General features: G+C 55.5%; 2 protein-coding genes across 2 annotated transcripts; one reads left to right on the top strand and one right to left on the bottom strand.

The window, feature by feature from the left end:
• Window positions 1–35,030: 35,030 nt before the first annotated feature.
• Window positions 35,031–50,544, bottom strand: LOC128809950 (aryl hydrocarbon receptor-like). Its single transcript, XM_053982382.1, is given in 16 exon segments — window positions 35,031–35,062; window positions 35,152–35,248; window positions 35,333–35,413; window positions 43,952–44,032; window positions 44,338–44,514; window positions 45,147–45,719; window positions 45,722–45,896; window positions 46,274–46,313; window positions 46,316–46,414; window positions 46,699–46,808; window positions 47,127–47,311; window positions 47,313–47,327; window positions 47,467–47,578; window positions 47,708–47,811; window positions 48,062–48,151; window positions 50,394–50,544. Coding segments are annotated over 16 exon segments (2,061 nt in total). The 5' UTR covers window positions 50,484–50,544.
• An 8,629-nt stretch (window positions 50,545–59,173) lies between these two features.
• LOC128809949 (maestro heat-like repeat-containing protein family member 6) lies at window positions 59,174–64,148 on the top strand. The gene is made up of 13 exons (XM_053982381.1): window positions 59,174–59,656; window positions 59,841–59,989; window positions 60,247–60,394; window positions 60,598–60,782; window positions 60,865–61,002; window positions 61,272–61,386; window positions 61,558–61,695; window positions 61,928–62,104; window positions 62,224–62,379; window positions 62,527–62,628; window positions 62,990–63,092; window positions 63,368–63,424; window positions 63,730–64,148. Exons 1-13 carry the CDS (start codon window positions 59,174–59,176, stop codon window positions 63,864–63,866), a joined length of 2,088 nt encoding a protein of 695 aa, XP_053838356.1. The 3' UTR covers window positions 63,867–64,148.
• Window positions 64,149–69,205: the final 5,057 nt, after the last annotated feature.

Raw genomic sequence — 69,205 nt, 5'->3', positions numbered from 1 at the left:
TGAGCCTGCCCCTAGGCCAGGTTTCAGCCCAGCGCCTGAGGCGTGGAGAGGATGGTGAGCTGCTGGAGAGGTGACCTGGGGCTGAGCAAAGGCCCAGAAACTCACAGCCAGGGCAAAAAGGTCCTTGTTGTCCCCATCGGAGGTGCACATTCTGTGCAGAGGCCAGTCCTCCATCACACAGAGCAGTGTTGGCAGCGCTTTCTCCAGTGCTGGTCCCGATGAGCCTATGGCTCTCCACATCTTTGCAGCAGCTCTGTGGGATGGCAGCTCTGTGTCAGGGGCATCTCAGTCACAGCACCATGCCCTGTGCAGCTGTGGGGGCCCAGGTGACAGAGGCCTGGTGCCCTGAAGGGCAGGGGGGGAGCATTGGCAGCAGGCTCAGGAAACAGAGGGGCCCGAGGGTCCTGGGCCTCTCTGCCTGTCTGGCAGAGACCATTGGACAGGCTGTGCAGGGCCACGGGCCCTAAAGGCTGCTGAGCCCTGAGCTCTCAAGGCTCGTGGGCCCCGTACCTGTCACACGTTGGGGCACAGCGCAGGAGGGTCAGCACCACGTCAGCAGGGTGTTCTTCTGCCAGCCTCACAATGTCCGTTTGCAGCCTGGCATCCACAGAGACGTGGGACATGAGACTCTGGTGGATGTTCTTCACCTTGGCTGGCACCTGGAGGAGGCATGGGGGAGACTTGGAGCGCTGTCCAAAGGAACAACTTCCCCAGCTTCCCCCAAGAAGTGCTTCTGTTCCCACCACACTGTGCTGGCCTCAAAGGCTGAGGGGGCCCAGAGACCATGGCTTGAGGGGACACACCATCCTGGGAGGCCTCCAGGTGTGGACCCAGGCTGCTTACCTGCTGCTGCTGGTGAGAAGGAACAACACTCTCCTCGAAAAAATCCATAGTGGGAGCATGAATCATAGTTGGAGCAGGCATGGTGTCAGTATTTGTAAGGCCCTGAGTCTCTCTGGTTTTGGTGTTTGTGATGGCCACGTCCTCAGTCATTGACATGAGATGAGCCTTTGCCCAGGTTTCAGTCTCTGAGGTCTCAGCGTCTTCTGAGCGCTCAGCCGAATCTGGGCTGCCATCGGGCTCTGCCTGGAGCCCGGTCAGCCCCGAGTCAGGCTCGGCTGCGCCCGCAGCTGCTGTGCTGCCGGTCTTTCTACGCTGAATGCGCAGGAACTGCCGGAACATCTGCAGGAGAAGAAAGGCCAGGGAAGCCCGGGATGTTCCATGGAGTGCTCCAAGCGTGGTGCTGGGCTGAGCAGTGACAGCAGGCCCAGCCCAGTTGGGGATGGCTGCTGGTACCTTCAGGCTTTTGCGGAAGCGGCCACGGGCGGGTTCCTGCTCTTGTGTCCGGTCCAGGGCTGCATCTGGCAAAGAGCAAGCGCAGCCAGAGCTGAGGGGCTGCGGGAGAGGCCGGAGAACACAGCCCAGCCCTGCACTCCCCAGGCAGGGAGAGCCCCGGGATGCCCCAGGGGATGGAGCACGGCCACGGCGGGGTGTCTGCCCGGCCCCTCCTCCGTCCTGTCCATGGGCCTGTCCCCAGTGGATGGGATGGGATGGGATGGGATGGGATGGGATGGGATGGGATGGGATGGGATGGGATGGGATGGGATGGGATGGGATGGGATGGAGCCAAGCTGGCTGCAGCCATCAGCCCTGTGGCCCAGCTCTGCCACTCACCATCCTGCAGTGTCTGGAACTGCTCCGATTCTTCATGATGCTGGGCTGGGTCAGCTCCAGGGTCTTCCTCTTTTTTCTCCCTGATCGCTTTGAGCAGGCTGGAAAAACTGTTTGTCATGCTAGAGTCTGGCCTTGAGGGCACCTTGAAGGAAGATGGAAGGGTGAAGTTCTGAGTCAACAAGTTGTGTAGTTGTGCCTTGAAGGCACCTGAGGCAGGGAAACCTCAGGACGGCTGCAGGACAGCAAGTCCTGCACTCTGGTCTTGAGGGCTCCTGCCACAATGACAGGAGACTCCTCGTAAGGCTTGTGGTCACCAATTCCCTCAGTCTGGCCTCGCAGGCACCTGCAAAAGAAAAGCCTCGGGAAGGCCACGGGCTGCCAAGTCCCGCAGTCCTGCCACGAGGTCACCTGCAGGAATAACGCCTCGGAAAAGCTCCGGGTCAGACACGAACGAGCGCGCTGTGCGAGGGCTCCTCACGGCACCGCTCTGTCCTGTCCTGTCCCGTCGCCTGCTCCGAGCACTGTGGCGTGCTCTTGTCACCGCCAGCTCCTATGTCACCACGTGTCACAAAGGGTGGGTTCTTGGACACCCTGGCCTGTTCCATGACACGGTGACCGTGCTGCAGCGTGTCACAAAGGGCCCTTGCACACACTGCCACCTGCCCTGGGGCCACCCCCAGCCCCACCCAAAGTGGCCCAGGCTGGAAGGAATCCCTGGCCCCAAGTGTCTAAGAATGCCCAACAGGATCTTTAGGAACAACTCAAACCATCAGCAAACCCTGCCCTGCATTTAAGACTCCTCAGTTCCGGAAGGCTTTACATCTCATTGCGCAAATCAAGTAGTTCCAAAATTTGCAAACTTCTCAAATTAATAGCGATTGCCGGAGAATGTGAATGATTTGGAAGTTTGTTCCTACCTAAAAGCAGCAACTCATTTGCCTTAACACATTCCATTGGAAGTCCCTTTTGAAACATAGCACTATACAGAGGCAAAAAGAAGGCCATTCTTTGGTGTGCAAATGGTTTTCGATGAAGGGATGATAATATCGTAATTCTCTTAAGGAATAAAAGCTCTCAAGGAATGAAAGTCCACTCAGTGGTACAAAAGTAGCCCAGACAAATGAGTAGATGGACAAAGGGCTCGTCCTCCCCCAGTACAGATATCTAAGTGGCCAATAAAGTACAGCTCTCCCATCTTGTTCCCTGCAGGAGAATCAGGACCATGAAGAGAAATAGTCACAGATATTCCTTCTGGCCTCCATAAGCAAAGCTGTGCCAAACCACAGATGCTGCCTTCAAGCTGACTCAAATTCCAGCCTAGACCTCTCACCTTGCAGACAACTCCTTCCCCAACACGCTCCCCAACACCAACCCCCTGCAAACACCCGCAGAGAAGCCCTCAACAGCCCACCAGGAGCCCCAGCTGTCCCCACCCCTCCGCAGAGCTTTCCCACCCTCCAGCAGACCCCCTGGTTCCCTGCACGTGCTGTGGGATGGCACTCGGGAGCATCCGCTCCAACGCCTTCCCTGGCAGCAAGCTCAGGCTGCCAGGCCTATGGATCCTGGCTCATCCTTCCCACCGAGCCTTCCTGTGCACGGCTGCTCCATTGGCACATCTGCGCTCAGCTCGGACTTCTCCACTCAGCCAGGGCTGCTGGGAAAGGATGGAGAGCAGCCTGGCAAGCTCTTTCTCCAGCTCCCTCTTCCCTCTCGGGGGAGGTAGAACATTCCAGAGGAAAGCGTCTGGTGCCGCAAGGAGTGGGCGGCATCAGGCAGCTCTGGGGAGGCCCCTCAGGACTGCAGTATCCTGAGGGAACACTGTTGGCCATCCCCTGCGTGTATCTGCAAAAGCTCAAAGTCAGCTGCCTCAGCTTCCAGGGCCTCTCTTGGCCAGCATCCTGACGTGGATTCAGAACTGCTGCCAGGCACTGCTGGGACCCAGCGGGACAGGACCGGCTGTCTCGTGTCCACGTAGCACCCCTGACACAGCCAGGGCCGTCCCGAAAGCAGACAGACGCTCCCGTGTCAGCAGAGAGGAGCAAGGAGCACTGGGCTCCTCTCAGGGTATCTCAGCTGGGCTCGCTCCACAACACGCCCCCATTTTAAGGCCTGCTGATGCCCAGCTGCCAGAAATGCCTACCTTGTGCTCTCCAAGATGCACAGGGAGAGCCAATGAGCAGGACACTTGGGGAGGCAAACCTTCCAAGCCTTTCTGAGGCCAGGAGCACACCAAGATCAGCCAAGACTCTCCACGCTGCCTGGCCCACCCAGCCCAGCTCTGGGCTGGCCCTGGGCCACAGCAGCTCCCACCAAGCAGGAGGCAAATGCGTATTGCCGAGAGTCGAAACACAGCTGTCTTGGTTTGGAAAGACAGGTGTCTGCTAAGGAAGGTGGGAGCCTCCCCTGAAATGGAAATTGTAGACCTCTTCCCTCTGAATTGTTAGAAGTTTGAAATTAAGGGGGGCTCTTGGGCAAAAATATGGGAGCAGGAATAACAGTTCTTTATTAGGGAAGAAATTAAAAGACAAAATAAACAGTGCAGTGAACTAAAACAACAGGGACAGAGTCAGAATACAACCTGACACCTTGTTGGTCAGGTTGTTGGTAGCAGTGCAATTGGAATTGTGGCTGCAGTCCTCCTGGAGTGTCAGGTGTGGTTCTGTTGGAGTAGTGATCTTGTAGAAAAGGGTGCAGTCTTCCTCTGAAGAGGCAGTGGAAGAGGCAGCTGTTCCTCTGGGAAAATCCAGCGCAAAAAAGCTGTGCTCCTGGGCCAGAATTTCAAGCCTATATTTGCAGGTAGGAATGCTTGGCTCCTCCCTCTGGCCAGAGCCTCTCCCAATGGGAAGTTAGAGTTCTTATCAGTCATGCAGTGACACTCAATGGCCCCTTATCAGCAGATGTCTCCCCATAAGGAAGGATTGATTATGGAAGAGATAAGGAACAAGTGCCCACTTAACACAAGACAACACAAGACAATTTGCCTTACAGATGGCAAATAGAATACATCTTGCTTTTTCCAGTCTGGGACAACAGCAGCCAGGGAAGATGTGAAATGTGAGTGTGTAAAGGCCCTTGAATTCACAGCTCCCAGAGAGAGCTTTGCTGCTCACAGCAGGACAGAGATGGTTCTGCTCACACCTCTGTTCAAAGGGGGGTAACACATCCTGCTGCAGGTGCTTGGGTTGTTCTCTGCAGCTCCAGGTGGATGCCAAAGCTGCTCTTCACAGCCTTCTTCCTGCCCCTCTGCCAAGTGCAATGAGCCTTCAAGGACTGAAAGGAGCACAGAGAGCCAAAGGGGGACACTTGCAGCTGCCTCACTGGGAGCTCCCTGGGGAAGCACTTTCCTTGAGAAGCAAGCCCCCTTCCTCCAAAGGCGTTTCCCTAAATGCGCAGCTTTTCCGGGGAACACCAACACAGCCTTAAGAAACGCTGGCAAGGCTGAAGGAGTTCAGGTCCTTTCAGGACAGGCACTCCAGCTCTAGCTCGTATTCCCCCAAGTGCGTTTCCAGGTGGAGGTTCAGAGGTGCAGCCCCCGGCCCTCTACCAACACAAGCTGCCCGCTGCCTCTTCACCTGCCTCAACACCTGCCTGCGTTCATGGCACCAAAACCAGGCTGTTCCCGGCCACAGATCAGAGCCCTGTTCCCGCAGGACGCTCTTGCCAGCACCTTCCAGGACTCTCCGCTCTGCACGCAGCGCTTTTCATGCCTGCTCCCAACAGGCTTTGGAAGGCAGAGCACAACCTGGCTGCCTCTGCCAGCAGCACACCCCAAACACAGGCGGAGGAAGAAGCAGCAGGGGCTGTTTTGCGGCCATGCCCAAGAGAAACGGGAAGGGTGCCCTCCCTGTGGGCTCACTTGGTTGGCTTTCTGACTGGCTCTGAGCCTGGGGCTGCCATTCCTCACCTGTGGGGACCAGAACCACACCCGGGATCCCGGCACTGCCTGACAGCGCTCCGGGCACTGGCACGGTCGCGCGTCCGAGTCCCGGGCGCCGCGCTGCTGCTGCATTTGCTCTTAGGCACACCCAAATCCCACTGTTAAGCCTGGATGGTTGCTGGTTCTGTCCTCTTCCTCATCCTGTGCAGGGATGGAGCACTGCTGAGCTTTAGGAATCTATTCTTGAAAACTTCCAGCATTCCATGCTCCTTTGACCTCCGTGGATGCTTACCATGGAATCCCTCACAGCTGGGTTCATCCTCAGGTTGGCTCTTCCAAATTCCAGGGGCTCCAGGGTGCTCAGCAAGATCTGCAACTCCAGTGTTGTGGAACTGCACCTTCAGCACAGGCACCTTTCCAGCCTGATCTGCCCCCGTTGCTCTGTGTGTGTGCACAAAACACCAAAACACGGTGTGGAAGAGAACGGCAGCAGGGGCCTGTGTGTCCCTGGGCTCAGGATTTGCGTCGCTTCATCTCCACAGAGATGCAGGCAAAGTGAAGAAGCCAAACCGTTTATTATATGGAAGATGAAACAAAGAGATGAGATGGGAGGGAAAAGGGGGATGGGCAGGGTCTGAGGGCTGGAGGTAGGGAGCTGTCAACAGGGAGGGAGAGTGGAGGGGAAGAAAAGGTGATGGATAGGCTGAGGGCTGGTGAGGCAGAGCTATCAAAAGGGAGGACATGTGGAGAGAAAAAAAGGTGATGGGCAGTGTCTGGGGGCTGGAGGAAGGGAGCTATCTAGAGGGAGGGAGCTATCTACAGGCAGGGAGAGTGCTGAAGCCACGAGAACTGTGCCCAGCATCAGCTATGCCAGGATTTCCAGCAGCACTGAGAGGTGATGTCCTCTTCAATGTCTCCGGGTGTGTTCTTGGGACACTGGTTCACTGGATCCAGAAGGTGTGCCTAATTCTTTAGCTCTTTGGGGAAACTGGGCTTGATTTTCCAGGTTAGAGCATGACGGGCTGGCATCCCGCCTCTGGGCTTGAAGGGCTGGAAGAGACAGCAACAGAGACATGGTGAGATCCCGGATCTGTGGGAATGCTAGGAGTCCTTCTGAACAGGGCCAATCCCACCCAGAAGGGAGTAGGAGACATTGGAATCAGCCGGGAGGTACTTGCCACGACTCCCCGACGTGTGCCTGAAATCTCTGTGTGCTCTGCCCACAGCAGCCCTGGTGCGCACCGGGAGCAGAGCCCACTGCAGCCGGGGCAGGGCTCGCAGCTGCCCCCGCCAGCCCCCGCTGTCAGCCCGCTGCCCTCACTCACCATTGCAGATCAGCTGGAGCTCTCCCTGCTGCCCCCTCGAGCTGCGCCCGGCCATCCCTGCGAACACAGAGCCTGTCACGGCCCAGCGGCACAGCTCCCTGCCAGCGGCGCTGCCAGCCCTGTGGCCACACGGCCTCGTGGCCCGGCAGGGCTCAGCCCGGGCCCTTGCCGCACGCTGCCGCCCAAGGGCACGGCTGCCGGAGGGCGGCAGCAGCGCCCAGGCCAGGCGGGGCTCCGTGGCGCCGGGCCCGGATGGCGCCGGCGGGGCAGCAGGCGGGGCTGGGGCCGAGCTGCGGCGGGGCGGGGAGGGAGCCCGGGCTCCTGGCTCACCCATGAACCGGACGGCCGCCTCTCGCAGGGGCCCCTGTGGGCTCTGCAGGTAGGGCCGGGCCCGGCGCAGGTGCTCGGCCGCTCGGCTCCTGTCCTCTGCCAGCTGGAGAGAGCGGCAGGAGGGAAGGGTTGGCGCGGGCTCAGCCCCTGGGCCGGGCGCTCCCTGCGCCCGGCCCCGGCCTCCCCTGCCCGCACAGCCCTGAGGCCCGGCCAGCAGCCGCTGGCGCCGGGCTCTGGAGGGGGCAGAGGGCCGGCTGCTGCCCGGGGAGCCGCGGTGCCACCCCGCAGCCCCGCCGGGCCGGGGCTCCATCGGCACCCGGCTGGGACCCACGGGAGCCTGGAGAAGAGCCCGCGCGGCCTCTGGCTGCAGCAGCGGGCAGGGGCACAGCTGCCAGCCCACACACTGAGCATTGTGCCCATGGGGCTTCTCCAGGCTGAGCCTGGGCCTTCCAGGCCGTCCTTACCAGGACCTCAGCAAACTTCCACAGATTCTCCTTCTCCAGCAGCTGTTCGAGATCCCTCCTGTTCAGGAACTTGGCCGCACAATGCAGCGTTTCCCGAGAGGCCTGGAGAGCAGCAGAGACCCCGAGATGGCCCCACAGCCCAGGGCACAAGACCTTTGTCCCTGTGCCAAGGCCTGGAGGAGGCTGCAGCCCGCCAGGCGCCAGGGCAGGAGGCAGCCGAGCCCCCTCCCAGCATCATAGAAATGCTCACCTTTGCCACGTGCCAGTTCTCATCATGACAGTAGATGAAAAGTGTGTCCAGGCTCTTGTTCACAATTGTCTCCAGGGGCTTTTTTCCCTCATCCACTACCAAGTCCATCACCTTACAGAAGAGTTGAATGGAGAGCAACTGCACATGGCTGTTGTCCTAGAGGAAAGGAAAAGACCTACACCAGCTACTCCAGGCCCACCTAGGCAAAGGCCTGAAAATCCAGAGAGCACAAAGTTTCTGGGAAGCACCCGATGCCTGTGGCTCAGGATGCAGAACCTTACGTGGTCAAAGAGCAGCAGGAGAGCCTCAGCCAGCTTTGGGGCGGTGGTGCTGGATACCAGGATGTCTTTGTGCTGGAGCACATTGGTGAACACATGGAGGCTCATGCTGACCACCTCTCTATCTTCATCCCCCAGCAGCTGCAGAAGGCTTTGAGACACGCTACACATTCTTCTGGCCTGGGTGGAACACAAGGCTGTGCTGGGAAGCCATGGACGGCTGCACGGCCAGCAGCGCCCTGGCACTGCAACCCCACCCTGCTGCTGCAGGGCCCACAGGCCAAAGGCCTGTCCCAAAGCACTGGGGCAGGTGAGGCAGAAGAGCTGGGAGCAGTTGCCTCAGCTCCTGAAGCCCTGCCAGCCCAAGGGGCTGCTTTGCCCGGCGCAGCTTCAGCCGCTGCCCCCTTCTCACCATCGAGGGATCCTTGCTGGGCACCACGAGGCCTCTGAGCGCCAGGCGACGCCTCTGACTGCATTCACTCCGGAGGTACCTTGACATGATCTTCAGGACGCTGCCACCACATTTACTCATGTCCAGGCGCTCGAGGACCTGAAAGGCACAGGGCAGTGACAGAGGACCCGGCCGGCAGGAGCCCAGAAGCGCACAGGGCTGGGCCCAGGCAGCAGCACAGGGCGTGGGCACTGTCCTGGCAGCTGTGGCTACGAGAGGGCAGAGAGCTGGGAGGCAGCTCAGCGAGGCAGCGCTGGCCAACAGGCTCACCTCCACAAGGAATGCCAGGAAGGGCAGATCCCAGCACGGCTCCTCCCTGCTGAGCTGCCGGAGCAAGTGGAGTGCGATGCGAGAACACAAAGGGATCAAAACACGGAGCATCTTCCTGGCAGGGGGGAAAAAGACACCAAGGCCCTGAGGTGGGGAGACCAAAGCTCTCCCAGCACTGACTCACAGAGCTCTGGTCTTTCCCCAGCATCCCTGGAGGGGATGTGAGCGCTTGGAGAGGCAGCCCCTTCTGGGCACCCTCCTCTCCCAGCCTTTTCCAGTCTCCTTGGCCGTCCCTCGCTGACGAGGCCCTCTGGCCCATGAGCACAGGGACTGTGTGGGGCACAGGGCACAAATGCTGGGGGCAGTGGGCAGAAGGGGGTCTCACCTGGCCAGCAGACCCACGGCATAGTGCTGGGTGTGAGCACACAGCATCATGTCCCAGCCACCCTTGCGCTCCATAGCCACCACCACATGGTCACACTGCAGTCGGCAGAGCAGATCCTTCATGGCCTGCACTGCAAACCTGTGTGCAGAGCAAAGCCCAGGTCACACTGGGAGCACTGGCGCTGGCCACAAGGGCACGGGAAGGACAGGAGGACTGGGACCTGTTGGGCTTGCTGGGAAGGCGGCGTTCCTCCCCGCATGCTCTCCAGAAGTTATCAACTTCCTCTGGTGGCATCTGCTGTGTGGTGATGACAACATGGGAGAGCAGAGCCACAAACAGGCGGGAGGAATAAAGGACGATGGTCTCGTGGCACTCAGGCACTTGGACAATCAGCCAGATCACCAGAGTTGCCTGCAAAAGAAGCAGCCCAAGGCAGCGCTCAGTGCCGAGGTGTCCATGGGGCAGGGCCCAAGGGCAGAGGCAGGGGGAGCAGCGGGCCTGGTGCCCCCTGAGCCTGCCCCTAGGCCAGGTTTCAGCCCAGCGCCTGAGGCGTGGAGAGGATGGTGAGCTGCTGGAGAGGTGACCTGGGGCTGAGCAAAGGCCCAGAAACTCACAGCCAGGGCAAAAAGGTCCTTGTTGTCCCCATCGGAGGTGCACATTCTGTGCAGAGGCCAGTCCTCCATCACACAGAGCAGTGTTGGCAGCGCTTTCTCCAGTGCTGGTCCCGATGAGCCTATGGCTCTCCACATCTTTGCAGCAGCTCTGTGGGATGGCAGCTCTGTGTCAGGGGCATCTCAGTCACAGCACCATGCCCTGTGCAGCTGTGGGGGCCCAGGTGACAGAGGCCTGGTGCCCTGAAGGGCAGGGGGGGAGCATTGGCAGCAGGCTCAGGAAACAGAGGGGCCCGAGGGTCCTGGGCCTCTCTGCCTGTCTGGCAGAGACCATTGGACAGGCTGTGCAGGGCCACGGGCCCTAAAGGCTGCTGAGCCCTGAGCTCTCAAGGCTCGTGGGCCCCGTACCTGTCACACGTTGGGGCACAGCGCAGGAGGGTCAGCACCACGTCAGCAGGGTGTTCTTCTGCCAGCCTCACAATGTCCGTTTGCAGCCTGGCATCCACAGAGACGTGGGACATGAGACTCTGGTGGATGTTCTTCACCTTGGCTGGCACCTGGAGGAGGCATGGGGGAGACTTGGAGCGCTGTCCAAAGGAACAACTTCCCCAGCTTCCCCCAAGAAGTGCTTCTGTTCCCACCACACTGTGCTGGCCTCAAAGGCTGAGGGGGCCCAGAGACCATGGCTTGAGGGGACACACCATCCTGGGAGGCCTCCAGGTGTGGACCCAGGCTGCTTACCTGCTGCTGCTGGTGAGAAGGAACAACACTCTCCTCGAAAAAATCCATAGTGGGAGCATGAATCATAGTTGGAGCAGGCATGGTGTCAGTATTTGTAAGGCCCTGAGTCTCTCTGGTTTTGGTGTTTGTGATGGCCACGTCCTCAGTCATTGACATGAGATGAGCCTTTGCCCAGGTTTCAGTCTCTGAGGTCTCAGCGTCTTCTGAGCGCTCAGCCGAATCTGGGCTGCCATCGGGCTCTGCCTGGAGCCCGGTCAGCCCCGAGTCAGGCTCGGCTGCGCCCGCAGCTGCTGTGCTGCCGGTCTTTCTACGCTGAATGCGCAGGAACTGCCGGAACATCTGCAGGAGAAGAAAGGCCAGGGAAGCCCGGGATGTTCCATGGAGTGCTCCAAGCGTGGTGCTGGGCTGAGCAGTGACAGCAGGCCCAGCCCAGTTGGGGATGGCTGCTGGTACCTTCAGGCTTTTGCGGAAGCGGCCACGGGCGGGTTCCTGCTCTTGTGTCCGGTCCAGGGCTGCATCTGGCAAAGAGCAAGCGCAGCCAGAGCTGAGGGGCTGCGGGAGAGGCCGGAGAACACAGCCCAGCCCTGCACTCCCCAGGCAGGGAGAGCCCCGGGATGCCCCAGGGGATGGAGCACGGCCACGGCGGGGTGTCTGCCCGGCCCCTCCTCCGTCCTGTCCATGGGCCTGTCCCCAGTGGATGGGATGGGATGGGATGGGATGGGATGGGATGGGATGGGATGGGATGGGATGGGATGGAGCCAAGCTGGCTGCAGCCATCAGCCCTGTGGCCCAGCTCTGCCACTCACCATCCTGCAGTGTCTGGAACTGCTCCGATTCTTCATGATGCTGGGCTGGGTCAGCTCCAGGGTCTTCCTCTTTTTTCTCCCTGATCGCTTTGAGCAGGCTGGAAAAACTGTTTGTCATGCTAGAGTCTGGCCTTGAGGGCACCTTGAAGGAAGATGGAAGGGTGAAGTTCTGAGTCAACAAGTTGTGTAGTTGTGCCTTGAAGGCACCTGAGGCAGGGAAACCTCAGGACGGCTGCAGGACAGCAAGTCCTGCACTCTGGTCTTGAGGGCTCCTGCCACAATGACAGGAGACTCCTCGTAAGGCTTGTGGTCACCAATTCCCTCAGTCTGGCCTCGCAGGCACCTGCAAAAGAAAAGCCTCGGGAAGGCCACGGGCTGCCAAGTCCCGCAGTCCTGCCACGAGGTCACCTGCAGGAATAACGCCTCGGAAAAGCTCCGGGTCAGACACGAACGAGCGCGCTGTGCGAGGGCTCCTCACGGCACCGCTCTGTCCTGTCCTGTCCCGTCGCCTGCTCCGAGCACTGTGGCGTGCTCTTGTCACCGCCAGCTCCTATGTCACCACGTGTCACAAAGGGTGGGTTCTTGGACACCCTGGCCTGTTCCATGACACGGTGACCGTGCTGCAGCGTGTCACAAAGGGCCCTTGCACACACTGCCACCTGCCCTGGGGCCACCCCCAGCCCCACCCAAAGTGGCCCAGGCTGGAAGGAATCCCTGGCCCCAAGTGTCTAAGAATGCCCAACAGGATCTTTAGGAACAACTCAAACCATCAGCAAACCCTGCCCTGCATTTAAGACTCCTCAGTTCCGGAAGGCTTTACATCTCATTGCGCAAATCAAGTAGTTCCAAAATTTGCAAACTTCTCAAATTAATAGCGATTGCCGGAGAATGTGAATGATTTGGAAGTTTGTTCCTACCTAAAAGCAGCAACTCATTTGCCTTAACACATTCCATTGGAAGTCCCTTTTGAAACATAGCACTATACAGAGGCAAAAAGAAGGCCATTCTTTGGTGTGCAAATGGTTTTCGATGAAGGGATGATAATATCGTAATTCTCTTAAGGAATAAAAGCTCTCAAGGAATGAAAGTCCACTCAGTGGTACAAAAGTAGCCCAGACAAATGAGTAGATGGACAAAGGGCTCGTCCTCCCCCAGTACAGATATCTAAGTGGCCAATAAAGTACAGCTCTCCCATCTTGTTCCCTGCAGGAGAATCAGGACCATGAAGAGAAATAGTCACAGATATTCCTTCTGGCCTCCATAAGCAAAGCTGTGCCAAACCACAGATGCTGCCTTCAAGCTGACTCAAATTCCAGCCTAGACCTCTCACCTTGCAGACAACTCCTTCCCCAACACGCTCCCCAACACCAACCCCCTGCAAACACCCGCAGAGAAGCCCTCAACAGCCCACCAGGAGCCCCAGCTGTCCCCACCCCTCCGCAGAGCTTTCCCACCCTCCAGCAGACCCCCTGGTTCCCTGCACGTGCTGTGGGATGGCACTCGGGAGCATCCGCTCCAACGCCTTCCCTGGCAGCAAGCTCAGGCTGCCAGGCCTATGGATCCTGGCTCATCCTTCCCACCGAGCCTTCCTGTGCACGGCTGCTCCATTGGCACATCTGCGCTCAGCTCGGACTTCTCCACTCAGCCAGGGCTGCTGGGAAAGGATGGAGAGCAGCCTGGCAAGCTCTTTCTCCAGCTCCCTCTTCCCTCTCGGGGGAGGTAGAACATTCCAGAGGAAAGCGTCTGGTGCCGCAAGGAGTGGGCGGCATCAGGCAGCTCTGGGGAGGCCCCTCAGGACTGCAGTATCCTGAGGGAACACTGTTGGCCATCCCCTGCGTGTATCTGCAAAAGCTCAAAGTCAGCTGCCTCAGCTTCCAGGGCCTCTCTTGGCCAGCATCCTGACGTGGATTCAGAACTGCTGCCAGGCACTGCTGGGACCCAGCGGGACAGGACCGGCTGTCTCGTGTCCACGTAGCACCCCTGACACAGCCAGGGCCGTCCCGAAAGCAGACAGACGCTCCCGTGTCAGCAGAGAGGAGCAAGGAGCACTGGGCTCCTCTCAGGGTATCTCAGCTGGGCTCGCTCCACAACACGCCCCCATTTTAAGGCCTGCTGATGCCCAGCTGCCAGAAATGCCTACCTTGTGCTCTCCAAGATGCACAGGGAGAGCCAATGAGCAGGACACTTGGGGAGGCAAACCTTCCAAGCCTTTCTGAGGCCAGGAGCACACCAAGATCAGACAAGACTCTCCACGCTGCCTGGCCCACCCAGCCCAGCTCTGGGCTGGCCCTGGGCCACAGCAGCTCCCACCAAGCAGGAGGCAAATGCGTATTGCCGAGAGTCGAAACACAGCTGTCTTGGTTTGGAAAGACAGGTGTCTGCTAAGGAAGGTGGGAGCCTCCCCTGAAATGGAAATTGTAGACCTCTTCCCTCTGAATTGTTAGAAGTTTGAAATTAAGGGGGGCTCTTGGGCAAAAATATGGGAGCAGGAATAACAGTTCTTTATTAGGGAAGAAATTAAAAGACAAAATAAACAGTGCAGTGAACTAAAACAACAGGGACAGAGTCAGAATACAACCTGACACCTTGTTGGTCAGGTTGTTGGTAGCAGTGCAATTGGAATTGTGGCTGCAGTCCTCCTGGAGTGTCAGGTGTGGTTCTGTTGGAGTAGTGATCTTGTAGAAAAGGGTGCAGTCTTCCTCTGAAGAGGCAGTGGAAGAGGCAGCTGTTCCTCTGGGAAAATCCAGCGCAAAAAAGCTGTGCTCCTGGGCCAGAATTTCAAGCCTATATTTGCAGGTAGGAATGCTTGGCTCCTCCCTCTGGCCAGAGCCTCTCCCAATGGGAAGTTAGAGTTCTTATCAGTCATGCAGTGACACTCAATGGCCCCTTATCAGCAGATGTCTCCCCATAAGGAAGGATTGATTATGGAAGAGATAAGGAACAAGTGCCCACTTAACACAAGACAACACAAGACAATTTGCCTTACAGATGGCAAATAGAATACATCTTGCTTTTTCCAGTCTGGGACAACAGCAGCCAGGGAAGATGTGAAATGTGAGTGTGTAAAGGCCCTTGAATTCACAGCTCCCAGAGAGAGCTTTGCTGCTCACAGCAGGACAGAGATGGTTCTGCTCACACCTCTGTTCAAAGGGGGGTAACACATCCTGCTGCAGGTGCTTGGGTTGTTCTCTGCAGCTCCAGGTGGATGCCAAAGCTGCTCTTCACAGCCTTCTTCCTGCCCCTCTGCCAAGTGCAATGAGCCTTCAAGGACTGAAAGGAGCACAGAGAGCCAAAGGGGGACACTTGCAGCTGCCTCACTGGGAGCTCCCTGGGGAAGCACTTTCCTTGAGAAGCAAGCCCCCTTCCTCCAAAGGCGTTTCCCTAAATGCGCAGCTTTTCCGGGGAACACCAACACAGCCTTAAGAAACGCTGGCAAGGCTGAAGGAGTTCAGGTCCTTTCAGGACAGGCACTCCAGCTCTAGCTCGTATTCCCCCAAGTGCGTTTCCAGGTGGAGGTTCAGAGGTGCAGCCCCCGGCCCTCTACCAACACAAGCTGCCCGCTGCCTCTTCACCTGCCTCAACACCTGCCTGCGTTCATGGCACCAAAACCAGGCTGTTCCCGGCCACAGATCAGAGCCCTGTTCCCGCAGGACGCTCTTGCCAGCACCTTCCAGGACTCTCCGCTCTGCACGCAGCGCTTTTCATGCCTGCTCCCAACAGGCTTTGGAAGGCAGAGCACAACCTGGCTGCCTCTGCCAGCAGCACACCCCAAACACAGGCGGAGGAAGAAGCAGCAGGGGCTGTTTTGCGGCCATGCCCAAGAGAAACGGGAAGGGTGCCCTCCCTGTGGGCTCACTTGGTTGGCTTTCTGACTGGCTCTGAGCCTGGGGCTGCCATTCCTCACCTGTGGGGACCAGAACCACACCCGGGATCCCGGCACTGCCTGACAGCGCTCCGGGCACTGGCACGGTCGCGCGTCCGAGTCCCGGGCGCCGCGCTGCTGCTGCATTTGCTCTTAGGCACACCCAAATCCCACTGTTAAGCCTGGATGGTTGCTGGTTCTGTCCTCTTCCTCATCCTGTGCAGGGATGGAGCACTGCTGAGCTTTAGGAATCTATTCTTGAAAACTTCCAGCATTCCATGCTCCTTTGACCTCCGTGGATGCTTACCATGGAATCCCTCACAGCTGGGTTCATCCTCAGGTTGGCTCTTCCAAATTCCAGGGGCTCCAGGGTGCTCAGCAAGATCTGCAACTCCAGTGTTGTGGAACTGCACCTTCAGCACAGGCACCTTTCCAGCCTGATCTGCCCCCGTTGCTCTGTGTGTGTGCACAAAACACCAAAACACGGTGTGGAAGAGAACGGCAGCAGGGGCCTGTGTGTCCCTGGGCTCAGGATTTGCGTCGCTTCATCTCCACAGAGATGCAGGCAAAGTGAAGAAGCCAAACCGTTTATTATATGGAAGATGAAACAAAGAGATGAGATGGGAGGGAAAAGGGGGATGGGCAGGGTCTGAGGGCTGGAGGTAGGGAGCTGTCAACAGGGAGGGAGAGTGGAGGGGAAGAAAAGGTGATGGATAGGCTGAGGGCTGGTGAGGCAGAGCTATCAAAAGGGAGGACATGTGGAGAGAAAAAAAGGTGATGGGCAGTGTCTGGGGGCTGGAGGAAGGGAGCTATCTAGAGGGAGGGAGCTATCTACAGGCAGGGAGAGTGCTGAAGCCACGAGAACTGTGCCCAGCATCAGCTATGCCAGGATTTCCAGCAGCACTGAGAGGTGATGTCCTCTTCAATGTCTCCGGGTGTGTTCTTGGGACACTGGTTCACTGGATCCAGAAGGTGTGCCTAATTCTTTAGCTCTTTGGGGAAACTGGGCTTGATTTTCCAGGTTAGAGCATGACGGGCTGGCATCCCGCCTCTGGGCTTGAAGGGCTGGAAGAGACAGCAACAGAGACATGGTGAGATCCCGGATCTGTGGGAATGCTAGGAGTCCTTCTGAACAGGGCCAATCCCACCCAGAAGGGAGTAGGAGACATTGGAATCAGCCGGGAGGTACTTGCCACGACTCCCCGACGTGTGCCTGAAATCTCTGTGTGCTCTGCCCACAGCAGCCCTGGTGCGCACCGGGAGCAGAGCCCACTGCAGCCGGGGCAGGGCTCGCAGCTGCCCCCGCCAGCCCCCGCTGTCAGCCCGCTGCCCTCACTCACCATTGCAGATCAGCTGGAGCTCTCCCTGCTGCCCCCTCGAGCTGCGCCCGGCCATCCCTGCGAACACAGAGCCTGTCACGGCCCAGCGGCACAGCTCCCTGCCAGCGGCGCTGCCAGCCCTGTGGCCACACGGCCTCGTGGCCCGGCAGGGCTCAGCCCGGGCCCTTGCCGCACGCTGCCGCCCAAGGGCACGGCTGCCGGAGGGCGGCAGCAGCGCCCAGGCCAGGCGGGGCTCCGTGGCGCCGGGCCCGGATTGCGCTGCCGGGGCAGCAGGCGGGGCTGGGGCCGAGCTGCGGCGGGGCGGGGAGGGAGCCCGGGCTCCTGGCTCACCCATGAACCGGACGGCCGCCTCTCGCAGGGGCCCCTGTGGGCTCTGCAGGTAGGGCCGGGCCCGGCGCAGGTGCTCGGCCGCTCGGCTCCTGTCCTCTGCCAGCTGGAGAGAGCGGCAGGAGGGAAGGGTTGGCGCGGGCTCAGCCCCTGGGCCGGGCGCTCCCTGCGCCCGGCCCCGGCCTCCCCTGCCCGCACAGCCCTGAGGCCCGGCCAGCAGCCGCTGGCACCGGGCTCTGGAGGGGGCAGAGGGCCGGCTGCTGCCCGGGGAGCCGCGGTGCCACCCCGCAGCCCCGCCGGGCCGGGGCTCCATCGGCACCCGGCTGGGACCCACGGGAGCCTGGAGAAGAGCCCGCGCGGCCTCTGGCTGCAGCAGCGGGCAGGGGCACAGCTGCCAGCCCACACACTGAGCATTGTGCCCATGGGGCTTCTCCAGGCTGAGCCTGGGCCTTCCAGGCCGTCCTTACCAGGACCTCAGCAAACTTCCACAGATTCTCCTTCTCCAGCAGCTGTTCGAGATCCCTCCTGTTCAGGAACTTGGCCGCACAATGCAGCGTTTCCCGAGAGGCCTGGAGAGCAGCAGAGACCCCGAGATGGCCCCACAGCCCAGGGCACAAGACCTTTGTCCCTGTGCCAAGGCCTGGAGGAGGCTGCAGCCCGCCAGGCGCCAGGGCAGGAGGCAGCCGAGCCCCCTCCCAGCATCATAGAAATGCTCACCTTTGCCACGTGCCAGTTCTCATCATGACAGTAGATGAAAAGTGTGTCCAGGCTCTTGTTCACAATTGTCTCCAGGGGCTTTTTTCCCTCATCCACTACCAAGTCCATCACCTTACAGAAGAGTTGAATGGAGAGCAACTGCACATGGCTGTTGTCCTAGAGGAAAGGAAAAGACCTACACCAGCTACTCCAGGCCCACCTAGGCAAAGGCCTGAAAATCCAGAGAGCACAAAGTTTCTGGGAAGCACCCGATGCCTGTGGCTCAGGATGCAGAACCTTACGTGGTCAAAGAGCAGCAGGAGAGCCTCAGCCAGCTTTGGGGCGGTGGTGCTGGATACCAGGATGTCTTTGTGCTGGAGCACATTGGTGAACACATGGAGGCTCATGCTGACCACCTCTCTATCTTCATCCCCCAGCAGCTGCAGAAGGCTTTGAGACACGCTACACATTCTTCTGGCCTGGGTGGAACACAAGGCTGTGCTGGGAAGCCATGGACGGCTGCACGGCCAGCAGCGCCCTGGCACTGCAACCCCACCCTGCTGCTGCAGGGCCCACAGGCCAAAGGCCTGTCCCAAAGCACTGGGGCAGGTGAGGCAGAAGAGCTGGGAGCAGTTGCCTCAGCTCCTGAAGCCCTGCCAGCCCAAGGGGCTGCTTTGCCCGGCGCAGCTTCAGCCGCTGCCCCCTTCTCACCATCGAGGGATCCTTGCTGGGCACCACGAGGCCTCTGAGCGCCAGGCGACGCCTCTGACTGCATTCACTCCGGAGGTACCTTGACATGATCTTCAGGACGCTGCCACCACATTTACTCATGTCCAGGCGCTCGAGGACCTGAAAGGCACAGGGCAGTGACAGAGGACCCGGCCGGCAGGAGCCCAGAAGCGCACAGGGCTGGGCCCAGGCAGCAGCACAGGGCGTGGGCACTGTCCTGGCAGCTGTGGCTACGAGAGGGCAGAGAGCTGGGAGGCAGCTCAGCGAGGCAGCGCTGGCCAACAGGCTCACCTCCACAAGGAATGCCAGGAAGGGCAGATCCCAGCACGGCTCCTCCCTGCTGAGCTGCCGGAGCAAGTGGAGTGCGATGCGAGAACACAAAGGGATCAAAACACGGAGCATCTTCCTGGCAGGGGGGAAAAAGACACCAAGGCCCTGAGGTGGGGAGACCAAAGCTCTCCCAGCACTGACTCACAGAGCTCTGGTCTTTCCCCAGCATCCCTGGAGGGGATGTGAGCGCTTGGAGAGGCAGCCCCTTCTGGGCACCCTCCTCTCCCAGCCTTTTCCAGTCTCCTTGGCCGTCCCTCGCTGACGAGGCCCTCTGGCCCATGAGCACAGGGACTGTGTGGGGCACAGGGCACAAATGCTGGGGGCAGTGGGCAGAAGGGGGTCTCACCTGGCCAGCAGACCCACGGCATAGTGCTGGGTGTGAGCACACAGCATCATGTCCCAGCCACCCTTGCGCTCCATAGCCACCACCACATGGTCACACTGCAGTCGGCAGAGCAGATCCTTCATGGCCTGCACTGCAAACCTGTGTGCAGAGCAAAGCCCAGGTCACACTGGGAGCACTGGCGCTGGCCACAAGGGCACGGGAAGGACAGGAGGACTGGGACCTGTTGGGCTTGCTGGGAAGGCGGCGTTCCTCCCCGCATGCTCTCCAGAAGTTATCAACTTCCTCTGGTGGCATCTGCTGTGTGGTGATGACAACATGGGAGAGCAGAGCCACAAACAGGCGGGAGGAATAAAGGACGATGGTCTCGTGGCACTCAGGCACTTGGACAATCAGCCAGATCACCAGAGTTGCCTGCAAAAGAAGCAGCCCAAGGCAGCGCTCAGTGCCGAGGTGTCCATGGGGCAGGGCCCAAGGGCAGAGGCAGGGGGAGCAGCGGGCCTGGTGCCCCCTGAGCCTGCCCCTAGGCCAGGTTTCAGCCCAGCGCCTGAGGCGTGGAGAGGATGGTGAGCTGCTGGAGAGGTGACCTGGGGCTGAGCAAAGGCCCAGAAACTCACAGCCAGGGCAAAAAGGTCCTTGTTGTCCCCATCGGAGGTGCACATTCTGTGCAGAGGCCAGTCCTCCATCACACAGAGCAGTGTTGGCAGCGCTTTCTCCAGTGCTGGTCCCGATGAGCCTATGGCTCTCCACATCTTTGCAGCAGCTCTGTGGGATGGCAGCTCTGTGTCAGGGGCATCTCAGTCACAGCACCATGCCCTGTGCAGCTGTGGGGGCCCAGGTGACAGAGGCCTGGTGCCCTGAAGGGCAGGGGGGGAGCATTGGCAGCAGGCTCAGGAAACAGAGGGGCCCGAGGGTCCTGGGCCTCTCTGCCTGTCTGGCAGAGACCATTGGACAGGCTGTGCAGGGCCACGGGCCCTAAAGGCTGCTGAGCCCTGAGCTCTCAAGGCTCGTGGGCCCCGTACCTGTCACACGTTGGGGCACAGCGCAGGAGGGTCAGCACCACGTCAGCAGGGTGTTCTTCTGCCAGCCTCACAATGTCCGTTTGCAGCCTGGCATCCACAGAGACGTGGGACATGAGACTCTGGTGGATGTTCTTCACCTTGGCTGGCACCTGGAGGAGGCATGGGGGAGACTTGGAGCGCTGTCCAAAGGAACAACTTCCCCAGCTTCCCCCAAGAAGTGCTTCTGTTCCCACCACACTGTGCTGGCCTCAAAGGCTGAGGGGGCCCAGAGACCATGGCTTGAGGGGACACACCATCCTGGGAGGCCTCCAGGTGTGGACCCAGGCTGCTTACCTGCTGCTGCTGGTGAGAAGGAACAACACTCTCCTCGAAAAAATCCATAGTGGGAGCATGAATCATAGTTGGAGCAGGCATGGTGTCAGTATTTGTAAGGCCCTGAGTCTCTCTGGTTTTGGTGTTTGTGATGGCCACGTCCTCAGTCATTGACATGAGATGAGCCTTTGCCCAGGTTTCAGTCTCTGAGGTCTCAGCGTCTTCTGAGCGCTCAGCCGAATCTGGGCTGCCATCGGGCTCTGCCTGGAGCCCGGTCAGCCCCGAGTCAGGCTCGGCTGCGCCCGCAGCTGCTGTGCTGCCGGTCTTTCTACGCTGAATGCGCAGGAACTGCCGGAACATCTGCAGGAGAAGAAAGGCCAGGGAAGCCCGGGATGTTCCATGGAGTGCTCCAAGCGTGGTGCTGGGCTGAGCAGTGACAGCAGGCCCAGCCCAGTTGGGGATGGCTGCTGGTACCTTCAGGCTTTTGCGGAAGCGGCCACGGGCGGGTTCCTGCTCTTGTGTCCGGTCCAGGGCTGCATCTGGCAAAGAGCAAGCGCAGCCAGAGCTGAGGGGCTGCGGGAGAGGCCGGAGAACACAGCCCAGCCCTGCACTCCCCAGGCAGGGAGAGCCCCGGGATGCCCCAGGGGATGGAGCACGGCCACGGCGGGGTGTCTGCCCGGCCCCTCCTCCGTCCTGTCCATGGGCCTGTCCCCAGTGGATGGGATGGGATGGGATGGGATGGGATGGGATGGGATGGGATGGGATGGGATGGGATGGGATGGGATGGAGCCAAGCTGGCTGCAGCCATCAGCCCTGTGGCCCAGCTCTGCCACTCACCATCCTGCAGTGTCTGGAACTGCTCCGATTCTTCATGATGCTGGGCTGGGTCAGCTCCAGGGTCTTCCTCTTTTTTCTCCCTGATCGCTTTGAGCAGGCTGGAAAAACTGTTTGTCATGCTAGAGTCTGGCCTTGAGGGCACCTTGAAGGAAGATGGAAGGGTGAAGTTCTGAGTCAACAAGTTGTGTAGTTGTGCCTTGAAGGCACCTGAGGCAGGGAAACCTCAGGACGGCTGCAGGACAGCAAGTCCTGCACTCTGGTCTTGAGGGCTCCTGCCACAATGACAGGAGACTCCTCGTAAGGCTTGTGGTCACCAATTCCCTCAGTCTGGCCTCGCAGGCACCTGCAAAAGAAAAGCCTCGGGAAGGCCACGGGCTGCCAAGTCCCGCAGTCCTGCCACGAGGTCACCTGCAGGAATAACGCCTCGGAAAAGCTCCGGGTCAGACACGAACGAGCGCGCTGTGCGAGGGCTCCTCACGGCACCGCTCTGTCCTGTCCTGTCCCGTCGCCTGCTCCGAGCACTGTGGCGTGCTCTTGTCACCGCCAGCTCCTATGTCACCACGTGTCACAAAGGGTGGGTTCTTGGACACCCTGGCCTGTTCCATGACACGGTGACCGTGCTGCAGCGTGTCACAAAGGGCCCTTGCACACACTGCCACCTGCCCTGGGGCCACCCCCAGCCCCACCCAAAGTGGCCCAGGCTGGAAGGAATCCCTGGCCCCAAGTGTCTAAGAATGCCCAACAGGATCTTTAGGAACAACTCAAACCATCAGCAAACCCTGCCCTGCATTTAAGACTCCTCAGTTCCGGAAGGCTTTACATCTCATTGCGCAAATCAAGTAGTTCCAAAATTTGCAAACTTCTCAAATTAATAGCGATTGCCGGAGAATGTGAATGATTTGGAAGTTTGTTCCTACCTAAAAGCAGCAACTCATTTGCCTTAACACATTCCATTGGAAGTCCCTTTTGAAACATAGCACTATACAGAGGCAAAAAGAAGGCCATTCTTTGGTGTGCAAATGGTTTTCGATGAAGGGATGATAATATCGTAATTCTCTTAAGGAATAAAAGCTCTCAAGGAATGAAAGTCCACTCAGTGGTACAAAAGTAGCCCAGACAAATGAGTAGATGGACAAAGGGCTCGTCCTCCCCCAGTACAGATATCTAAGTGGCCAATAAAGTACAGCTCTCCCATCTTGTTCCCTGCAGGAGAATCAGGACCATGAAGAGAAATAGTCACAGATATTCCTTCTGGCCTCCATAAGCAAAGCTGTGCCAAACCACAGATGCTGCCTTCAAGCTGACTCAAATTCCAGCCTAGACCTCTCACCTTGCAGACAACTCCTTCCCCAACACGCTCCCCAACACCAACCCCCTGCAAACACCCGCAGAGAAGCCCTCAACAGCCCACCAGGAGCCCCAGCTGTCCCCACCCCTCCGCAGAGCTTTCCCACCCTCCAGCAGACCCCCTGGTTCCCTGCACGTGCTGTGGGATGGCACTCGGGAGCATCCGCTCCAACGCCTTCCCTGGCAGCAAGCTCAGGCTGCCAGGCCTATGGATCCTGGCTCATCCTTCCCACCGAGCCTTCCTGTGCACGGCTGCTCCATTGGCACATCTGCGCTCAGCTCGGACTTCTCCACTCAGCCAGGGCTGCTGGGAAAGGATGGAGAGCAGCCTGGCAAGCTCTTTCTCCAGCTCCCTCTTCCCTCTCGGGGGAGGTAGAACATTCCAGAGGAAAGCGTCTGGTGCCGCAAGGAGTGGGCGGCATCAGGCAGCTCTGGGGAGGCCCCTCAGGACTGCAGTATCCTGAGGGAACACTGTTGGCCATCCCCTGCGTGTATCTGCAAAAGCTCAAAGTCAGCTGCCTCAGCTTCCAGGGCCTCTCTTGGCCAGCATCCTGACGTGGATTCAGAACTGCTGCCAGGCACTGCTGGGACCCAGCGGGACAGGACCGGCTGTCTCGTGTCCACGTAGCACCCCTGACACAGCCAGGGCCGTCCCGAAAGCAGACAGACGCTCCCGTGTCAGCAGAGAGGAGCAAGGAGCACTGGGCTCCTCTCAGGGTATCTCAGCTGGGCTCGCTCCACAACACGCCCCCATTTTAAGGCCTGCTGATGCCCAGCTGCCAGAAATGCCTACCTTGTGCTCTCCAAGATGCACAGGGAGAGCCAATGAGCAGGACACTTGGGGAGGCAAACCTTCCAAGCCTTTCTGAGGCCAGGAGCACACCAAGATCAGACAAGACTCTCCACGCTGCCTGGCCCACCCAGCCCAGCTCTGGGCTGGCCCTGGGCCACAGCAGCTCCCACCAAGCAGGAGGCAAATGCGTATTGCCGAGAGTCGAAACACAGCTGTCTTGGTTTGGAAAGACAGGTGTCTGCTAAGGAAGGTGGGAGCCTCCCCTGAAATGGAAATTGTAGACCTCTTCCCTCTGAATTGTTAGAAGTTTGAAATTAAGGGGGGCTCTTGGGCAAAAATATGGGAGCAGGAATAACAGTTCTTTATTAGGGAAGAAATTAAAAGACAAAATAAACAGTGCAGTGAACTAAAACAACAGGGACAGAGTCAGAATACAACCTGACACCTTGTTGGTCAGGTTGTTGGTAGCAGTGCAATTGGAATTGTGGCTGCAGTCCTCCTGGAGTGTCAGGTGTGGTTCTGTTGGAGTAGTGATCTTGTAGAAAAGGGTGCAGTCTTCCTCTGAAGAGGCAGTGGAAGAGGCAGCTGTTCCTCTGGGAAAATCCAGCGCAAAAAAGCTGTGCTCCTGGGCCAGAATTTCAAGCCTATATTTGCAGGTAGGAATGCTTGGCTCCTCCCTCTGGCCAGAGCCTCTCCCAATGGGAAGTTAGAGTTCTTATCAGTCATGCAGTGACACTCAATGGCCCCTTATCAGCAGATGTCTCCCCATAAGGAAGGATTGATTATGGAAGAGATAAGGAACAAGTGCCCACTTAACACAAGACAACACAAGACAATTTGCCTTACAGATGGCAAATAGAATACATCTTGCTTTTTCCAGTCTGGGACAACAGCAGCCAGGGAAGATGTGAAATGTGAGTGTGTAAAGGCCCTTGAATTCACAGCTCCCAGAGAGAGCTTTGCTGCTCACAGCAGGACAGAGATGGTTCTGCTCACACCTCTGTTCAAAGGGGGGTAACACATCCTGCTGCAGGTGCTTGGGTTGTTCTCTGCAGCTCCAGGTGGATGCCAAAGCTGCTCTTCACAGCCTTCTTCCTGCCCCTCTGCCAAGTGCAATGAGCCTTCAAGGACTGAAAGGAGCACAGAGAGCCAAAGGGGGACACTTGCAGCTGCCTCACTGGGAGCTCCCTGGGGAAGCACTTTCCTTGAGAAGCAAGCCCCCTTCCTCCAAAGGCGTTTCCCTAAATGCGCAGCTTTTCCGGGGAACACCAACACAGCCTTAAGAAACGCTGGCAAGGCTGAAGGAGTTCAGGTCCTTTCAGGACAGGCACTCCAGCTCTAGCTCGTATTCCCCCAAGTGCGTTTCCAGGTGGAGGTTCAGAGGTGCAGCCCCCGGCCCTCTACCAACACAAGCTGCCCGCTGCCTCTTCACCTGCCTCAACACCTGCCTGCGTTCATGGCACCAAAACCAGGCTGTTCCCGGCCACAGATCAGAGCCCTGTTCCCGCAGGACGCTCTTGCCAGCACCTTCCAGGACTCTCCGCTCTGCACGCAGCGCTTTTCATGCCTGCTCCCAACAGGCTTTGGAAGGCAGAGCACAACCTGGCTGCCTCTGCCAGCAGCACACCCCAAACACAGGCGGAGGAAGAAGCAGCAGGGGCTGTTTTGCGGCCATGCCCAAGAGAAACGGGAAGGGTGCCCTCCCTGTGGGCTCACTTGGTTGGCTTTCTGACTGGCTCTGAGCCTGGGGCTGCCATTCCTCACCTGTGGGGACCAGAACCACACCCGGGATCCCGGCACTGCCTGACAGCGCTCCGGGCACTGGCACGGTCGCGCGTCCGAGTCCCGGGCGCCGCGCTGCTGCTGCATTTGCTCTTAGGCACACCCAAATCCCACTGTTAAGCCTGGATGGTTGCTGGTTCTGTCCTCTTCCTCATCCTGTGCAGGGATGGAGCACTGCTGAGCTTTAGGAATCTATTCTTGAAAACTTCCAGCATTCCATGCTCCTTTGACCTCCGTGGATGCTTACCATGGAATCCCTCACAGCTGGGTTCATCCTCAGGTTGGCTCTTCCAAATTCCAGGGGCTCCAGGGTGCTCAGCAAGATCTGCAACTCCAGTGTTGTGGAACTGCACCTTCAGCACAGGCACCTTTCCAGCCTGATCTGCCCCCGTTGCTCTGTGTGTGTGCACAAAACACCAAAACACGGTGTGGAAGAGAACGGCAGCAGGGGCCTGTGTGTCCCTGGGCTCAGGATTTGCGTCGCTTCATCTCCACAGAGATGCAGGCAAAGTGAAGAAGCCAAACCGTTTATTATATGGAAGATGAAACAAAGAGATGAGATGGGAGGGAAAAGGGGGATGGGCAGGGTCTGAGGGCTGGAGGTAGGGAGCTGTCAACAGGGAGGGAGAGTGGAGGGGAAGAAAAGGTGATGGATAGGCTGAGGGCTGGTGAGGCAGAGCTATCAAAAGGGAGGACATGTGGAGAGAAAAAAAGGTGATGGGCAGTGTCTGGGGGCTGGAGGAAGGGAGCTATCTAGAGGGAGGGAGCTATCTACAGGCAGGGAGAGTGCTGAAGCCACGAGAACTGTGCCCAGCATCAGCTATGCCAGGATTTCCAGCAGCACTGAGAGGTGATGTCCTCTTCAATGTCTCCGGGTGTGTTCTTGGGACACTGGTTCACTGGATCCAGAAGGTGTGCCTAATTCTTTAGCTCTTTGGGGAAACTGGGCTTGATTTTCCAGGTTAGAGCATGACGGGCTGGCATCCCGCCTCTGGGCTTGAAGGGCTGGAAGAGACAGCAACAGAGACATGGTGAGATCCCGGATCTGTGGGAATGCTAGGAGTCCTTCTGAACAGGGCCAATCCCACCCAGAAGGGAGTAGGAGACATTGGAATCAGCCGGGAGGTACTTGCCACGACTCCCCGACGTGTGCCTGAAATCTCTGTGTGCTCTGCCCACAGCAGCCCTGGTGCGCACCGGGAGCAGAGCCCACTGCAGCCGGGGCAGGGCTCGCAGCTGCCCCCGCCAGCCCCCGCTGTCAGCCCGCTGCCCTCACTCACCATTGCAGATCAGCTGGAGCTCTCCCTGCTGCCCCCTCGAGCTGCGCCCGGCCATCCCTGCGAACACAGAGCCTGTCACGGCCCAGCGGCACAGCTCCCTGCCAGCGGCGCTGCCAGCCCTGTGGCCACACGGCCTCGTGGCCCGGCAGGGCTCAGCCCGGGCCCTTGCCGCACGCTGCCGCCCAAGGGCACGGCTGCCGGAGGGCGGCAGCAGCGCCCAGGCCAGGCGGGGCTCCGTGGCGCCGGGCCCGGATGGCGCCGGCGGGGCAGCAGGCGGGGCTGGGGCCGAGCTGCGGCGGGGCGGGGAGGGAGCCCGGGCTCCTGGCTCACCCATGAACCGGACGGCCGCCTCTCGCAGGGGCCCCTGTGGGCTCTGCAGGTAGGGCCGGGCCCGGCGCAGGTGCTCGGCCGCTCGGCTCCTGTCCTCTGCCAGCTGGAGAGAGCGGCAGGAGGGAAGGGTTGGCGCGGGCTCAGCCCCTGGGCCGGGCGCTCCCTGCGCCCGGCCCCGGCCTCCCCTGCCCGCACAGCCCTGAGGCCCGGCCAGCAGCCGCTGGCACCGGGCTCTGGAGGGGGCAGAGGGCCGGCTGCTGCCCGGGGAGCCGCGGTGCCACCCCGCAGCCCCGCCGGGCCGGGGCTCCATCGGCACCCGGCTGGGACCCACGGGAGCCTGGAGAAGAGCCCGCGCGGCCTCTGGCTGCAGCAGCGGGCAGGGGCACAGCTGCCAGCCCACACACTGAGCATTGTGCCCATGGGGCTTCTCCAGGCTGAGCCTGGGCCTTCCAGGCCGTCCTTACCAGGACCTCAGCAAACTTCCACAGATTCTCCTTCTCCAGCAGCTGTTCGAGATCCCTCCTGTTCAGGAACTTGGCCGCACAATGCAGCGTTTCCCGAGAGGCCTGGAGAGCAGCAGAGACCCCGAGATGGCCCCACAGCCCAGGGCACAAGACCTTTGTCCCTGTGCCAAGGCCTGGAGGAGGCTGCAGCCCGCCAGGCGCCAGGGCAGGAGGCAGCCGAGCCCCCTCCCAGCATCATAGAAATGCTCACCTTTGCCACGTGCCAGTTCTCATCATGACAGTAGATGAAAAGTGTGTCCAGGCTCTTGTTCACAATTGTCTCCAGGGGCTTTTTTCCCTCATCCACTACCAAGTCCATCACCTTACAGAAGAGTTGAATGGAGAGCAACTGCACATGGCTGTTGTCCTAGAGGAAAGGAAAAGACCTACACCAGCTACTCCAGGCCCACCTAGGCAAAGGCCTGAAAATCCAGAGAGCACAAAGTTTCTGGGAAGCACCCGATGCCTGTGGCTCAGGATGCAGAACCTTACGTGGTCAAAGAGCAGCAGGAGAGCCTCAGCCAGCTTTGGGGCGGTGGTGCTGGATACCAGGATGTCTTTGTGCTGGAGCACATTGGTGAACACATGGAGGCTCATGCTGACCACCTCTCTATCTTCATCCCCCAGCAGCTGCAGAAGGCTTTGAGACACGCTACACATTCTTCTGGCCTGGGTGGAACACAAGGCTGTGCTGGGAAGCCATGGACGGCTGCACGGCCAGCAGCGCCCTGGCACTGCAACCCCACCCTGCTGCTGCAGGGCCCACAGGCCAAAGGCCTGTCCCAAAGCACTGGGGCAGGTGAGGCAGAAGAGCTGGGAGCAGTTGCCTCAGCTCCTGAAGCCCTGCCAGCCCAAGGGGCTGCTTTGCCCAGCGCAGCTTCAGCCGCTGCCCCCTTCTCACCATCGAGGGATCCTTGCTGGGCACCACGAGGCCTCTGAGCGCCAGGCGACGCCTCTGACTGCATTCACTCCGGAGGTACCTTGACATGATCTTCAGGACGCTGCCACCACATTTACTCATGTCCAGGCGCTCGAGGACCTGAAAGGCACAGGGCAGTGACAGAGGACCCGGCCGGCAGGAGCCCAGAAGCGCACAGGGCTGGGCCCAGGCAGCAGCACAGGGCGTGGGCACTGTCCTGGCAGCTGTGGCTACGAGAGGGCAGAGAGCTGGGAGGCAGCTCAGCGAGGCAGCGCTGGCCAACAGGCTCACCTCCACAAGGAATGCCAGGAAGGGCAGATCCCAGCACGGCTCCTCCCTGCTGAGCTGCCGGAGCAAGTGGAGTGCGATGCGAGAACACAAAGGGATCAAAACACGGAGCATCTTCCTGGCAGGGGGGAAAAAGACACCAAGGCCCTGAGGTGGGGAGACCAAAGCTCTCCCAGCACTGACTCACAGAGCTCTGGTCTTTCCCCAGCATCCCTGGAGGGGATGTGAGCGCTTGGAGAGGCAGCCCCTTCTGGGCACCCTCCTCTCCCAGCCTTTTCCAGTCTCCTTGGCCGTCCCTCGCTGACGAGGCCCTCTGGCCCATGAGCACAGGGACTGTGTGGGGCACAGGGCACAAATGCTGGGGGCAGTGGGCAGAAGGGGGTCTCACCTGGCCAGCAGACCCACGGCATAGTGCTGGGTGTGAGCACACAGCATCATGTCCCAGCCACCCTTGCGCTCCATAGCCACCACCACATGGTCACACTGCAGTCGGCAGAGCAGATCCTTCATGGCCTGCACTGCAAACCTGTGTGCAGAGCAAAGCCCAGGTCACACTGGGAGCACTGGCGCTGGCCACAAGGGCACGGGAAGGACAGGAGGACTGGGACCTGTTGGGCTTGCTGGGAAGGCGGCGTTCCTCCCCGCATGCTCTCCAGAAGTTATCAACTTCCTCTGGTGGCATCTGCTGTGTGGTGATGACAACATGGGAGAGCAGAGCCACAAACAGGCGGGAGGAATAAAGGACGATGGTCTCGTGGCACTCAGGCACTTGGACAATCAGCCAGATCACCAGAGTTGCCTGCAAAAGAAGCAGCCCAAGGCAGCGCTCAGTGCCGAGGTGTCCATGGGGCAGGGCCCAAGGGCAGAGGCAGGGGGAGCAGCGGGCCTGGTGCCCCCTGAGCCTGCCCCTAGGCCAGGTTTCAGCCCAGCGCCTGAGGCGTGGAGAGGATGGTGAGCTGCTGGAGAGGTGACCTGGGGCTGAGCAAAGGCCCAGAAACTCACAGCCAGGGCAAAAAGGTCCTTGTTGTCCCCATCGGAGGTGCACATTCTGTGCAGAGGCCAGTCCTCCATCACACAGAGCAGTGTTGGCAGCGCTTTCTCCAGTGCTGGTCCCGATGAGCCTATGGCTCTCCACATCTTTGCAGCAGCTCTGTGGGATGGCAGCTCTGTGTCAGGGGCATCTCAGTCACAGCACCATGCCCTGTGCAGCTGTGGGGGCCCAGGTGACAGAGGCCTGGTGCCCTGAAGGGCAGGGGGGGAGCATTGGCAGCAGGCTCAGGAAACAGAGGGGCCCGAGGGTCCTGGGCCTCTCTGCCTGTCTGGCAGAGACCATTGGACAGGCTGTGCAGGGCCACGGGCCCTAAAGGCTGCTGAGCCCTGAGCTCTCAAGGCTCGTGGGCCCCGTACCTGTCACACGTTGGGGCACAGCGCAGGAGGGTCAGCACCACGTCAGCAGGGTGTTCTTCTGCCAGCCTCACAATGTCCGTTTGCAGCCTGGCATCCACAGAGACGTGGGACATGAGACTCTGGTGGATGTTCTTCACCTTGGCTGGCACCTGGAGGAGGCATGGGGGAGACTTGGAGTGCTGTCCAAAGGAACAACTTCCCCAGCTTCCCCCAAGAAGTGCTTCTGTTCCCACCACACTGTGCTGGCCTCAAAGGCTGAGGGGGCCCAGAGACCATGGCTTGAGGGGACACACCATCCTGGGAGGCCTCCAGGTGTGGACCCAGGCTGCTTACCTGCTGCTGCTGGTGAGAAGGAACAACACTCTCCTCGAAAAAATCCATAGTGGGAGCATGAATCATAGTTGGAGCAGGCATGGTGTCAGTATTTGTAAGGCCCTGAGTCTCTCTGGTTTTGGTGTTTGTGATGGCCACGTCCTCAGTCATTGACATGAGATGAGCCTTTGCCCAGGTTTCAGTCTCTGAGGTCTCAGCGTCTTCTGAGCGCTCAGCCGAATCTGGGCTGCCATCGGGCTCTGCCTGGAGCCCGGTCAGCCCCGAGTCAGGCTCGGCTGCGCCCGCAGCTGCTGTGCTGCCGGTCTTTCTACGCTGAATGCGCAGGAACTGCCGGAACATCTGCAGGAGAAGAAAGGCCAGGGAAGCCCGGGATGTTCCATGGAGTGCTCCAAGCGTGGTGCTGGGCTGAGCAGTGACAGCAGGCCCAGCCCAGTTGGGGATGGCTGCTGGTACCTTCAGGCTTTTGCGGAAGCGGCCACGGGCGGGTTCCTGCTCTTGTGTCCGGTCCAGGGCTGCATCTGGCAAAGAGCAAGCGCAGCCAGAGCTGAGGGGCTGCAGGAGAGGCCGGAGAACACAGCCCAGCCCTGCACTCCCCAGGCAGGGAGAGCCCCGGGATGCCCCAGGGGATGGAGCACGGCCACGGCGGGGTGTCTGCCCGGCCCCTCCTCCGTCCTGTCCATGGGCCTGTCCCCAGTGGATGGGATGGGATGGGATGGGATGGGATGGGATGGGATGGGATGGGATGGGATGGGATGGGATGGGATGGAGCCAAGCTGGCTGCAGCCATCAGCCCTGTGGCCCAGCTCTGCCACTCACCATCCTGCAGTGTCTGGAACTGCTCCGATTCGCACAATTGTCAACAGTAAAGTTGTGGGTAAGCAGCAGTGATTCCTTGAGCTGTGTCTGAACCTCATTGCTAAAGAAAATACTTGTTTTTATTTCTGAATCATAGAATATTTTGAGTGGGAAGGGACCCACAGAAGTCATTTTTCCTACTTCATACTTGACAGTCTGTTTAACTTTTACATTTATTATGCTGCTGCTACCAAAGGCAGTTCAAGATCTGTCACAATATTTGAATTATGTTGCATTTGTTCCTATTTTAGGCAACATAAAGAGGCATTTGCAGCAATCTCAGGTACTTTGAGTCCGTGGCTCAATAGTCATAGCAATATTATGAACTGCAACTTAGCTGTGTATCTCAGTTCATAGTTGCAAGAATTAGAGGTTCAAGGGTTTTATGCCTAAAGTTTATCTACTTATAATGAAAACTGCACAAGGTCTAACACCACATCACAATAATTTTGTATCAGATCATGCAATCAAAACCAGTGTTGAATGGTTGCACCTCGTGCTAGATACAGTAAAAGTACTCCCACCCTCTCCAAAGCTTCCTTGTCTCTGATTATCTGATCTACTTCTCCTACTGGTCTCTCACACTTTGCACTTGAAACAGGAATTAGAAGTGGAAACCACGGCAACGGGAAGGGTTCTTTCTCTATTTTCTACCAAGCATACCTTGGATAACTGATCAGCAACCATCTGACAGCACAACCCAAGGGAGAAATGGCCAAACTCTTCTCAGCTGAATTAAAATAACAGCAAATGAATAATTTGGATTGTATTTAGAAAGTCACAAGAGCAGTGTCACTTTCTCTCTCCGACTTCCTTGTTTCCACCCGGCTCTCTTTTCCCGGGGCGCTGGCCAGGGGCTTCCAGGAGCGGTCAGAGAGAAGCAACAACCAACTTTGGGGTTCATTTGATACAGACAGAGCTATTTCAAGAGCACGTCCATGACCAGGATAAAGAGACTCAAGAGATTGGACACTTGTTGTGCAGTCCGAAGTAGGTTGTATTTGCTCGAACGCCGCACATACAAGTGACCCCGGTCTGGGGTTGGCTTACTGTTTTTATAGGGGAAAGTGAGAGATAAGGTGAAACCAATAGAGCAATGCCCATTATGAATACATTACAGGTAAAATCCAATGGGAATAGCTTCAGGGGGAATGGTAAATACACGTAAAAATACAGAATAGAAACTCCAACTTTAGGTTTAGGAAACAGAAAGTCCAATCTCCAAATTCACAAAGCTTTCTGCTCCATTTGTGTAGCCACGCACCACCACATCTCCCTCTTTTTTGTTTAATAAAATGAACAGAGCTTTGGGGGAAGGAGAAACTGCAGCTATTAAACTGCAGTGCCTACCTGTTTGCCATTCTCCCACCATTCTCTTCCCATGGTGGCAGCAGCAACGACAGGTGCGGAGGCTGCAAACTTGGAGGAAGCAATGCTAGAAATGATTCGCTTAAGAATCCCAAATGATAGCAGAACTAAAAAAATTGCAACTACAAAATAACAAATGTCCTTAAGAAGGGACAACACCCACCCAGAGAGATCCCAGCCTTTAAACATGCCCTTGACCCAGTCCTCATTCTCCTGCTTCACGCTCCCAATGAGGTTTCTCATTTCCCGGATGGATGATTGAACACTTTGGCCTTTTGATGACAAATCAAAGCAACACAATCCCTCAAATTCTTTGCATCCATGCCCATGTGCCAACAGCAGGAAATCCATAGCTGCCCTGTTTTGCAGGGTAGCCTTCCTGGTAATTTCCTCGTCTGCCAGGAGATCACTCAAAGCTGCCGATGTCAAACTTGCCTGCTTTGTCACCCAGCATTCTAAATTGCCTAATTCACTCAATGCTTTGGCTGCCGCTACCCATGGTAAAAACACAGAGACGGCAACCCTTTTTGATTCTGCTCAATGGTAAATTTCGGCGTCACAGTGTTCATCAAATTGACTTGCACTCCGTTTAGTAATTTTTGTTTCACTTTTTGCTTGCCCAATTGGAATTTGAGTCATGTTGGGGGAAGCAAGGGAAAGATGCCCCAGAGTGCATGGACCTCCAATAAGATGAGAAGGGATTCCTGGATATGCTCTATCCCCACAGATGAAAAACATTCCCTTTTCCAGCTTGTGGGGATAGAAATCTGCGGTGCTAGGGATCTCCAAAACAGCAACAGCTGTGCACCATTGGCCTGCTCTGAATTCTATCTTGTATTGTCTGACCTCTGCATATAGGTTTATTTCTTTATCTGGTGAAAAATTAAATTGAACGCAAAATTCAGCTTTTGTGGAGCCCAGTAGTTCTAATTCCTGGGGCTCCCCATCAGCAGCGGGCAGGTCTAGAGCAAACTTTTGCCACAGGAGCAGGGGATTCTGAACAGGTATTTTAACATGTTCTACGACTCCCTGGTGCCTGTAGAACTCTGCCCAGATATTAGGTGGATTGTTTTCATTTAACTCTGTTTGCAAATGGATCAAGGACTTTGGAAATTCTTGCCCCTTACTCGGAATCCCTACCAGGCATATGGACATTGGATTTTCTGCTGAGGCAGAAGCTAAACACAGGTGTTCTTGTTTCAAGGCTTGGGCAAGGGTGACCCACACATTTTTCCGTGTCTGAGGGACGATCCACGCGTCCCCTGTGGACAGGTAGAAGGTCATTTTCTGGAGCCAAATGGGGAGCAGGAACGTAGAAACTGACATCCTGCTAGTCTGAAAGAAAAATGAAATCATACAACAGGGTAAACTAACTATAAAAGGTTCTGCCAGTATAAAGGAAAAACAGGAATTAGGGTTCTCTTCCTCCCATGCGGCGTTTCCTGTTTGACGCAACTGCGTCATCTGTGGGGTCTCCAACAACCCCCTGACCCACCCCATTTGTATCATCATGCGGGGTGGATCCGCGCTCCCCAATTAGTTTTTTTTCTGGTTGGAGAATTCTCCCTCCACCTCCCTCCCCCCGTGAGGAAGTGCTGTCCCCCGAAAGGGGCACTGGCTGATGAGATGGCCTTCCTCATTGCAGTAAAAACACCTGCGTTTGGGAGGAGGAGAACTCGATGTTGGAGTTTTTGGGGTTGCTGATGTCAGAGCAACCACTTTTTCCTGAGGATTTTTCACCAAGTCCTCTGCCATCAGGGTGGCTTTTCTTGTGCACTCCTTGATGAGCCGATCCAGCGTTGGAGGAGGAGACGCTGGAAGAGCCATGATGACTCGCCGACAGGCCTCATTTGTATTTGTGGTAATAATTTCTAACATGATTTCGTCTCGTGCTTCTTGCCCTTCCACCTTTTTCTCGACCGTGTCTCTCACTCAATCAACAAAATCCATGAATGGCTCTGAAACAGATTGCTTGAGTGCGATATAAGGTATTATAGGTTCCTTTGAGGGCATACTAAGAAATGCTTGTTCTGCTGCGTCTTTTGTGAGATCTAACACTGGCTTTGGAATCTCGGCTGCTTGCTTTTGGGATTGGTTCCAATCCCCCTCACCCACAAGGTGTTTTGGAAGCCAACCCGCTTCCAAAAACCCTTTTCCCTCACATCCTGAGCTGAGACGTTTGGAAATCTTAAAACCAACCACTTAATAAACTTTTTCACAAAACTCTTAGAAAAACTTTCTCCTGACTCTGTCAGGGCTCCTTTTACTTGGTTATAAATCTCTTTCTGCTGTGTGGACAATTTCCCACCCATTCTGCCCACCAGCAAGCCTCACCCACCTGCTGCCAGAAAAAAACAAAGAAAAAAACCTGAAAAGGTCTAAAAACCGATGGCGGCACCCCACACGCTGCGCACCCACATGCCCTTTCCCTCCACAGGGACAGGGGTGCCTCTACCAAGTAAGATTTCCCTAGCCGGGTCCTTCCCATGCTAGAACTGAAACTTACCACACCGCCGACTCTTAGAAAACAAAAAACAGCAGCGGTTCCTGGTCTGAAGCCGTCTTTCAGGGTGTGCGGAAGTTGCGTCTACTCCCTGCTGAAAACGGAAGCGGACAGAAACCGGAACAGTTTCTCAGCAGCAATAGAGCTGCGGAGCTGCATGAAAGGGGGCGAGAACCCCTTCACAGATGCCGTGGTCCAAGGGCTTTTTCCCACCGGGCAGACTCTGGCGCTGACGGCTCAGCAGTGGCGGCGTCAGCGGCTGTGTCTCCCGCGGTGACGGCTGTGGAAAACAGCATCTGGAAAAGCCCCAAACCGGAGCGCTATCTGCCATGCCCTAAAAACAGCTGCTGTATCAGAGCCACACATTGTGGCGACACTTGTCGCTTTCTCTATCCGACTTCCTTGTTTCCGCCCGGCTCCTTTTTCCAGGGGCGTTGGCCAGGCGCTGCCGGGGGCAGTCAGAGAGAAGCAACAACCAACTTTGGGGTTCATTTGATACAGACAGAGCTATTTCAAGAGCACGTCCATGACCGGGATAAAGAGACTCAAGAGATTGGACACTTGTTGCGCAGTCCGAAGTAGGTTGTATTTGCTCGAACGCCGCACATACAAGTGACCCCGGTCTGGGGTTGGTTTACTGTTTTTATAGGGGAAAGTGAGAGATAAGGTGAAACCAATAGAGCAATGTCCAGTATGAATACATTACAGGTAAAATCCATGGGAATAGCTTCAGGGGAAATGGTAAATACACGTAAAAGTACAGAATAGAAATTCCAACTTTAGGTTTAGGAAACAGAAAATCCAAACTCCAAATTCACAAAGCTTTCTGCTCCGTTTGCGTAGCCAGGCACCACCACAGTGGAGTTGCAGATCTTGCTGAGCACCCTGGAGCCCCTGGAATTTGGAAGAGCCAACCTGAGGATGAACCCAGCTGTGAGGGATTCCATGGCAAGCATCCACGGAGCTCAAAGGAGCTTGGAATGCTGGAAGTTTTCAAGAGCAGCTTCTTGAAAGCTCAGCAGTGCTCCATCCCTGCACAGGATGAGGAAGAGGACAGAACCAGCAACCATCCAGGCTTAACAGGCGGCTTTGGGTGTGCCTAAGAGCAAATGCAGCAGCAGCGCGGGGCCCGAGACTCGGACGTGCGACCGTGCCAGTGCCCGGAGCGCTGTCAGGCAGTGCCGGGATCCCGGGTGTGGTTCTGGTCCCCACAGGTGAGGAATGGCAGCCCCAGGCTCAGAGCCAGTCAGAAAGCCAACCAAGTGAGCCCACAGGGAGGGCACCCTTCCCGTTTCTCTTGGGCATGGCCGCAAAACAGCCCCTGCTGCTTCTTCCTCCGCCTGTGTTTGGGGTGTGCTGCTGGCAGAGGCAGCCAGGTTGTGCTCTGCCTTCCAAAGCCTGTTGGGAGCAGGCATGAAAAGCGCTGCGTGCAGAGCGGAGAGTCCTGGAAGGTGCTGGCAAGAGCGTCCTGCGGGAACAGGGCTCTGATCTGTGGCCGGGAACAGCCTGGTTTTGGTGCCATGAACGCAGGCAGGAGTTGAGGCAGGTGAAGAGGCAGCGGGCAGCTTGTGTTGGTAGAGGGCCGGGGGCTGCACCTCTGAACCTCCACCTGGAAACGCACTTGGGGGAATACGAGCTAGAGCTGGAGTGCCTGTCCCGAAAGGACCTGAACTCCTTCAGCCTTGCCAGCGTTTCTTAAAGGGTGTGTTGGTGTTCCCCAGAAAAGCTGCACATTTAAGGAAACGCCTTTGGAAGAAAGGGGCTTGCTTCTCAAGGAAGTGCTTCCCCAGGGAGCTCCCAGTGAGGCAGCTGCAAGTGTCCCCCTTTGGCTCTCTGTGCCCCTTTCAGTCCTTGAAGGCCCATTGCACTTGGCAGAGGGGCAGGAAGAAGGCTGTGAAGAGCAGCATTGGCATCCACCTGGAGCTGCAGAGAACAACCCAAGCACCTGCTGTAATGAACAGTTTCCACATGTTCCCGAGAGACACGGGCAGGGCCTTCCTAGTTCCCATGGCAACACTAAAAAAACTACTAACTCTAGCTAAGTACTGATATTGAAATGCTAATTAGCTAATTGCTCTGTTTGTTTTCTCTAAACTACCTGGAGATAACTGGCCTCCCACCCCTCCACGCTGCCATTCTGGGACTAACATGCAAATAAAAACCCCTTAGAATCATGGGAGTATTTTTAAGAGATAAAAAGGACTATAAATCAAAAACTGAACACAGTAGAGGAGTCTAGACAAATGCCCTAGCTGAGGAAGAGGGAAACACATCCCCTGATTGACTTTTACCCGTCGCCATCACCTAAGAAAGAATAGACTAGGTTAGGCTGTGAGAAGCAGGGAGAGAGAAAGGCAGAGAGAGAGCCCTGGTGCTGCCACCACGGAAGAAGCGGGGACAACTGTTATTCTGGACTTCAGCAACAGACTCTGCATGCCACGCCTCCTCACCCTCTGGCCACCGGTGTGCTACAAGGAAAGAAGAAGGGACAGCTGCTGCTCTGGACTTCAGTGACAGACTCTGCATGCCTCCTTCCTTTCGGCCACCTGGGAAAAGCTACGACTGCGGGGGCGAGCTCTGCGTCGAGCCCCCTGCCCAGCTGATCTTTTTAATAAAGAGCTGAACATTTAATAAAGGCATTAGCCCTGTTCATTTCAATTGCCGGCTCGTCCGGGATAGCCACGCCCAAAGAGGACCCCCGGACAGCTGGACAGCTTGACCACCTGCTTCGAGAGACCCTCGGGAGTCACTGGCTACCTTCGGACCCTAGGATCAGTGTGAGACGAGCAACACAGAGGAGCGTCGGATTGGTAAGAAAAACCGGGAGACGAGCGAATGAGTAAGTGAGTGAGACGGGGGCCGTCAGCTCGGACCCCCGAAGTGAGAGGGACCCGCTAGTACCGTGTTTCCAGACTCCTGCGAAGGGGCTGGCCGGGAACGGGGGGAAGCGAGTGGAATGCAGGAGCGACTAAGGCGTCTCCTTAGAAGTAAAGCAGGCCCTCCTCCGAGCGTGTGGAGGTCCCCTAGGGGCAAAGTAAGTCCCTGGCAATCAGGGCAAGGGGAATGCCCCCAGCAGGGCAGGTGGGATGTGGAGGTCCTAGAGGGCATGTCCCTGGCAGGCAGGATGGGATAGGATGGCAGGTGGGATGTCCCTGGCAGGTAGGGCAGGATGTCCTAGCAGACAGGAGTGGCATGTCCCCGGCAGGCAGAGGGCACGTCCCCACCGGGCAGGGGGCGTGTCCCCGCCAGGCAGAAGGTATGTCCCTACCAGGCAGGACAGGATAACAGGGCAGGTAGGATGTCCATGGCAGGCATGGACGGAGGTCCCCGGCATAGCAGGTAGGGGAATGTCTCTGGAAGGCAGGGCAGGATGTCTCTGTCAGAGCAGGCATGAACCCAAGTAAGCAGAAAGGCAGGAAGGCAAGCAAGCTAAGCCTAGCAGGAGAGTCAGGCAAGGGAGCTTAGCTGGAGTTCGAGTGTAAGGCTCGGCAGGACGTTCAACCTTACCTCGGCAGGGAGACCAAGCTTCCCAAACCTAGTAGGAGAGTCAGGCAAGGGGGCTTGGCCGGAGTTCGAGTGTAAGGCTCGGCAGGACGTTCGACCTTACCTCGGCAGGGAGACCAAGCTTCCCAAGCCTAGTAAGAAGGTTAGGCAAAAGGCCAAGTAAGAGTTTGGGCGGGACTTAGCAGGGGTCCAAGCCTAGAAAGTCCATCAAGAAGTTCAAAACTTAGGCCAAGGAGAAAAAGAACAGAAGACAATAGATGGAAGTGTGACTAGTGATTGTCCTGGCCAAGAGACAATGTAAAGTGCCAAGAGGGTAGGACCAAGAGTGGGAATTTAGTTAAAAGAGATTAAGTTTAGTCAAGTGATTCAAAAGACTAAGTTGGGAGAGGCCTGATGAGCTTTAGCTGCCTGTCAGTATATTCCATTTTAGATAGAAGCACCATTTAAGGTATATATATATTTTTTTTGGTTTTGAGGCCTGAAAATGGGAAGAGGTTATAGTAAAGGAGCAAATCCTTCCAAAGCAAAGAGAATTCCCCCTAACAGCCCCTTGGGGCAACTGTTAGACTAATGGGATTCTCGGGAGACCATGAAGGGTCTCGACAAGAGTAAGATGATACATTACAGTATAGAAGTATGGCCGAAGTTAGAATTACAGGGAGAGTGGCCGTGGTATGGAACCCAAGATCAGTGGATGTGTAATCAGTTAAACCAGCACCTAAAAAACCCGAGAGGACCTTGATATAGAACAACTATCTTATGCAGCTTGCTGGCTGGAGAATTCTATAAATAATGAGACTGAGAATATGCAAATTATAAAGAAATAGAGAGGAAGACAAAGAGAATAGAGAGGGGGAGACTAGAAAAATAAAGGAATGGGACGCCCTCGATTGCCTGCCCCCTTCTGCTCCAGTTTCCCCAGTTGGTCCTTCAGCCCCTCCTATTGAGTCCCTGATTCCTTTCCCCCGTTTTCCCACCTCTGTTTCATCGTCCCTTCCTTAGTTTCCTCAACCATCTCCCCAACTCCCTCTTCCCCTTCTCCAGCTGGAGTTTCCTTGCCTCCTCCCACTTGGGAGCTGAGGCCACCCTTGCCCAGGGTTGGTTCGCCACCTGGCATGCCCCCTGGCCTCCAGTGTCTGTCTCCACTACTATTTCCCTGCCTGATGTCTTAGAAAAAGGGCCGTATTGTAGCACCCAATCCAAAGCACCAAGGGTGGAGGGTCTCTTTCCCCTTAGAGGGGTTCCTATGGGTAGAGCAGCTGGGGGAGTTAGGTTTGTGGATGCACCTTTGGCAGCTTCCAAAGTCCGGGGATTTGGGAAAGAGCTAAGAAATTTCGTGGAAGACCCTGTTGGAATATCTAGCCAGTTGGACCAATTTCTAGGGCTGAGTATTTGTACCTGGGGAGACCTGAGCTATTCTAAGCATTGTTCTCTCCGAGAGAGGTCCAGATGATCCGAGTGGCAGGGGTGAAGATATGGGAAAGAGAGGGTGGACTGGGGCCCCCAGGGAACCAGGGGATGCCCTTAGTAGACCCCAACTGGAGTCCCAGCCAACAAGAAGGTAGGCAAAACATGAGAGACTATAGGGCCCTCATGATAAGAGGGATGAAAGAGTATCCCTAGGGGAAGCAACACGAAATTGGCCTTTGATGGTACTCAGGAGAAGGATGAGACCCCGGCAATTTGGCTTAACCGACTAAAACGAAATTTCCAGTTGTATTCAAATATAGACCCAGATAGCCCAGAGGGTCAAGTCCTCTTAAAGGTCTAGTTTGTCACCAAATCCTGGCCCGATATTAGACAAAAACTAGAAAAGATAGAGGACTGGCAAGAAAAGAACATGAATGAGTTGCTCAAAGAAGCCCATAGAATGTATTTAAGTGGGAAAGATAAAAAAAGCCAATAGCCTACCTCTCAAAACTACTAGACCCAGTAGCCAGAGGATGGCCAACTTGCCTGCAAGTAATCGCAGCAGCAGCAGCTATCCTGATAAAAGAAGCCCGAAAGTTGACCCTGCAAGGGAAAATTAAAGTACAAACATTTACTAGTGATCGTGGATCACCTCACTCACTGGGTGGAGGCTTTCCCAACCAAAAAGGAAACTGCGCAGGAAGTTGCAAGAATAATCTTAGAAAACATCATACCACGATATGGGCTAGTCAATGACATTGACTTGGACCAAGGTCCACATTTTGTCGCTCAAACTTTACATCAAGTAACAAAAGCCCTGGGGGTATGGTGGAGATTGCACACCCCATGGCATCCTCAAAGCTCTAGAAGAGTGAAAAGGATGAATAGAACTCTTAAAAATGTGTTAACTAAATTAATTGAAGAAACAAAGATGAATTGGCTCAGGTGTTTACCTCTCGCTCTCTTGCGCATCAGAACCAGACCTCAGTCTGACATAGGGGTCTCTCCCTATGAAATAATGTTTAGACTCCCTTTTTTTTTAATCACCCCTTTCAGTACAGCAGTTTACCTGGAAGGGGAGGCAGCAACTCAGAAATATTTAGAGGTCATAGGAAAATCCCTAGAAGGCCTCCGAAAGAAGGGGTATCTCTCCCAAACTTCCCCTCTGGACGCCAATGCCCACAACATCAGTCCTGGGGATTGGGTGTTGATAAAGTCCTGGAACACTACCACTCCATTAACCCCCAAATTCGAAGGACCTTTCCAGGTACTACTCACTACACACACTGCGGTGCGGACCCAAGAAAAAGGCTGGACCCACGTCACCAGAGTTAAAGGACCAGTGCCACCCCCAGACGCCAGACCAGACCCAACAGTGTTACCCGCCTCCTCTTGTGCATGGACAGTAATGAAGAAACCAGAGGACTTAAAATTAACTTTAAAGAAGACTTGCTAGAGGCTGATATACAGTAAGGTGTTAATAACTGTTTCTGAGTTAAAGTACCATAGTAAAGGTTTAAGTACTTGGTAATTGTTTAATAAGACTAAGTGTCCTTTAGCCAAAGGAGTTAACTGAAAAAAAAATTTAATTAGAATATTATTAAGTCTTACTTGGTTTCTAAAGGCCACGAGAATTACCATCAGACATGAGTAAAAGCATACAAAAGCCAAAAGAAGTTAGCCCTCAAAAGCCAAAGACTGTAAGTTGATGCGGGCTTAAGCCCGATCAAAGAAATAGAGGAGGGATTTGTAATGAACAGTTTCCACGTGTTCCTGAGAGACGCGGGCAGGGCCTTCCTAGTTCCCATGGCAACACTAAAAAAAACTACTAACTCTAGCTAAGTACCGATATTGAAATGCTAATTAGCTAATTGCTCTGTTTGTTTTCTCTAAACTACCTGGAGATAACTGGCCTCCCACCCCTCCACGCTGCCATTCTGGGACTAACATGCAAATAAAAACCCCATAGGATCGTGGGAGCATTTTTAGGAGATAAAAAGGACTATAAATCAAAAACTGAACACAGTAGAGGAGTCTAGACGAATGCCCTAGCTGAGGAAGAGGGAAACACATCCCCTGATTGACTTTTACCCGTTGCCATCACCTAAGAAAGAAGACTGTATTAGGCTCTGAGAAGCAGGGCGACAGAGACAGAGAGCCCTGGTGCTGCCACCATGGAAGGAGCGAGGACAGCTGTTGCTCTGGACTTCAGCAACAGACTCTGCATGCCACGCCTCCTCACCCTCTGGCCACCGGTGTGCTACAAGGAAAGAAGAAGGGACAGCTGCTGCTCTGGACTTCAGTGACAGACTCTGCACGCCTCCTTCCTTTCGGCCGCCTGGGAAAGCTACGACTGCAGGGGCGAGCTCTGCGTCGAGCCCCCTGCCCAGCTGATCTTTTTAATAAAGAGCTGAACATTTAATAAAGGCATTAGCCCTGTTCATTTCACCGGACAGCTCTTTTCCCCTCAGCACCATCCAGCTGCCACCAGCAGCACAAAGAAATCATGGAGCAGAAATGAGATGCTGCCACCAGAACAGACTTTATCTGTACAGCCACGAGGTACAAGAGATCAGACACCAGTGACAGAGCACAGGGAGGTCTGTCACGGCCCCAAGCAACAGTGTCCCCAACCCAAGGCCCACCTCTTGCAACACTGGGAGCCCCTGGTACGCCCCCAGCAGCGTTTCACAGTCACCAGCATGAGAGGCTAGTGAGCAGAGTCCATCCTGCCGCTTTTTGGATCTGGATCATGGCCAGTCAACTCCCTGCCCGACCTAGGTGCTCCTCGAAGCCACCTTAGAGTGGTCCAGCACGTTTCAGCATTGCTCTGCTCCCAGCCTGCAGAGAGGAGCTTGACCTTTCCCAGGCCCCATGAGCGGAGGCAAGGCTGGGCATGAAGGAAGAGACCCAGGGAGATGAGGCCACTCTACACCGGGACATGTGGGCTTGCTGCTGGCCCTGTGCTGATTGCCTGATTTAATTTGATCTGCAAATGCTTAACACTGGTGTGCGAGGCAGATGTGATGCTCAGGCTGATGGGTGCATGAGGGGAAGGTGTGAATGTCCCCAAGAACTCTGACCTCTCTAACCCAATGTTGCAAGTCAGTGTGGTCTCAAATCATCCCCACCCTCCCCCCCCAAAAAAAAAATCATTGCTTTTTTTTTGTGGATTTCCCTGATGGATCTGCAAGACTTTGTTCTCATGGTGGGGAAAAACCAATTCATTCAAATCTTAGGTTACGTATCTAGAAAAGGAAGAGAATTCAACAAAGTGGTTGTTCTGGGCTGCAGAACAATGGTTTGAAGGGCACCAAGTGGGTCTGAAGTGGAGAGGCAGCCAGTGGTCACTGCATCCCTCCCTGCCTTTCCTTCTCACTGCTTTGGCAAAACCACAGGGGGAAGCCCCACTCTTCTCTGTCCCATGGCACTGTGGAGCAGAGAAGAGGACAACAAGGACAAGCCAGTGACAAACCCAAGGGGAGCTTGGCTGGACCTTCCCCACCCTGCATCCCAGAAAAGTCACAGTGCCTGGTACCCACCTCTCCCAAACTCCCCTGGGAGGCTGCTGGAGAGCCCAAATCCCCAGGATGCCTCCACTCCCACCAACTCCACCTCTCACTGAGACCCTTCAATGCTGCTGAGCTTCTTGAAGTGCTTGGTAACATCTTTTCCAAAGGATTTGGATGATCTCTGGAGGAGATGGAGAGCACAGGAGGAAAAGAGGCTCAGGCTGGCAGAGATGATGCAGGGGACTAAACAGCAACATGACAAGGGTGGTCCAACACAGGAGACGAGAAGAGCACGCTGTTTTGTTGAGAAACAGCAGTTCAGTGCTACCTGCCTCTGAGGCAGCAGCTCCATCTGCAAGAGGCTGCCCCAAGCACACGGATGTGCCAGCAAGCAATGTTCTTCCTTGGAGCCCAGAAGCCCACAAGCCTCCCCAGAGGCACAGCTGCATCTCCCTGAAAGACTTCTTATGGAACAAAAAGTCCAAACCACTTCATCTTAGACTGCCTGAAAGCACTGGAAGACAAAATCCCGAGAGACCAGGGAGCATGGGACGCACCTGGCGGGTACCAGAAGAGCTCACAGCTGCTGGTGGCTTTTCAAGACAGGGCTCCTGGTTCACATGGAGCCCCAAACCAGGCTGCCCACAAAGGATGGTGTGGCTGCACCCCTGGCAGACCTCCACAGGAGCCGGACACCCCTCAGGTTCTGCAGCCCTCGCACCTCACCTTGAGCCTGGATCTCACAGGTACCGAGGGGCTGCCCAGCTGAGAAGGGAACTGATGGGCAGCCAGGACCCTGCCCGGAGCACAGGGGTGCTCCTGCACCCACCTTCACAGGGAGAGCTGCTGAGCACCTTGAAACCGAGCCCGGTGAGGAGGAAGGTGCTCCAGGGTGGTTCTCAGCAGGGCAAAGCAAAGTGCCTGGCTGCTGGGGAAGGGATACTTTAGCAGCATCCCTCAGGAAGTTGCTCTCATGCCTAAAAAGGCTGTTTCCATAGTGGCACTTGGACAGCACAACGCAGTCCATCTCGTGGGTGCTGGGATCCATGCTGGAGTTCAGCAGGAGTCCGCTGTGGTGCACTGGCCCTGCCCCATGGCTCCTCTGAGGAGCTGCCCCAGCCTGTGGGAGCCACAGCTGTGAGAACCCCTTGTCCTCTCAGAGCACTGCCTGCTCCCCCTCCCAGGAAAAGCTGGGGTCTATGTGGGCTACCAGGGGCTGTTTGGGGAAGCCGCCATGCCCTGGCAGCCTTCTGGCTTCTAAGGGTGCAGGGAGAGCAGCCTCCACATCATCGAGCTTCCCATCCCCAGAGAACAGGGACTGATGCAAACCCTGGACAGGGCAAGGAAAAGACTGGGAGGGGGGTGGCCACCACAGCCCAGCCCCCGGGGAATTCTCAGGACTGCCACCTGGCAGAGTCTGGGACTCCACGTATGCTCCTGCAGCTTCCAGCTGTTTTGGAACTATGGCCAGCAAAGCCTCCGATGGGCAACTGACTGGGTTTGCCTGGAGGAGTTTATTGTGCCACAGAGTCACCAACGTGTTTGAGTGCAATGGGGGTGAGCAGCTTGAGCCCACCAGCTGGCACCCAGGCTGGCTCTGAGCAGTAGGAAGAGTGTTATCTACAGGACCAGAGGGGGTAGCTTCTGCCTGAAACGCTTGGTTTGCCAGCTGAAGTCTGCAGAGGATTTGCTGCTGGAGATGGGAACAGCCAGCACAGTCCCTGCCACCGGCCCGGCTGGGTTAAACGGGACCTGCTGCTCTGGCTGGGCAAAGCTGCCCTCAGAGGTAACGGAGGCTACGGAGCCCACGGAGCCCACAGCCCCCTGGCCTCCCCATGTGCCCGCTGCCTGGGGCTGTGCTGGGAATGCTGAACCAGCTGCCCAGCAGCGCTGGAAGTGAGCCATAGCACTGTTTTCCTCATGGCAGTGTGGGAAGTCCAGGCTCTTTCCAACACCCTCCCTGGGGAGCATCTGCTCCATATAGGATGTCACCTTGGTGCCCGGCCTCTGGCCAAGCCCCTGAGCTAGTGGCTCCTCCTCTACCCCCAGGCTGAGCAGATCCTCCTCCCACTGCTGCAGCTCTGTGCTGTCCACCTTTAGGGTCTGGCAGACGTTTCCATCCACCTCACTCTTCTCAAAGAGGGTTTCGATGACCACCAGGAGGGAGTTGCTGTCCTCCTTGGCCCTGCTGACATCCTCCTTCTGAGTCAGCCCATCAGGCTCAGGAATGAGAGCTAGCAGGGAGACCTGAGGCACGTTATCAGCGTGGGAATTGTATACGGATGCATCCTGCTTCATCATGGCCCCAAGGAGAGAGCTGGGGTCTACCAAGCGCTGCTCTGACTTGACTTGGAGTTTGCTTGCACCTGCAACTCCTCCTTGGCTTGGAACGAGTCAAAGAACCCAGGAAGGTCATTCCCACACAAGACTGCTTCCCCTGTGGCAAAGCTGAAAGGCAGCGGCAAGTTTCTCTTCTGGAGATGTTCCTCCCCTTCTTCATTCCTTCGGTGTGGAGGCAAAAAGGGATGGAAACAGCATGAGCAGCTCCTCCAGGCCAGGCAAAACCTCCCTTCTGACAGCAAGAGGGGAACTCACAGCCCTGCCCTGGCTTTTCTAGAGTAAAAGGGGGCTGGACTGGGCTGGCTAAAGAGAGCTCTGGGGAGCCCACAGGGAGGTCTGCATGGCTCAGGGAAGGGCTGCTGCTCTCAGGCAAGAGCATGTCCACAACCACCTCCTCAGAGCTGTTTCACTCACACTACAGGAGGACAAATGCTGCAAAGTGCCAACCTCACCTACCCTTTCCTCCACCTTCATGGCCTCTGTGTGCCTCGGACAGCCCCCCAAGCCCAGAGCAGCTGAAGGGGGCCAGCAATACTCACGACAGGGCTCGCTGGCGGGCGATGATGCAGTCGGGCATCATCGTTTGTACACCAGCCGTGCGTTGGCCTGCACCCACACCCAGCTGCTCCTCTTGGTCAGCAGCCGGAATACCGTCAGCCCGCTCTCCCCTGTCTTCATCACTGGGGCAGGGACACAAAAGAACTGCCACTGACAGAGCTCCTCCACGGAGGCAGACCAATGACACACGCAAGTTGCCACGAAGTTGACTATCACCTCGTGGCCGTGCTACGGGGGCAGGAGATGCAGTGTGCTGTCTCTCTGCCAGCTGCCCAAGCTCATCCAGGAGGAAGAGCCTTTGTCACAGCTACTCCAGCCCCGGGACGGACAGCACCAAGGAGCAATAGTACAGCCAGAGCCTTGAGGGACCCCACAAACACCCCCACAACAGTCCCCCAGCACTCACTTCTCACATGGTGCTCTGCGCAGTGCATCATGTCAGCCGCATGAAAAAACTGGTATCCGGACCCTCTTCTGCACAGCTCCACTTCTGTGTATCCCAGGACAACCTTCCTCCTGGAAACAGCACAGGAGTGCAGTGACACCAGGGATGCATCCCCCACAGTTGCACCTCACTGGCCAGACCCCCACTCTGGATGGTGCAACCTCGCCCTGGGCTGAGCTGCATCCTCTGTTCCACAAACCACGCAAACCACAGCAGACAAGAAGTGCTGGTGCCCTGTTAACCTGCTCCCTGTGTTACTGGGGGCCTGCAGTAGAGGGACAAAAACATCAGGCCATGGGAGCTGGGTCAGGTGTTCCTTGTCCCCACCAGATCTAGTTTTCTGTCCAGCACCAGGGATTTTGCCACAGGGAAAGTGAGAGATGCCTTACCGGGAATCACAGGCCATGGGAGTGAAGTCCAGCTTGTGCTTTGTCTGGAAGATCAGTGTTTTGGTCTGGAGCTCCAGGATGGAGAGAGGCTGGAGGAGTGTGGCAATGGCAAAGAGAGCAACTGGGGACTTGTCTGCTGCTGACTTTTGCTGCCCAAGAAGGAACTTCAGGCACCCTGTAATGGTGGTGGAAATTCAAGGCCTTACAGGGATTAGAAAATGTGGGTGTGAAGCAAACAGGGTGGTGGGAACTGGCTGTGCTCTCATCCCTATGGGACACAAGTGACTCTGGGGGAACACTCTGCAGGCACAGGAGGAGCAGAAGGGTGTCCCAGCATTACCAAGAATCCCAAGGAGTTATCCAGCAGGCAGCGGAAGCGGCAGGTGAAGCTCCTCTCCACCAAGGATTGCTTCTCAGCATGGAGGTGCTGGGGGCTGGACGTGGCGCTGCGTCTGGCAAGCAGCGGCTGCTCAGGGGGAAAAGCTGGAAAATCAAAAGGAAGCTTTCCAAACTGTGCTGCACACCCTGAGCTCACGGATCAGAGCTGCTCAAGTGAACCCCTGCAGGGATCACCCTGGCACTCACTGTCAGCAGCATGCAGTGGGGTCCTGTGCAGCTGGCGGCGGAAGACGGCCCTGTCGCCCGCATGGATCATCTCGTACACACTCTGGTAGATGAGATCCGACTGGAATGACAAAACAGAATAGTGTCTGCTCCTGGACAGCCTGGCAGAGGTGTCGGGAGGAGGACATGGCAGAAGGTTTCCCTTCCTGGGCACTAAAGTGCAGGACTGAGTGTAAAGAACAGGCAAACTCCAGCTCCTTCCCCTGCCACAGGAGCTGCTGCCCTTTGGGAAGCTTTGCTCTCCATCTGCACCTCCTTCCCACACCAGGACTGCATCCATCTGTTTCCAGCCAGGAAAACATGGTGCTCACCTGGTGGAAGCCCAAGTAGTCCCGCACGGCAGGGGAGATGTAGAAGATGTAGCCATCTCCAGTTGCGGCGATGGCAAATCCATTGAGTGCCTGAAAGCAAAAGTTCGGTCCAAACTTACTCTGCCCAGCTTCAATCCCGCTGCTGAACGATGAAATCCCCCAGCTGTTTCTTCAGCATCCAGGGACAGGAAGGGACCTTCTTCCTCAACAAGGAGCCCCACAAAGAAGGACAGCACTTGGTAACCATGCAAGATTCTCTTCTGCGGAGTTTCTTCTTCTCAGCACAAGCAATGATCCAAGCTGGACTGACCACTTTCTCCAAACCTCCCATGGAACCCCCTCTCACTGCAGGGCAGCTCCTGCGTCAGGAGGGACCAGATAGGGAGAGGTTTCATGGAGGATCTGGAGTCCTCCTTTCCAGCTGGGAATAGCTCCACTCTCCTAGGGCTGTGCTTTGGACACGACACTTCTTGTGGGTCCCTTCCAGCTCTGCATATTCTATGATTCTGGTGTCCATTTCAGGCTGATTTTCCTCAAAAGCAAAGCACTGCACTAGATAGTAACTCATGCCCCCTGTTCTTCACTGTGATGTGTTTAATTTATTAGTGAATGGAAGGAGAGAAATTAGGGAAAGAACACCCGAAATGGAATCTTAGCGTACAGATCCAGCTTGCTGAGGGACCAGTCCCTTCCCTTTGTGTGCTGTTTGGGAGCCCCCTGAGGGATCCCAAGTCAGAGATTGCTGCAAATCACAGTATATGCTTAAAATGATCTTTGTGGGGAGGAAAAAAAGCCACCAGGCAGCTCAGCGGGGGAGATTTCTGTCGCAGTAACACCTCATAAGCTTTCCAGATGCCTTCAGTCACCCCAGCCTGCCAATGCTCTGATGTTGATGGCTCAACAAATTGCCATCATATGGTCCAAGTCCACAGTCCTGGGGAGTGCTCAGGAGATGCTGGGGCTGGGGCAGTCACGGGCTCCCTCCTGGTATCCAGCTGCTCCTCTGTGACCATCACACTGGCACACAGCTGGGACCATGGGGGACCTCGTGTAGTCCAAGATTCACTGCCAACAGTCACACTGAGCTCCCAGAAGTCACTGCCTCACCCAAATCCCACATGGAGGCTCCTGCTGGGGGTCTGCTCACACTGCCTGCTGCCTGGAGGGCTCTGCAGGAGCAGGGCTGAAGCAACCAAAGCCAGGCTTAAAGAGAGCCAAGCATTCATCTGCTGGTGTTTGGAGAGGTGGGAGAAGAGGACTGAAGGCCCAGAAAGCCTATAGGAGAGCTGGAGAAGGTGGTGAGGCCCTGGCACAGGGTGCCCAGAGAAGCTGTGGTTCCCCTGGATCCCTGGAAGTGACCAAGGCCAGGCTGGATGGGGCTTGGAGCAACCTGGGATAGTGCAAGGTGTCTGTGCCCATGGCAGCTCATCACAAGATGACCTTTAAGGTCCCTTCACACCCAAGCCATTCTGGGATTCTGTGAAAGGCCAGGCATGGGAGATGCCAAGAACACAGAATGATTGAAGGTCTTGCACAGACTCGTCCTGCAGCCCCAGTAAGCATGTTCCTCAGCTGATGTGCCCAGATGCTTGTTCAGCAGTCAGCCTTTCCATGTGACCTTCCATGCCAGGCCCTTCCAGCTGACATTTATAGATGGCAGCCCAAAGCAGCAGCACTGTGGGAGGCTGATTCACCAGGCCCTCGTGCTCCGAGCTTCACTGTCAGCTGTTTCATGAGACACACGTGGCCTTTCTACAAAGCATAGCTCTCATTTCCCACTGGTTTTGTCCACCACTGTTGCCCAACATCCAAGTGCTCTTCTTTTCTCCCCCAAAACCTACAAACTGAAGCTGGGCTTTTCCCATCCTAGGCAGGCTGTGAACTCATCCCTCCAGAGTTCACACAATGCCCCAGGTAAGGCAAGGAGTTCCTGGGGGATGTTTTGTCTCACAGCTCTCAACATTCTCCTCTTGGCCTTTGCTAAAGATAATGAACCAAGCCAGCACCTTGGGAACTACTCAGGGATCAATCCTTACACCACCATATGACATCCCTGAACCTCTTGGTTGGGATGGAGCTTACGTCCATGAGATGTAATATAATCAAAGGGGCAGCAAATTGCTGTGGGATGAGAGGGAATGGTGGGAATGGGGATCTGGACCCATCCCAGCCAGGCAGTGCCACTGGTCTCTGTCCCCAGGAACTCATTGCCTGCAGGAATCACAGTGAAGCAGCTCTGGGCAAGGCAGGGTCTCCTCCCGCTCCACAGATGCGACCACAAGCTCCAGAGCAGCTTGGGGAGACCCCAAATGACCAAGCCACAGCACCATACCTGCAGCAGTAGCTCCCCCTCAGGAAACAGCTCCCTGTCACCCTGCGGCTCTGTCCATCTGTCCCCTCCTGGGGGTCTGGGCTGATCCATGCAGCTGCCAACGTTTGGAGCTGTAGCTGCAAGTGAGAAGGCAAGAAATCAGTGTGGAAGAGGCAAGGCAGGAGCCTCCCACTTCTCCTTCCCACCCCAGGGCTGCTCATGCAGCTACTGGATGCCGTGGACCCAGCGCAGTGTGGAGGAAGATGTGACCATCAGTGGGAACTGGCACAGAGCCCACTTACAGAGCCATGCCCAGCTTGCCTGAGGCTTCCTCCAAGAGATTCTTTCCCCTGCTTGATCTCATTTCTGGGAAACCTCACTCCTGCCAGGGTGTGAGGCAGAGATGCAACGGACAGAGGGGGGCTGAGTGCTTCTCTGCTGCCCAGGCTGGAGAACACCACCCAACACAGCCAGGAGGCTTCTGGTTAGAGCCTGGCAGAGCTGGAGTTGGCTCCAAGCCACCCCACTGGGGTGCTCTGTCTGCTCCGCTGCCCTTCAGGGTTAGAGAATGACAGAAACAAAGCTTCCCAAAGCACCTCAGATGCCATCAAAGCACCCATACTTGTTTTCTCCCTTCCACCTTTGGCTGCCTGGAAGCAGATCAAGAGCTGGCGGCCATGGTACTCCCAGTGACACCTGAGAGCTCTCAGCTCCCAGGACTTGCTGCCATGACCTCCCTAGGCTGATTCAGGAGCTGCCTCATGCTTCAGCACTGGATGCCTTCAAGGCAACACCCCTGGGTGCAGCCAGCATGAAACCTCCTGCTGCCCTGCTTGTGGGACCTCAAGCATCACAGGACTCCCACAGAACCAGTTGTTCAGGGAACAGGAATGAGGACAGGGGCTCCCAGGCAAATCTCCAGCATGATCCTTTATCTGCTGATTATCATTGAAAAAACTCAATCCAAGCTCACCTGCCAGCAAAAGGATGATTTTCAAGACATGTCTTTGTGCCAGCTCACACAAAAAAAAGGAAAATCACAGAAAAGCTCAAAGCAGCTCCTGTGTAGGAGCCACCCCACATCTGCCACCACCACCAGCAGCTCATGCAGCTCCCTGAGGACCGACTGAGCTCACACCCCCCGTGTAATTCACATCCCAGCAGAGAGCACTGCCTGCCCCATCTCAGCCCTGGCTGTCAGATGGTGCTGGATCCAAAGGGAAAAGATCCTCTGAAAGCTGGATATGAGGAAGAACCTCAAACCATCCCAAGTCTGACCATACATTTAATTTTCTCCCTGGCAGAAGCTCTCACTTCACCACTGAAATGTTTTGAAGGTTTGTTGGGTTTCTTCCCTGGTAACACTAAGTTCAAAACCAAATTTGGAATCTAAAGCAGTTTCATGTGCAACTGCTGATCTGGGACATTTTGCTTTGCAGCAAATGTGATGGATTGGCATGCTTGAATTCAAAACTAATTTGGAATCAAAGCATCCCTGGGATGTATTTACACCCGGAGCCCGAGTGTCAACAAGTACCCACCCGTGGAGGCTTTCATCAACCAAGGTATGGATACAGTAGGGTTAGGGTAACTAGCTGCAGGTCTTGCACAAGGTGACACAAATAGCAGTGGAGAGGGTGCTCTGGAGCAGAGTCAGCCTCCATCTCCATCGCTGGCAGAGCTGGGATACTTCTTGTTCCCTCAAACCTTCAGTACTCCTTGGAGATGCTCAGGCAGCATCTCCACCTTATCCATCAGCCGTGGCTTCTGCTCTTTTCCATCCTGTGCTGTCAGACCAGCCTGCTCAGGGGATGTGAGACCTCTGGGAAAGGTTGGGAAAGACGAGATTCAACAGAATCTTTGCTTGGAGACACCAAGCAAAAAGCCTCCTCACATGATAGCCGAGTGATGCTCAAGGAAAAAAAATCCCATCGAGACCACATGGCTTCAATTTGCACTTCATGGAGTATAATAGTTTCAAAATGAAACACTGATTCTCATTTAAAATGTTATTTCTTTTGAAGGGTTGACTCCTCTCGAAAGCATTGAAATGAGGCAGGCTGGCAGGGGATTTCAAAAAGAAGCAAGTTCTTCCAAAATAAAGCTCTAAAAGGGCACAGAACTTTTTGAGAGCATGCACATCCTGAGAGCATCTGGTCTCCAGCTCTCTCCCACAGCATCCACCAGCAGTATCTGCAGGGAAAGCTGGGGAGAGCTGCTGTGGCTTTCAGAATCCAGCAGGAAATACCCATTTTGTGCTTTCCAGCAAAATTTCTTCACCTCTCCCACTGATCTTAGCAAGGGGCTTTTAATCTCCCACCAAAGGTGCTCACTTCCCCTTCTCTCAAACACAGAGCAGTCCATTTTTGCAGAGCTGAGCTCAAAAATCCTCCAGAAGCTGTCTCCCATGGGACACACCTGACCTGGGGAGAAGGTCTGGAGCATGGAGAGAGGGGAGGAAACTCAAAGAGATGTTGTCTGCCACCAAAGGACTGGTGGTGTGGAGCAGCTGGTGGTCATATCCAGCCCAGTCCTCACCATCCACAGCCAGGGGCCATGTTATTCCTGTGGCTCTCCTCCTTCAAACAGGTCTCTGAACTCATCCTCTCTCAAACTGCCAAGAGGCATCAGGACTGGGAGCAATCCCAAGAGAAACCCAAGCACTTCCAGGTAGAGGACTCCAGGCCCATGCAACCACCAAGGGTACAGAGACTATTCCCAGTCACTTTTTGACTTGGAAGGGAAAACCCAACATTTTAACCATATCCCAGCTCATTTACAACACAGGAAACCTCATGGGAAGGAGGGGTCACTCCTGAAACATCCCCTTGCTTGAAACAAGATGGGGAGATGCCACCCTCTGGAATCCCCCCCGGAGCTACGGATCCCTCAGCCTGCTGAAGCCAGGTCTCCAAGGGGCCAATGGCTACGATGGACTGGAAACAGTGGCTGGCAGGAGGAAGAGAGACCCGCTGGCTGCCAGGCAGGACAAAGCAGGTGACGAGCTGTATTAAAAGCTGGCTAATTCATCCCATTTAACACACTCCTTCTAATGGAGCAGTTCAGACTCCCACACAAAGCAGCTGAGACCACAAATTAATGGGATTAAAGGAAACAGGTCCAACATGTATCCAATCGATAATATACCCACAAAACAAAAGTAACTGGCTAATAAGACAATTCACATTTGCTGTTTGTGCCCAGTTTTTCCAATCTCCTGCAGTGCATCTTGCACAATTAATGGGAATTAACATGTGGATGTGGTGCTTAGGGACATGGGTTAGTGGTGGGCTTCACAGTGCTGGGTTAATGGTTGGACTTGGTGATTGCAGAGGTCTTTTCCAAGCTTAATGATTCTGTAATTCTATGAAAAAGACCGTGGCAAAAGCCATCTGCATTACCAGGTAAGTCCCAGGCATCTGCTGGAGCAGGTGTGGTTGTCACTTACATTTTCAAAGTGCTGGGACAGAGGCTGTGTGTAATTCTTAAGACAGTAAGGGAAAATCCAGCTCTGTCCTGAACCAGCCAGAGCACTGCAGGGTTCCTGCTGCTGGTGTGATCCCCAAAGACTGCAAGGCTTTCACTCAGCCAGGGAAGATGCCAGACAGGATCAGTAGAGCCTCCAGCATCAATGAATCAGGATGTGCCCCATACATCCCCAAGAGCACCCCCCTATGGATTGGCTTTCTTGCCTCTGCAAGGAGGTTCCTAAGCCCTGCAATGGAGGAAAAAATTCCAGCAGGAGAAAGAAGGGAGAAGGAGCAAAGTCATCTAATCTCTTCCCTTTTTTGCCCATCACATTCCCAAAGAAAAGCACGGCAAGGCAGCCATGGAGACAAAAACACATCCCTTGCCTCTGGCATAGATTTAGCACTGAAAATAAAAGGTTATTGGTAACAACCCCAGAGCCAGATCTGCTCTCTCAGACTGGGTTACGCTGGGGGGAGTTGACAAGCTTCACGCATGGCAAACACTTCTCTTTGAACAGGTTCTAGAGGTACCTGGCATCCAAAAACCAGGAGCTCCCAACTCTTCAAGTCACACCAAGCCACACACAACCATTTTTGTCTTGGACCCAATCCCAAACCCTGTCAAATTAGCACTAACCTTTGCCTCAGCTGTTTAACAAAGGCACGGTGCCAAGCAGAGCAGGCTCATGCCATCCAAGTGAAACAGACAAATGCCAAACCCACAGATTATAAACTGTTTGGAAAAGTCACTCAATGTTTTCCAAGGCGCACAGAAATGCCCTGGGGAGCACTGGCATCCCCAAGTCCACATCTGTAGGAATATAAAAAGGTAAAAGACACTTTCTAAAGCTGAGAAAGGCTGGGAAATTTATAAACCTTCTCATGAGAAAGCTAGGAAGTTAAGAACCAAGTGAATACATTGATATTTATCACGAGGAACAAGAAAGAACAAGAACTTATTGATAGCTCAAGATGTGAGAAGTCCTAGATATATGCCTTGCAAAGATAGAAAAAGTTTCCATCTTAAAGAGTGAATAATTGTGTATTGTTTGTGGTTCATAGAAGTCCTTTTGTTAACGTTAAACCCACATGGGTCCTTTTGTAACTGGTTAGAGTATAATGCATTTACACCTTTTCTTTTCTGCTATTGATTCAAAGAATATGTAGAAAAAGGCTTTGCATGGGCTGCCATCTTGCCTCTGATCTGTGTTTGCATGGATGTTGTTATTTTCCTGTGTCTCTTACTTTTTGCTTGTATGATACAGACAGATAATAAATCCTAAGTCTGCAACCAGTCAGGGTCCCATCCCGTTTGTGAGACACGGACTGATCCGGCACAAAGAGGCAGTGAGCAGCTTCTATTGGTAGAGGGCCTGGGGCTGCAGGTCTGAACCTTCATCTGGAAAAGCACTTGGGGGAATACGAGCTAGAGCTGGAGTGCCTGTCCTGAAAGGACCTGAACTCCTTCAGCCTTGCCAGCGTTTCTTAAGGCTGTGTTGGTGTTCCCCGGAAAAGCTGCACATTTAGGGAAACGCCTTTGGAGGAAGGGGGCTTGCTTCTCAAGGAAAGTGCTTCCCCAGGGAGCTCCCAGTGAGGCAGCTGCAAGTGTCCCCCTTTGGCTCTCTGTGCTCCTTTCAGTCCTTGAAGGCCCATTGCACTTGGCAGAGGGGCAGGAAGAAGGCTGTGAAGAGCAGCTTTGGCATCCACCTGGAGCTGCAGAGAACAACCCAAGCACCTGCAGCAGGATGTGTTACCCCCCTTTGAACAGAGGTGTGAGCAGAACCATCTCTGTCCTGCTGTGAGCAGCAAAGCTCTCTCTGGGAGCTGTGAATTCAAGGGCCTTTACACACTCACATTTCACATCTTCCCTGGCTGCTGTTGTCCCAGACTGGAAAAAGCAAGATGTATTCTATTTGCCATCTGTAAGGCAAATTGTCTTGTGTTGTCTTGTGTTAAGTGGGCACTTGTTCCTTATCTCTTCCACAATCAATCCTTCCTTATGGGGAGACATCTGCTGATAAGGGGCCATTGAGTGTCACTGCATGACTGATAAGAACTCTAACTTCCCATTGGGAGAGGCTCTGGCCAGAGGGAGGAGCCAAGCATTCCTACCTGCAAATATAGGCTTGAAATTCTGGCCCAGGAGCACAGCTTTTTTGCGCTGGATTTTCCCAGAGGAACAGCTGCCTCTTCCACTGCCTCTTCAGAGGAAGACTGCACCCTTTTCTACAAGATCACTACTCCAACAGAACCACACCTGACACTCCAGGAGGACTGCAGCCACAATTCCAATTGCACTGCTACCAACAACCTGACCAACAGGGTGTCAGGTTGTATTCTGACTCTGTTCCTGTTGTTTTAGTTCACTGCATTGTTTATTTTATCTTTTAATTTCTTCCCTAGTAAAGAACTGTTATTCCTGCTCCCATATTTTTGCCCAAGAGCCCCCCTTAATTTCAAACTTCTAACAATTCAGAGGGAAGAGGTCTACATTTTTCCATTTCAGGGGAGGCTCCCACCTTCCTTAGCAGACACCTGTCTTTCCAAACCAAGACAGCTGTGTTTCGACTCTCAGCAATACGCATTTGCCTCCTGCTTGGTGGGAGCTGCTGTGGCCCAGGGCCAGCCCAGAGCTGGGCTGGGTGGGCCAGGCAGCGTGGAGAGTCTTGGCTGATCTTGGTGTGCTCCTGGCCTCAGAAAGGCTTGGAAGGTTTGCCTCCCCATGTGTCCTGCTCATTGACTCTCCCTGTGCATCTTGGAGAGCACAAGGTAGGCATTTCTGGCAGCTGGGCATCAGCAGGCCTTAAAATGGGGGCGTGTTGTGGAGCGAGCCCAGCTGAGATACCCTGAGAGGAGCCCAGTGCTCCTTGCTCCTCTCTGCTGACACGGGAGCGTCTGTCTGCTTTCGGGACGGCCCTGGCTGTGTCAGGGGTGCTACGTGGACACGAGACAGCCGGTCCTGTCCCGCTGGGTCCCAGCAGTGCCTGGCAGCAGTTCTGAATCCACGTCAGGATGCTGGCCAAGAGAGGCCCTGGAAGCTGAGGCAGCTGACTTTAAGCTTTTGCAGATACACGCAGGGGATGGCCAACAGTGTTCCCTCAGGATACTGCAGTCCTGAGGGGCCTCCCCAGAGCTGCCTGATGCCGCCCACTCCTTGCGGCACCAGTTGCTTTCCTCTGGAATGTTCTACCTCCCCCGAGAGGGAAGAGGGAGCTGGAGAAAGAGCTTGCCAGGCTGCTCTCCATCCTTTCCCAGCAGCCCTGGCTGAGTGGAGAAGTCCGAGTTGAGCGCAGATGTGCCAATGGAGCAGCCGTGCACAGGAAGGCTCGGTGGGAAGGATGAGCCAGGATCCATAGGCCTGGCAGCCTGAGCTTGCTGCCAGGGAAGGCGTTGGAGCGGATGCTCCCGAGTGCCATCCCACAGCACGTACAGGGAACCAGGGGGTCTGCTGGAGGGTGGGAAAGCTCTTCAGAGGAGTGGGGACAGTCCTGGCAGGCTGTTGAGGGCTTCTCTGCGGGTGTTTGCAGGGGGTTGGTGTTGGGGAGCGTGTTGGGGAAGGAGTTGTCTGCAAGGTGAGAGGTCTAGGCTGGAATTTGAGTCAGCTTGAAGGCAGCATCTGTGGTTTGGCACAGCTTTGCTTATGGAGGCCAGAAGGAATATCTGTGACTATTTCTCTTCATGGTCCTGATTCTCCTGCAAGGAACAAGATGGGAGAGATGTACTTTATTGGCCACTTAGATATCTGTACTGGGGGAGGACGAGCCCTTTGTCCATCTACTCATTTGTCTGGGCTACTTTTGTACCACTGAGTGGACTTTCATTCCTTGAGAGCTTTTATTCCTTAAGAGAATTACGATATTATCATCCCTTCATCGAAAACCATTTGCACACCAAAGAATGGCCTTCTTTTTGCCTCTGTATAGTGCTATGTTTCAAAAGGGACTTCCAATGGAATGTGTTAAGGCAAATGAGTTGCTGCTTTTAGGTAGGAACAAACTTCCAAATCATTCACATTCTCCGGCAATCGCTATTAATTTGAGAAGTTTGCAAATTTTGGAGCTACTTGATCCCACAGAACACGGCAGGGTTTGCTGATGGTTTGAGTTGTTCCTAAAGATCCTGTTGGGCATTCTTAGACACTTGGGGCCAGGGATTCCTTCCAGCCTGGGCCACTTTGGGTGGGGCTGGGGGTGGCCCCAGGGCAGGTGGCAGTGTGTGCAAGGGCCCTTTGTGACACGCTGCAGCACGGTCACCGTGTCATGGAACAGGCCAGGGTGTCCAAGGGCCCTCCCTTTGTGACACGTGGTGACATAGGAGCTGGCGGTGACAAGAGCACGCCACAGTGCTCGGAGCAGGCGACGGGACGGGACAGGACAGAGCGGTGCCGTGAGGAGCCCTCGCACAGCGCGCTTGTTCGTGTCTGACCCGGAGCTTTTCCGAGGCGTTATTCCTGCAGGTGACCTCGTGGCAGGACTGTGGGACTTGGCAGCCCGTGGCCTTCCCGAGGCTTTTCTTTTGCAGGTGCCTGCGAGGCCAGACTGAGGGAATTGGTGACCACAAGCCTTACGAGGAGTCTCCTGTCATTGTGGCAGGAGCCCTCAAGACCAGAGTGCAGGACTTGCTGTCCTGCAGCCGTCCTGAGGTTTCTCTGCCTCAGATGCCTTCAAGGCACAACTACACGACTTGTTGACTCAGAACTTCACCCTTCCATCTTCCTTCAAGGTGCCCTCAAGTCCAGACTCTGGCATGGCAGACAGATTTCTCAGTGTGTTCAAAGTTATTAGGGGGAAAAAAAAGAAACACCCTGGAGCTGACCCAGCACAACAGCATGAAGAAGCGAAGCAGTTCCAGACACTGCAGGATGGTGAGTGGCAGAGCTGAGCCACAGGGCTGATGGCTGCAGTCAGCTTGGCCCCATCCCATCCCATCCCATCCCATCCCATCCCATCCCATCCCATCCCATCCCATCCCATCCCCTGGGGACAGGCCCATGGACAGGATGGAGGAGGGGCCGGGCAGACACCCCGCCGTGGCCGTGCTCCATCCCCTGGGGCATTCTGGGGCTCTCCCTGCCTGGGGAGTGCAGGGCTGGGCTGTGTTCTCCGGCCTCTCCCGCAGCCCCTCAGCTCTGGCTGCGCTTGTTCTTTGCCAGATGCAGCCCTGGACCGGACACAAGAGCAGGAACCCGCCCGTGGCCGCTTCCGCAAAAGCCTGAAGGTACCAGCAGCCATCCCCAACTGGGCTGGGCCTGCTGTCACTGCTCAGCCCAGCACCACGCTTGGAGCACTCCATGGAACATCCCGGGCTTCCCTGGCCTTTCTTCTCCTGCAGATGTTCCGGCAGTTCTTGCGCATTCAGCGTAGGAAGACCGGCAGCACAGCAGCTGAGGGCGCAGCCGAGCCTGACTCGGGGCTGACCGAGCTCCAGGCAGAGCCCGATGGCAGCCCAGATTCAGCTGAGCGCTCAGAAGACGCTGAGACCTCAGAGACTGAAACCTGGGCAAAGGCTCTTCTCACATCAATGACTGAGGACGTGGCCATCACAAACAACGACAATGAAGAGACTCAGGGCATCACAACTACTGACACCAGCCCAGATTCACTGGAGCACTCAGAAGACTCTGAGGCTGCAATGAACGATCACAGGGCAAAAGCTGACATGGCAGTGACTGAGGATGTGGCCATCACAAACGCCAACAGCGTAGAGACTCAGGGCCTTGCAAATACTGACACCACGCCCACTCCCACTCTGAGTCAGGAACTCATATTTGACTATTTCAAGGAGCCTTGTGTTTCTTCTCACCAGCAGCAGCAGGTAAGCAGCCTGGGTCCACACCTGGAGGCCTCCCAGGATGGTGTGTCCCCTCAAGCCATGGTCTCTGGGCCCCCTCAGCCTTTGAGGCCAGCACAGTGTGGTGGGAACAGAAGCACTTCTTGGGGGAAGCTGGGGAAGTTGTTCCTTTGGACAGCGCTCCAAGTCTCCCCCATGCCTCCTCCAGGTGCCAGCCAAGGTGAAGAACATCCACCAGAGTCTCATGTCCCACGTCTCTGTGGATGCCAGGCTGCAAATGGACATTGTGAGGCTGGCAGAAGAACACCCTGCTGACGTGGTGCTGACCCTCCTGCGCTGTGCCCCAACGTGTGACAGGTACGGGGCCCACGAGCCTTGAGAGCTCAGGGCTCAGCAGCCTTTAGGGCCCGTGGCCCTGCACAGCCTGTCCAATGGTCTCTGCCAGACAGGCAGAGAGGCCCAGGACCCTCGGGCCCCTCTGTTTCCTGAGCCTGCTGCCAATGCTCCCCCCCTGCCCTTCAGGGCACCAGGCCTCTGTCACCTGGGCCCCCACAGCTGCACAGGGCATGGTGCTGTGACTGAGATGCCCCTGACACAGAGCTGCCATCCCACAGAGCTGCTGCAATGATGTGGAGAGCCATAGGCTCATCGGGACCAGCACTGGAGAAAGCGCTGCCAACACTGCTCTGTGTGATGGAGGACTGGCCTCTGCACAGAATGTGCACCTCCGATGGGGACAACAAGGACCTTTTTGCCCTGGCTGTGAGTTTCTGGGCCTTTGCTCAGCCCCAGGTCACCTCTCCAGCAGCTCACCATCCTCTCCACCCCTCAGGCGCTGGGCTGAAACCTGGCCTAGGGGCAGGCTCAGGGGGCACCAGGCCCGCTGCTCCCCCTGCCTCTGCCCTTGGGCCCTGCCCCATGGACACCTCGGCACTGAGCGCTGCCTTGGGCTGCTTCTTTTGCAGGCAACTCTGGTGATCTGGGTGATTGTGCCTGAGTGCAACAAGGCCATGATCCCTTATTCTGGGCAACTGTTTGTGGCTCTGCTCTCCCATGTTGTCATCACCACACAGCAGATGCCACCAGAGGAAGTTGATAACTTCTGGAGTGCATGCCAGGCGAAACACCGCCTTCCCTACGAGCCCAACAGGTCCCAGTCCTCCTGTCCTTCCCGTGCCCTTGTGGCCAGCGGCAGTGCTCCCAGTGTGACCTGGGCTTTGCTCTGCACACAGGTTTGCAGTGCAGGCCATGAAGGATCTGCTCTGCCGACTGCAGTGTGACCATGTGGTGGTGGCTATGGAGCGCAAGGGTGGCTGGGACATGATGCTGTGTGCTCACACCCAGCACTATGCCGTGGGTCTGCTGGCCAGGTGAGACCCCCTTCTGCTCACTGCCCCCAGCATTTGTGCCCTGTGCCCCACACAGTCCCTGTGCTCATGGGCCAGAGGGCCTCGTCAGCGAGGGATGGCCAAGGAGACTGGAAAAGGCTGGGAGAGGAGGGTGCCCAGAAGGGGCTGCCTCTCAGAGGGCCCACATCCCCTCCAGGGATGCTGGGGAAAGACCAGAGCTCTGTGAGTCAGTGCTGGGAGAGTTTTGGTCTCCCCACCTCAGGGTCTTGATGCCTTTTTCCTCCTGCCAGGGAGATGTGCAATGTCTTGGTCCCCTTCTGTTCCTGCATCACGCTCCACTTGCTCCGGCAGCTCAGCAGGGAGGAGCCGTGCTGGGATCTGCCCTTCCTGGCATTCCTTGTGGAGGTGAGCCTGTTGGCCAGCGCTGCCTCGCTGAGCTGCCTCCCAGCTCTCTGCCCTCTCGTAGCCACAGCTGCCAGGACAGTGCCCACGCCCTGTGCTGCTGCCTGGGCCCAGCCCTGTGCGCTTCTGGGTTCCTGGTGCCTGGGTCCCCTGTCACTGCCCTGTGCCTTTCAGGTCCTCGAGCGCCTGGACATGAGTAAATGTGGTGGCAGCGTCCTGAAGATCATGTCAAGGTACCTCCGGAGTGAATGCAGTCAGAGGCGTCACCTGGCGCTCAGAGGCCTCGTGGTGCTCAGCAAGGATCCCTCGATGGTGAGAAGGGGGCAGCGGCTGAAGCTGCGCCGGGCAAAGCAGCCCCTTGGGCTGGCAGGGCTTCAGGAGCTGAGGCAGCTGCTCCCAGCTCTCCTGCCTCACCTGCCCCAGTGCTTTGGGACAGGCCTTTGGCCTGTGGGCCCTGCAGCAGCAGGGTGGGGTTGCAGTGCCAGGGCGCTGCTGGCCGTGCAGCCGTCCATGGCTTCCCAGCACAGCCTTGTGTTCCACCCAGGCCAGAAGAATGTGTAGCGTGTCTCAAAGCCTTCTGCAGCTGCTGGGGGATGAAGATAGAGAGGTGGTCAGCATGAGCCTCCGTGTGTTCACAAATGTGCTCCAGCACAAAGACATCCTGGTATCCAGCACCACTGCCCCGAAGCTGGCTGAGGCTCTCCTGCTGCTCTTTGACCACGTAAGGTTCTGCATCCACAGGCATTGGGTGCTTCCCAGAAAGTTTGTGCCCTGTGGATTTTCAGGCCTTTGCCCAGGTGGGCCTGGAGTAGCTGGTGTAGGTCTTTTCCTTTCCTCTAGGACAACAGCCATGTGCAGTTGCTCTCCATTCAACTCTTCTGTAAGGTGATGGACTTGGTAGTGGATGAGGGAAAAAAGTCCCTGAAGACAATTGTGAACAAGAGCCTGGACACACTTTTCATCTACTGTCATGATGAGAACTGGCACGTGGCAAAGGTGAGCATTTCTATGATGCTGGGAGGGGGCTCAGCTGCCTCCTCCCTGGCGCCTGGCGGGCTGCAGCCTCCTCCAGGCCTTGGCACAGGGACAAAGGTCTTGTGCCCTGGGCTGTGGGGCCATCTCGGGGTCTCTGCTGCTCTCCAGGCCTCTCGGGAAACGCTGCATTGTGCAGCCAAGTTTCTGAAGAGGAGAAATCTCGAACAGCTGCTGGAGAAGGAGCATCTGTGGAAGTTTGCTGAGGTCCTGGTAAGGATGGCCTGGAAGGCCCAGGCTCAGGCTGGAGAAGCCCCATGGGCACAGTGCTCAGTGTGTGGGCTGGCAGCTGTGCCCCTGCCCGCTGCTGCAGCCAGAGGCCGCACGGGCTCTTCTCCAGGCTCCCGTGGGTCCCAGCCGGGTGCCGATGGAGCCCCGGCCCAGCGGGGCTGCGGGGTGGCACCGCGGCTCCCCGGGCAGCAGCCGGCCCTCTGCCCCCTCCAGAGCCCGGCGCCAGCGGCTGCTGGCCGGGCCTCAGGGCTGTGCGGGCAGGGGAGGCCGGGGCTGGGCGCAGGGAGTGCCCGGCCCAGGGGCTGAGCCCACGCCAACCCTTCCCTCCTGCCGCTCTCTCCAGCTGGCAGAGGACAGGAGCCGAGCGGCCGAGCACCTGCGCCGGGCCCGGCCCTACCTGCAGAGCCCACAGGGGCCCCTGCGAGAGGCGGCCGTCAGGTTCATGGGTGAGCCAGGAGCCCGGGCTCCCTCCCTGCCCCGCCGGGCAGCTCGGCCCCAGCCCCGCCTTCTGCCCCGGCAGCGCCATCCGGGCCCGGCGCCACGGAGCCCCGCCTGGCCTGGGCGCTGCTGTCACCCTCCGGCAGCCGTGCCCTTGGGCGGCAGCGTGCGGCAAGGGCCCGGGCTGAGCCCTGCCGGGCCACGAGGCCGTGTGGCCACTGGGCTGGCAGCGCCGCTGGCAGGGAGCTGTGCCGCTGGGCCGTGACAGGCTCTGTGTTCGCAGGGATGGCCGAGCGCAGCTCGAGGGGGCAGCAGGGAAAGCTCCATGCCCTCAGTCAGGGTGAGTGAGGGCTGCGGACTGACAGCGGGGGCTGGCAGGGGAGGTGCGATGCTTGGGCAGGGAGCTGCAATCCCTGTTTTTGCTGTGGTGGGCTTTGCTCCTTGTGTGGATGAGAGTTGGCATGGGCAGAGCACAGAGAGATTTCAGGATCTCGGAGGGTCAGACTCATGGGAGGCTGATCCAGTTGACACCCCCTTTTTCTTGTGGCCATGGCTAGAGCTGGGTGGGATGGACCTCGCAGGAAGGTCTGCTAGGATTCCCACAGATCCTGGCTCTAACCGGGGCTCTGTCCCTCTCTCTTCCAGCCCTTCAGGCCCTGTGGAGAGATTACAGTCCTTCCCAGACAAACATAGTAGTTCATGATACATTCAGTGAAAGAGCTGCAGAAGTGGCTCAGAGGAACCAGTGTCTGCATCAGGCCTCCAAATGCCATGGAAGATGAGACTACCTTGAGACCAGAAGAGACCAGCTGGAGCTCCAGGCACAGCTGATGATTGGCACAGCTGACCCTGTGGGAAACCTGCAGGGCTTCAGCCCTCTCCCTGCTTATAGATAGCTCCTTCCCTCCAGCCCTCAGACACTGCCCATCCCCTTTTTTCCCTTCCACTCTCCCTCCCTGTTGACAGCTCTTTCCCTCTAGCCCTCAGATCCTGCCCATCCCATTTTTCCCTCCCACCCCATCCCTTTGGTTTGTCTTCTATTAATAAACAGTTTGGCTTTTTCACTTTGCCTGCATCTCTGTGGAGATGAAGTGACACAAATCCCGAGCCCTTGGACACACAGGCCCCTGCTGCCGTTCTCTTCCACGCCGTGTTTTGTGCACACGCACAGAGCAACGAGGGCAGATCAGGCTGGAAAGGTGCCTGTGCTGAAGGTGCAGTTCCACAACACTGTGGAGTTGCAGATCTTGCCGAGCACACGGAAGGCCGGCAGTGGGACAAGGAGCCTGTGTGTCAGGGACTGAAATCGTGTCTAAGGCCCTGCCGTATTTGGTCTGCTGTTGTGCACATCAGGCAGGTAATGAAGAACAGACAATGAAGGAAACCTTATTGTGAAATTACTGTGAATTTGACCCTTAAAAGAAACAATGGGTTGGTCAATCGAAGGGAAGTTAACCTGTGAAAGAGGAACAATAGACAATGGAGCTGTGCTTGGCGTGGAAGTGGTATCACAAGCCATTGCAGCTCATCTCAGGCGCTGGCCAAGCGTGAGATGACATCAGAACTGGAAAAACTCCACTCCAGAGGAGGAGATGTCAGGCCTGCTTCTGGGGTGAAGGGACGAAAAGGCCAAAATGCACGTCCTTTTGATGCAGGGGATGCCCTGAAGGTGGGTGGCCTGTCTGCCCCTCCCACTGGAGCACAGTGGTGAGCCCAGCTGAGAGGAGCCCAGTGCTCCTTACTCCTCTCTGCTGACATGGGAGCGTCTGTCTGCTTTCAGGACAGCCCTGGCTGTGTCAGGGGTGCTACGTGGACACGAGACAGCCGGTCCTGTCCCGCTGGGTCCCAGCAGTGCCTGGCAGCAGTCCTGCATCCACGTCAGGATGCTGGCCCAGAGAGGCTCTGAAAGCTGAGGCAGCTGACTTTTAGCTTTTGCAGGTGCCTACAGGTCAAGGCCAATGGTGTTCCCTCAGGATACTGCAGTCCTGAGGGGCCTCCCTAATTCAAAGTAATCAGCAGACAAATGCATTGTCCCCTAAAAGCCCTTTTATTGATCTGGCGGGAGGGCAGGGGGCTGCACCCCACTAACACGCTTCTCTGCCATGTATCAATTTCAGTGCGTTTATGTAGGAATTGTATCAAAAATACCATCCATCTTTACCCTGCTGCGGTGATTCGATAGGCAGGAGGTTAGAAATACATTCTGTCAGATTCCTGTCCTCGAAGCTAATGCCCAGGCGCTGTCCAGGAGCAGTGTTCATGCCCTAAAGCAGCACTTCCTCCTCATGGTTTCCCTGCACAGGGCTGATTCCGTACTTGCCCTTAGTTCTTCTGGTAGACTATGTCTAAAGCTTTTTGTCAAGTCACTCTCCTGTCAGGTTTGGCCCTCCAGCTTTTCCTTATGCTAACTGGTGCTAAGTAGTTATGTATATCTGTGCTAAGTACTCGTTTACTTCTGTGAATTGCTTGTGCTTATGTCAAGCAAAGACCTTGTTTCATTCTCCCCTTCTCTTTATCCTGATGCAAATTCTTTTGCAAGATCCTCTCCATAGTCCACAGTACATGTTGCAAACAGGCTTAGAAAGAAACTTTAAACTAACAAAAAGGAGGCATGTTGATTAAAAAAGTAAGCTTGTTTATTACAAAATGAACAACTGGAAGCAAAAACCTCGGGCTGGTCCAGATACTGTTTCAACAGCTTAGTAATTGTAACCTAGGGGTGTTTCCAGGGAAAGCGGCTCCCAGGAAAGACGCGGGAGTTAGACACCCCAGGCCTTTTCAAGTCTCTCTCTTGTCTCCTGATTGGGGCGTTCAGGATCCGTGCTGTGACAGGTCTATTTCTCCGTTGCTGATTGACTTATAAGTTGGTGCAGTCTTGGCCAATCATTTTGGAATTCTCACCTCCCATTGGTTGGTCTCTCTTCCAATCTTGATCCAAGTTGTGGTTGTGTTCTATGATGGAATACTCCTGGAAGTTTCTCTGCCCCTGCACAAAGATTGGCACCCCATCTCCTCCCTGGTTCCACTCCCCCTTTATACATGAACCACACTACTGGGTTTTCATAGAACTAATCACACTTTGTTACTGGTATTAACAACATTTAACTTTGTAACAACATTTAACCATTGTCAACTAAGTTCCCCAAAGGTTTAAATTTTATTTTTGTTCATAACAATCCTCCCTCTAATTCTTTGATCGGGCTTGGCCCGCATCAGCCTTAACTTATCAAACTGGACTTTCATACTTTCAGTAAAATTCTCTTAACTTCTGGTATTTCTCATACATCTCTTTTGCGCTCTCTGTTCCTTTTCCGTCTTGGTTTTCTTTCATCATCATAATTTTCTCATCTGTTGACCTTTCAAGAGAAGTCTGGACAATGTTATTAATCATTCTGATAAGACAAGGTATTAAACAAGGAAGGAAAATTAAATTTATGAGTGCCCCCCCCCCCCCCCCCCACTATAAGCAGTATCTTTTTCCACCATTCTCCATTCCAGATGTTATCCCACCAATTAGCTTTTATCAATGGGGTCCATCGTTGTACTGGTACATGTGCAAGTTTTCTAATCCTGGTGGCTATATTTTTAATTAGGTCCCCATGATCATCAATTTCTAGACAACATTCAGATGAATTAAACTTTCCACATACCCCTCCTTCTTCGGCCAGCAGGTAGTCCAAGGCTAGCCGGTTCTGATATATGGCAGTCCTCATCTGGCGGCTCTGTACTGATAACAAGGCTAAAACTAAAGCTGTCTCATTAGAAACTATTCCTAGAAGTGCTTGTAACCTTATAATTCTGTTCAACATATAAATGGGGGTTCTATACCCCCATGAACTGTCCTGGGCCCAGGTGGCAGGGCCATAGGTTTCAATAATTCTCTCTGGGGGCCACTCTTCGTCTCCCCAGCTCTGGGTTCCTCCAATTAGATATCTCTTTTGACATTTTAATTCATCATAGAGGGGTACCCCTAAATCTGGATGGTCATCTTTTGGAAGTAAAAAGAATGACACTCTTATTACACCTAATGTACAACTGCCCTTCCAGTCTTTTGGTAGCATCACATATGCCATCTTTCCACAAATCCAAAACAATCCTTTCGGGCCTTTCCAGAATTTTAGTGATCTGGTATTTCTAACTTCATTTTTGTTCCAAAATTTAGACAACCAGGGTTCGTCTTGAACTAGATTCGGTTCTTTAGCTAGACACTCCTACAACTATTCTCTTTGTATATATGAACAGTTTGAGCCTGGCTTTTGTTTTTGTGCCCAATACAGATGTTTACTCTGGGGAATCCACCACTCATGGGTATCATTAGTAGTTAGATACCTTTTACAAGACAGTTCACCTACATAGGAAAGAAATTTCAGTCCTTTTCTCCATATACATTCTTCCCTGATTACCTCGGACTTTAAGTTCCAAACTTCTTCTGCATTCCAGATGTCTGGTTTTCGATCTCTATCTAGGTTTTTCATCGCTTTTAGAGTTTCTTGAGGGCTGAGTGCGATTCCTTCCCAGGGCCATATTTCTGACCTCCCGGTATCCCCACATATCCAGCGTATATTCGATACGTTGAACTCATGGCTGATTCTTTCTACTAGATCTGAAAACAAATTCTTTCCATTCGGTAATTTTGTTTCTACCCCTGGTTTATTCACCCTTTTAATTTCTTTTTCTTTTATTAAGTCCAATCCTTTAATGACCTTATTCCCTGGTTTCTTGTCAGTGCATAACCATTTCTCCCTTGTAGGGCATTCCCCCACTAGTTTCTGTTTAGGGGTCCATTCATTTTCAAATAGCCAATAGGTTTTTCCATCTTCTACACAGGTTTGTAATTGTGACAAGTCAACACACTCAGGGTTAAGATTAGTGTGGAATCTGAGAACTGCGCTTCGCGCATTTCCGGTATAGACAGCATGATAGCACTTATCACAGGAGTTTGGTGAGCTCTCCTGGAGACTCACAGTCATTATTGCTATCAACCCCCATAGGGGTCCAGTACAGGTTACTCTCTTGATTCTCATGGTCCTTAGTCAGCTTCGGATGGTAAGAGTGCTGTCACCTGATCTGGGCTTGCCCCCTGTGCTTACGTTCTTACCGGTATCCACGTCTCACTCCACTCTTTCCCTGTGTCGACTTGTTATTTTTTCCGTTTTAGGGTCAGATCACTACTATGGTGGGCGAATGCTCTATCTTATGGGGACTTCTTGTCACTGATTCTGTAATGAGAAATACCAGAAATTGTAATTAGTTGCCATTAGTTGAATGTTTTACTTTTACTTCTTAAAATCAAAGAGATGCTTTTCTAACTTCAACAAATATTTTCAATAGTAACACTTGAATAAATATGACAATAAATATTCATATAACTCTTTATCTTAACTTTTACACTAATACTGGATTTAAATAGGATATTAAACAACAGGTTGATAAACAATATCTTTAAATAACAGTTCACAAATTACAACATTAGAACAACACTTATAAAAACAAGAGGTGCTGCTTGACGTTAGTCGAATTTCCCATAGTCTATTCTGTGGGAGCCGGAACTGGACTTTTGACCCTGGTAACATGGGTCCACCCTTTCTCTTGTGTTCTTTTTGCAGTTTTGGTAGTCAATGAAACTTGGTACGGGCCTTCCCATCTGGGGGTTAACGGCTGTTCTTTCCACGATCTATTTAATACCCAATCTCCTGCTTGATATTTATGGATTTTAAAATCAATAGGAGTACTTTGCGGGAGATAGCTGCGGCGTGGGTTTTTGCTCTCCCCGGCTGCACGCGGCTCTTGGGAGCCTGGCTGTGGCGTAGCTTCCACGTGCTACCGGGGTTTGCTGCCGCGGGTTCCCGGACACGGCTCCGTGTCTCGGGCGCGTGGGCTGGCCAACCGCTGTTACCGTGCGCTAGGGACCCGGCAAAGAGGAAGGAATTTGTCCATTTACTCCGTGCTTGGCAGGAACGGTTTATTGGTCACGTGGCGCGGTTCGATGGAAAGACACGACCGCTCCCGGCACTCGCATGGGAGAAAATGGCGCCTGACTGCCGGCGGGATAGGGCTTTATAGAGGGGCGGGGCGAGAGGATCCACGGCCTGCCGCCCAATAGGGGCGGCTGCCGTGGCAG

The sequence above is a fragment of the Vidua macroura genome, chromosome 7, assembly GCF_024509145.1.
Source record: "Vidua macroura isolate BioBank_ID:100142 chromosome 7, ASM2450914v1, whole genome shotgun sequence".
In the NCBI taxonomy this organism is placed as follows: Eukaryota; Metazoa; Chordata; class Aves; order Passeriformes; family Viduidae; genus Vidua; species Vidua macroura.
Note: the sequence above shows the minus strand (reverse complement) of the source record. Positions and strands in the feature narration are given on the sequence as shown.

What these genes read in the sequence shown, in the direction of transcription:
- LOC128809949 (XM_053982381.1), top strand. Translation starts at nt 59,174, where the DNA reads ATGTTCCGGCAGTTCTTGCGCATTCAGCGTAGGAAGACCGGCAGCACA. An exon ending in TCAGCAAGGATCCCTCGATG is followed by an intron (nt 61,696 to 61,927) that starts GTGAGAAGGGGG and finishes TGTTCCACCCAG; the next exon opens with GCCAGAAGAATGTGTAGCGT. An exon ending in GGAAGTTTGCTGAGGTCCTG is followed by an intron (nt 62,629 to 62,989) that starts GTAAGGATGGCC and finishes CGCTCTCTCCAG; the next exon opens with CTGGCAGAGGACAGGAGCCG.